Genomic DNA, 72089 nt, shown 5'->3' with positions numbered 1-72089 from the left:
CTTCTACCCACTTAGTAACGTAATCAACAGCAACTAGAATATGTGTATAACCATTGGAGGCAGGAAAAGGTCCCATATAATCAAAGCCCCAAACATTAAATGGTTCAATAACAAGAGAATAATTCATAGGCATTTCTTGACGTCTACTAATGTTACCTATTCTTTGACATTCATCACAAGATAAGACAAACTTACGAGCATCTTTGAAGAGAGTAGGCCAATAAAAACCAGATTGTAGTACCTTGTGTGCAGTTCTATCTCCAGCGTGGTGCCCTCCATAGGATTCAGAGTGACACTGTGTAGGATCTGTTCCTGTTCATGCTCAGGCACACAACGTCTAATAATACCATCTACTCCTTCTTTATAAAGGTGTGGCTCATCCCAGAAGTAATGTCTTAAATCATAAAAGAACTTTTTCTTTTGCTGGTATGTGAAACTAGGCGGTATATATTTAGCAACAATGTAATTAGCATAATCAGCATACCAAGGAGCAGTACGAGAAGCATTGACGATCGCTAATTGTTCATCAGGAAAGCTATCATTAATAGGCAGTGGGTCATCAAGAACATTCTCTAACCTAGACAAGTTGTCTGCAATGGGGTTCTCAGCTCCCTTTCTATCAATAATATGCAAGTCAAATTCTTGGAGCAAGAGAACCCATCTAATGAGTCTAGGCTTAGCATCTTTCTTTTCCATACGATATTTAATAGCAGCATGACCAGTGTGAATAGTAACTTTGGAATCAACAATATAAGGTCTAAACTTATCACATGCAAACACAACTGCTAAGAACTCTTTTTCAGTAGTAGCATAATTTCTTTGGGCAGTATCAAGAGTCTTACTAGCATACTGGATAGCATTCAATTTCTTATCGACTCTTTGCCCTAAAACATCACCTACAACATAATCACTAGCATGGCACATAATTTCAAAAGGTAAATTCCAATCAGGTGGCTGAACGATAGGTGCAGTGATCAAAGTTTTCTTAAGTGTTTCAAATGCTTCTACACAATCATCATCAAAGACAAAAGGAATATCTTTTTGCAATAAATTAGTCAGAGGCCTAGAGATTTTAGAAAAGTCCTTAACGAACCTCCTATAAAAACCGGCATGACCAAGGAAACTTCTTATACCTTTTATGTCCTTGGGACATGGCATCTTTTCAATAGCATCAACTTTGGCTTTATCAACTTCAATACCTCTCTCAGAGATCTTGTGCCCCAAGACAATGCCTTCATTAACCATAAAGTGACACTTTTCCCAATTCAGGACGAGACTAGTGTCTTCGCATCTCTGCAAACTCGATCAAGGTTGCTCAAACAATCATCAAAAGAGGATCCATAGACAGAGAAGTCATCGATGAATACCTCACAAATCTTTTCACAAAAATCAGAAAATATAGCCATCATGCATCTTTGAAAGGTAGCAGGTGCATTACGTAAACCAAAAGGCATACGTCTATAAGCAAAAGTACCAAAAGGGCAAGTAAAAGTAGTTTTAGATTGATCCTTCACGGACATAGGTATTTGAGAGAAACCAGAATAACCATCTAGAAAGCAAAAATGTGTGTGTTTGGATAGCCTTTCTAGCATTTGATCAATAAAAGGTAAAGGGTAATGATCTTTCTTAGTAGCTTTATTTAACTTACGAAAATCAATTACCATCCTATAACCTGTAATAATTGTTTGCGGGATCAATTCATCTTTATCATTAGGAACAACGGTAATACCTCCCTTTTTAGGGACACAATGGATAGGGCTTACCCATTCACTATCAGCAACGGGATAAATAATACCTGCCTCAAGGAGCTTTAGTATCTCTTTTCTTACCACTTCCTTCATTTTGGGATTTAATCGTCTTTGAGGATCTCTAACTGGTTTGGCATCTTTCTCCACTGAAATTTTGTGTTGACATAATGTGGGACTAATGCCCTTAAGATCACCCAGAGTATATCCAATAGCAGTTCGGTGCTTCTTCAGAGTTTTCAATAGTCTTTCTTCTTCTTTCTCTGAAAGGTTAGCACTAATAATAACAGGATATATTTATTTTTCATCAAGATAAGCGTACTTAAGATTATCAGGTAAGAGTTTGAGTTCAAACACGGGATCACCCTTGGGTGGAGGGGGATCCCCAAGAACTTCAACGGGAAGGTTATGTTTCAACATATGTTCCTGTTTAAGGAATACTTCATCTATTTCTTCCCTTTCCTTCATGAACATATCGTTTTCATGGTCTAACAAATAATGTTCTAACGGATCAGTTGGAGGAACAGCAATGGAAGCAAGATCAATAATCTCATCCTTACTAGTTGGTTCCCTTTCACGAGGTTGTCTACTAAACTTAGCAAAATTGAACTCATGAGACATACCATCTATGCCAACAGTGATGACCTTCCTTTTACAATTAATTTTAGCACTAGCAGTATTCAAGAAGGGTCTACCAAAAATAATGGGACAAAAATCATCTTGTGGGGAAGCAAGAACAAGAAAATCAACAGGGTATTTAATCTTCCCACACAATACTTCAACATATCTAACAATCCCAATAGGTTTAATGGTGTCCCTATTAGCAAGCTTAATAGTAACATCAATGTCTTCTAATTCAACAGGTGCAATATCGTGCATAATTTCTTTATAAAGATCATAAGGCATCGCACTAGCACTAGCACCCATATCACATAAGCCATGATAACAATGATCTCCTATTTTAACAGAAATAACAAGCGTGCCTACAACAGGTCTACGTGTCTTAGTATCGGGTCTAGCAATATTAGCAGTCTCACCCAAGAAAGAGATAACATGCCCATCTAAGTCCTCATCCAAGAGATCTTTAATCATAGCAATACCAGGTTCAACATTAATTTGCTCAGGAGGTGTATAGGTCCTCGTATTACTCTTACGAACAACAGTCAAAGCTTTAGCATGATCTTTTATCCTAACAGGAAAAGGAGGTTTTTCGACATAAGCAGTAGGAATAATAGGATCACTATATGTAATAGTCTTTTCTTCGACTGTAATAGGTGCAACTACTTTCACTTCAATAGGAGGATTATATTTAAACCACTTCTCTTTAGGGAGATCAACGTGAGTAGAAAAAGTTTCACAAAAAGTAGCTACTATCTCAGAGTCAAGTCCGTACTTAGAGCTAAATCCACGGAAAGCATCGGTATCCATAAAAGATTTAACACAATCGAACTTAGGTGTCATACCTGACTCCTTACCATCGTCGGAACCCCAATCTTCAGAGTTGCATTTAATTCTTTCCAATAAGTCCCATTCAGCATATAGGAATCAGCACAGGAAGTATCGAGCAAGTTGCGATTATCAAGAGAAAGCCGAGCATAAAAATTCTGAATAATCATTTCCCGAGAGAGCTCATGATTGGGGCATGAATATAACACTGACTTAAGCCTCCCCCCAGCTTGAGCGATGCTTTCTCCTTCGCAAGGCCAGAAATTATATATGTAATTACGATCATGATGAACAAGATGCATAGGATAGAACTTCTGGTGAAATTCCAACTTCAATCGCTTATAATTCCAAGATCTCGTATCATCACATAGCCTATACCATGTCATTGCATCTCCCTTCAAAGATAAAGGGAAGACCTTCCTTTTGACAACATCATCGGGAATACCTACAAGCTTAAATAATCCACAAACTTCATCCACAAAGATAAGGTGTAAATCAGGATGCAATGTTCCGTCTCCTGCAAAAGGATTAGCTAGCAGTTTTTCTATCATACCCGAAGGAATCTCAAAGTGAATATTTTCATAAAGTTCAGTAGATTGAGGAGCATCTCTTTGCTCTTCTGGTTGGGGTGAAGATACCCCAAACAAGCCCCTCAAAGGATTAGTTTCCATAGTGACAAGTAACATAAAATTTCAGCACACTATATAAATGTTTCCTTACCAAGTTCCACTCACCAAAAGCGCTACACTCCCCGGCAACAGCGCCAGAAAAGAGTCTTGATGACCCACAAGTATAGGGGATCTATCGTAGTACTTTCGATAAGTAAGAGTGTCGAACCCAACGAGGAGCAGAAGGAAATGATAAGCGGTTTTCAGTAAGGTTTTCTCTGTAAGCACTGAAATAGTAGGTGATAGATAGTTTTGTGATAAGATAAATAGTAACGAGCAAAAAGTAAATAAAGTAAATAAAGTGCAGCAAGGTGGCCCAATCCTTTATGTAGCAAAGGATAAGCTGGACAAATTCTAATAATGAAGAAGGAGCTCCCGAGGACACATTGGGAATTATCGTCAAGCTAGTTTTCATCATGTTCATAAGATTCGCGTTTGGTACTTTGATAATTTGATATGTGGGTGGACCGGCACTTGGGTACTGCCCTAACTTGGACAAGCATCCCACTTATGATTAACCCTTATTGCAAGCATCCGCAACTACAAAAAGGAGTATTAAGGTAAACCTAACCACAACATTAAACATATGGGTCCATATCAACCCCTAACGAAGCAACGCATAAACTAGGGTTTAAGCTTCTGTCACTCTAGCAACCCATCATCTACTTATTACTTCCCCATGCCTTCCTCTAGGCCCAAATAATGGTGAAGTGTCATGTAGTCGACGTTCACATAACACCACTAGAGGAAATACAACATACATCTCATCAAAATATCAAACGAATACCAAATTCACATGACTACTAATAGCAAGACTTCACCCATGTCCTCAGGAACAAACGTAACTACTCACAAAGCATATTCATGTTCATAATCAGAGGAGTAATAATATGCATAAAGGATCTGAACATATGATCTTCCACCAAGTAAACCAATTAGCATCAACTACAAGGAGTAATCAACACTACTAGCAACCCACAGGTACCAATTTGTGGTTTTGATACAAGATTGGATACAAGAGACGAACTAGGGTTTTGAGAGGAGATGGTGCTGGTGAAGATGTTGATGGAGATTGACCCCCTCCCGATGAGAGGATCGTTGGTGATGACGTTGGTGATGATTTCCCCCTCCCAGAGGGAAGTGTCCCCGGCAGAACAGCTCCGCCAGAGCCCTAGATTGATTCCACCAAGGTTCCGCCTCGTGGCGGCGGAGTTTCGTCCCGTAAGCTTGCCCACGATTTTTTTCCAGGGTAAAAGTGATGATATAGCAGAAGATGGATGCCAGAGGCCCACCAGGGGGCCCAGGAGATAGGGGGTCGCGCCCTACAGGGGGGCGCCCCCCTGTCTCCTGGAAAGGGTGTGGGCCCCCTGGCCTATTTCTTTCGCTCATAAATTCTTATTAAATCCAAAAAGTTGTTTCGTGGAGTTTCAGGACTTATGGAGTTGTGCAAAATAGGTTTCCAACGTTTGCTCCTTTTCCAGCCAGAATTCCAGCTGTCGGCATCCCCCCTCTTCATGGTAAACCTTGTAAAATAAGAGAGAATTAGCCATAAGTATTGAGATATAATGTGTAATAACAGCCCATAATGCAATAAATATTGATATAAAAGCATGATGCAAAATGGACATGTCAACAGCCTTCCAATATATCAGTCTTTACCTCTCGACCATTTCAAGACTCCTCGTCATGTCCGTGATCTCATCCGAGACTCCGAACAAACTTCGGTCATCAAAATCACATAACTCATAATACAAATCGTCATCAAACGTTAAGCATGCGGACCCTACGGGTTCGAGAACTATGTAGACATGGTCGAGACACATCTCCGATCAATAACCAATAGCGGAACCTGGATGCTCATATTGGTTCATATATATTCTACGAAGATCTTTATCGGTCAAACCGCACAACAACATACATTGTTTCCTTTACCATTGGTATGTTACTTGCCCGAGATTCGATCGTCGGTATCATCATACCTAGTTCAATCTCGTTACCAGCAAGTATCTTTAATCGTTCTGTAATGCTTCATCCCATAACTAACTCATTAGCAACATTGCTTGCAAGGCTTATAGTGATGAGCATTACCGAGAGGGCCCAGAGATACCTCTCTGATACATGGAGTGACAAATCCTAATCTTGATCTATGCCAACCCAACAAACACCTTCGGAGACACATGTAGAGCATCTTTATAATCACCCAGTTACGTTGTGACGTTTGATAGCACACAAGGTGTTCCTACGGTATTCGAGAGTTGCATAATCTCATAGTCAGAGGAACATGTATAAGTCATGAAGAAAGCAGTAGCAATAAAATTGTAACGATCATAATGCTAAGCTAATGGATGGGTCTTGTCCATCACATCATTCTCTAATGATGTGATCCCGTTCATCAAATGACAACACATGTCTATGGTTAGGAAACATGACCATCTTTGATTAATGAGCTAGTCAAATAGAGGCATACTAGGGACACTTTGTTTTGTCTATGTATTCACACACGTACTAAGTTCCCGGTTAATATAATTCTAGCATGAATAATAAACATTTATCATGATATAATTAAATATAAATAACAACTTTATTATTGCCTCTAGGGCATATTTTCTTCAGTCTCCGACTTGCACTAGAGTCAATAATCTAGTTCACATCGCCATGTCATTTAACACTAATAGTTCATATCTGTATTTGATTAACACCCATAGTTCACATCGCCATGTGACCAACACCCAAAGGATTTACTAGAGTCATAATCTAGTTCACATCGCTATGTAATTAACACCCAAAGAGTACTAAGGTGTCATCATGTTTTGTTTGTGAGAGAAGTTTAGTCAATGGGTCTGCCACATTCAGAGCCGTATGTATTTTGCAAAGTTTCTATGTCTACAATGCTCTGCATGGAGCTACTCTAGCTAATTGCTCCCACTTTCAATACGTATCCAGATTGAGACTCGGAGTCATCTGGATCGATGTAAAATCTTGCATCGACGTAACTCTTTACGACGAACTCTTTATCACCTCCATAATCAAGAAATTATTTCTTAGTCTTCTTAGGTAACTAAGGATAACTTTGACCGTTGTCCAGTGATCCACTCCTGGATCACTATCGTATCCCCTTGCCAAACTTATGATAAGGTACACAATAGGTCTGCTACACAGCATACCATACGTTATAGAACCTATGGTTGAGGCATAGGGAATGACTTTCATTCTCTTTCTATTTTCTGTTGTGGTCGGGCTTTGGGTCTTACTCAAATTTACACCTTGTAATACAGACAAGAACTCTTTCTATGACTCATCCATTTTGAACTCTTTCAAAATCTTGTCAAGGTATGTACTTATTGAAAAAAATTATCAAGCGCCTTGATCTATCTCTATAGATCTTGATGCCCAATATGTAAGCAGCTTCACCGAGGTCTTTCTTTGAAAAACTCATTTCAAACTCTCCCTTATGCTTTCCAGAAAAATTCTACATCATTTCCGAGCAACAATATGTCATTCACATATACTTATCAGAAAGGCTATAGTGCTCCCACTCACTTTCTTGTAAATACAGGTTTGACCGCAAGTCTGTATAAAACTATATGCTTTGATCAACTCATCAAAGCGTATATTCTAGCTCTGAGATGCTTGCACCAGTCCATTAATGGATCACTGGAGCTTGCACACCTTGTTAGCACCTTTAGGATTGACAAAACCTTCTAGTTACATCATATACAACTCTCCTAGAGATATCCATTTAAGGAATGCAGTTTAGACATCCATTTGCCAGATTTCATACAATATGGCAATTGCTAACATGATTTGGACAGACTTAAGCATCGCTACAGGAGAGAAACTCTCATCGTAGTCAACTCCTTGAACATGTCGAAAACCTTTTTGCGACTAGTCGAGCTTTGTAGATAGTAACACTACTATCAACGTCCTTCTTCCTCTTGAAGATCCATTTATTCTCAATGGCTTGCCGATCGTTGGGCAAGTCCTCCAAAGTCCACACTTTGTTCTCATACATGGATCCCATCTCAGATTTCATGGCCTCAAGCCATTTCACGGAATCTGGGCTCATCATCGCTTCATCATAGTTCGTAGGTTCATCATGGTCTAGTAATATGACTTCCAGAATAGGATTACCATACCACTCTGGTGCGGAAAGTACTCTGTTTAACCTACGAGGTTCGGTAGTAACTTTATCTGAAGTTTCATGATCATCATCATTAGCTTCCTCACTAATTGGTGTAGGAATCACAGGAACTGATTTCTGTGATGAACTACTTTCCAATTCGGGAGAAGGTACAATTACCTCATCAAGTTCTACTTTCCTCCCACTCACTTCTTTCGAGAGAAACTCCTTCTCTAGAAAGGTCCCGTTCTTAGCAAAAAAACTTGCCTTCGGACTTGTGGTAGAAGGTGTACCCAATTGTTTCCTTAGGGTATCCTATGAAGACACATTTCTTCGATTTGGGTTTGAGCTTATCAGGCTGAAGCCTTTTTACATAAGCATCACATCCCCAAACTTTAAGAAACGACAACTTAGGTTTGTTGCCAAACCATAGTTCATACGGTGTCGTATCAACGGACTTTGACTGTGCCCTTATTAACGTGAATGCAGCTGTCTTTAACGCATATCCCCAAAACGATAGTGGTAAATTGGTAAGAGACATCATAGATCGCACCATATCTAATAAAGTGCAGTTACGGTGTTCGGACACACCATTACGCTGTGGTGTTCCAGGTGGCGTGTGCTGTCAAACTATTCCACATTGTTTTAATGAAGGCCAAAATCGTAACTCAAACATTTGCCTCTGTGATCAGATCGTAGAAACTTTATTTTCTTGTTACGATGATTTTCCAATTCACTCTAAAATTCTTTGAACTTTTCAAATGTTTCAGACTTGTGTTTCATCAAGTAGATATACACATATCTGCTCAAATCATCTGTGAAGGTCAGAAAATAATGATACCCAGCACGAGCATCAACACTCATTGGACCACACACATCAGTATGTATTATTCCAATAGGTCAGTAGCTTGTTTCATTGTTTCGGAGAACGGAGTTTTAGCCATCTTGCCCATAAGGCATGGTTCACAAGTATCAAATGATACATAATCAAGTGATTCCAAAAGTCCATCTTTATGGAGTTTCTTCATGTGCTTTACACCGATATGACCCAAACAGTAGTGCCACAAATAAGTTGCACTATCGTTATCAATTTTGCATCTTTTGGCATCAATATTATGAATATGTGTATCATTACGATCGAGATTCAATAAACCATCAACATTGGGTGTATGATCATAGAAGGTTTTATTCATGTAAACAGAATAACAATTATCCCTGTCTTAAATGAATAACCGTATTGCAATAAACATGATCTAATCATATTCATGCTCAACACAAACACCAAATAACATTTATTTAGGTTCAACACTAATCCCGAAAGTATAAGGAGTGTGCGATGATGATCATATCAATCTTGGAACCACTTCCAACACACATCATCACTTCACCCTCAACTAGTCACTGTTTATTCTGTAACTCCTGTTTCGAGTTACTAATCTTAGCAACCGAACAAGTATCAAATACCCAGGGGCTACTATGAACACTAGTAAGGTACACATCAATAACCAGTATATCAAATATACCTTTGTTCACTTTGCCATCCTTCTTATCCACCAAATGTTTGGGGCAATTCCGCTTCTCCTGACCATTTCATTTGCAGTAGAAGCACTTAGTTTCAGGCTTGGGTCCAGCTTTGGGCTTCTTCCCGGGAGTGACAACTTGCTTGCCATTCTGCTTGAAGTTCCCTTTCTTTCCCTTTGCCCTTTTTTTGAAACTAGTGGTCTTGTCAATCGTCAACACTTGATGTTCTTTCTTGATTTATACCTTCGTCGATTTCAGCATCACGAAGAGCTCAGGAATCGTTTTCATCATAGTTCATCACAAAGTTCCAGTAACTTGGTGATGGTGTATGTCAATCACTTATCTTCTCTAGAAGATTAACTCCCACTTAATTCAAGCGATTGTAGTACCCAGACATTCTGAGCAGATGCTCACTAGCTGAGCAATTCTCCTCCATCTTTTAGGTGAAGTACTTGTTAGAGGTCTCATACCTCTTGACACGGGCATGAGTCTGAAATACCAATTTCAGCTCTTTGGAACATCTCATATGCTCTGTGGTGTTCAAAACGTTTTTTAAGTCCCGGTTCTAAGCCGTAAAGCATGGTGCACTACTATTAAGTAGTCATCATATTAAGCTAGCAAAACGTTCATAACATCTGCATATGCTCCTGCAATAGGTTTGTCACCTAGCAGTGCATCAAGGACATAATTCTTCTGTGTAGCAATGAGGATAAACCTCAGATCACGGACCCAATCCACATCATTGCTAGTATCATCTTTCAACTTATTTTTCTCTAGGAACATATATAAAACATAGGGAAGCTACAACGTGAGCTATTGATCTACAACATAATTTGCAAAATACTATCAGGACTAAGTTCATAATAAATTAAAGTTCAATTAATCATATTACCGAAGAACTCCCACTTAGATAGACATCCCTCTTGTCATCTAAATGATCACGTGATCCATATCAACTAAACCATGTCCGATCATCACGTGAGATGGAGTAGTTTTCAATGGTGAACATCACTATGTTGATCATATCTACTATATGATACACGTTTGACCTTTCGCTCTCCAGTGTTCCGAGGCCATATCTGTATATGGTAGGCTCGTCAAGTTTAATCCGAGTATTCTGCACGTGCAAAACTGGCTTGCACCCATTGTATGTGAACGTAGAGCTTATCACACTCGATCATCACGTGGTGTCTCAGCACGACGAACTGTAGCAACGGTGCATACTCAGGGAGAACACTTACACGACTAGAATCAGGAACTTTGCCGTCAGCCAGTTCTTTGACATCTGCTAACTGATGAAAAAGACGGTCTTTGCCATCTGCTTGATGAAAACGGACGGCAAAGAAGAAGCTGACGGCAAAGAAATTGTTTGTCGTACGCAATATCTTTGCCGTCTGCTAGCTGATGGCATAGAACCTTTGTCGTCCGCTAGATGACAGCAAAGAGGCAGGGTGGACCGCTGGCGAGGGCCACCTAACGGCCACTTTCTTTGCCGTCCGCTAGCTGATGGCAAAGAATCTTTGTTGTCCGCTAGCAGACGGCAAAGAAAGTGGCCAAACTAATGACCGTTAGCTAGGCTCTTTGCCCTCTGCTAGCGGGCGGCAAAGAGCCGTGCCCTATCTAACAAAACGCCCAGCCCTGCCCCTCTCTTCTCACGTCTCTCTCCCTCCCCCCTCCCTCGCGCCGCCGCCTCGCCTTGTCCCAACCCATGCCGCCGCCCCTCCCCGGTCGCCCCGCCCCGCCTCGCCACACCCCAGCAACCCCGGCCCGCCTCGCCGCCCCGCGGCGCCGGCCCGCCTCGCTGCCCAGCCGCGTCAGGCCGCTCCGGCCCGCGGTGCTGCCCCGTCCGCGCCGCCCCGGGCCGCCTCGCCGCCCCGGCTGCGATGGATGTATTAGTGATAATATTCAATGATGTACAGACGCAACGGATGATGTAGTTTTGCTTATTGAATGCAAGCTAATTTAGTTTACCCAGGGTCGAGCGGGTTAGGGGGTTCCTCCGTGTCGATGGTACCCTAAATAGCAAGTATCGTCAGTGCGAGATACATGTGGCCGTCGGTGTCGAATACTACATCCACGTCCCACAAGTGACACAGGGGTCATGCGTCCGCAGCAACAGTTCCCTGCATCGATGGCGGTCGAACACCATTGCGAATTTGTCTGGCAGCCTCTAAGATGACAATTGAAAGCTAAGTGTTGAAACTTGAAACAACCAAATTGACTCAATTCGGTTTGGTTGTTTGAACTTTCAAAACTTGGCTTTAATCATCATTGCAAAGGCTGCCAGACAAATTTGCTAAGGTGTTTGACCGTCATCGGCCACCAGAACTATTGTTGCGGGACGCCGAGCGCCGGGGTCACTTGTGGGAGGTGGATCTAGTATTTAACACCGAGCGCCTCATGTATCTTGCATCGATGATACTTGCTATTTAGGGTTCTATCGACGCTGAGGAACCCCTAACCTGCTCGTCCTGTTGTAAATATTTAGTTAGGTTGACAGAAAAAACAATATTGCTATGAAACTCATCTTTCGATTTAAATGTGCAGTTTTTTCGTTGCTCCGAGGGTCTAGTGTTCGATGAGCTACGCCCCTGCTTTCGTGGGTCAGCACAAATGATATCTCCTTCCCCCCTTGATTTGCTCTGTTCCGGTCTTTGTGCCGATGAAACTTGGTAGTTATAGGTGTCTTCAATCATCAGTATGCGTGACCACTATGCGTCTCCCGTTCGAAAGGGTTACATCTATAAATATGCATGCATTTGCATATTTATAACTGTGATTCTTTCAAATTGTCCAATGTTATCCATGGACAGCCCGAGTATGTGTAGATTGGGTTCGTTTTCCCATATACTCTGCTCCGGATCCGATGCAGAATTTCATCAGTGCCTCCCTGTTGTTCTCCGGGTACACATCCTCTCTGCTTATTGTCGAGATGTGTATCAGGAGAACAGCGGGGAGGTGCTGCCAAAATTTTGCGTTGGATCAGAAGCAGAGCATGGGAAAACGAACCCAATCTACACATACTCAGATGGGATTAGGACCTATCTTTACCTATTATCGTCTAGGTTGCATGGACGTAATAAAAGTGACAAACTCCATTAACTGATGAATATATACATGCTGATTAATTTTTATATATATATATATATTATGTGTCATGTAGCTAGGCAAGATGAGTGATCGTGCGTGAATGAACACCGGCCACACTAGTCAGAAAAACATGACAATTGAATGGTTAACAAAAACCAAGGGGTTTCTGAGAACCGCATTTGCAAATGGCCAGAGGACAACCTGGTGCCCCTGTGCAGGGTGCAACAATTGGCACAAGAGGATAGAGGATGAAATGGGCAAACACTTGCAGAAGAGGGGTTTTACGCCAGATTATACTGTGTGGACATTTCATGGCGAGTCTAACAACAAAGTGGATTTGAAAAACCTTGCGAATATGGGAAAATTCTCATATTGGAGGAAAATTCATGAATTTGAAAAAATATTATGAAATTGGACAAAGTTTGCGAACTAAGAAAAAAATGAAGAAACCCCAAGAAAAACCGACCAAAAAATTGAAGAAACACCGGTATATGTTCAGCCAGACACATTTGTTCACTTTTGTAATTTGATGGAGACCTGTATCAGTCTGCGAAGCTGCCCGGACATCCTAATTCCGGTACTTTCGAGGCAAACTTGGGGGAGTTTCGTTGGAGTTCGGACATGCACTTGACCGATCACATGCATGTCCCTCTCTTCTCTCTCTCCTCTCAACTGCACATGCAGGTCCCCTTTTCTCTCTCTCCTCTCAACCGGACACTAAACCACAAATATCCCATCACATATATGATACCCATCTACTTTTTCTCCTCCCAACGGGTTACTTTGTAATTAGCGTTGGATGGCTCCCTCCCATATCATGTTCACCGACCATGTCCGGACATAAAAACGAACATATAGGAATTTGTGGGTCGGTGTTCGAGATGCCCTAACTAGTGTCAATCTGTTACGTTTAGCATATGGGGTCGCTCAGGCGGGCCATCCCATTACCGCTTGACCCAGTAGCGCACTAGTAGGAAAGGGGGCAATGGTCCAGGCAGGGCCAGCCCATTAGTCCCAGTTCAGTCCAGAACCAGGACCAATGGGGGCACTGGACCCGGTTCGTGAGCCCCGGTGGCCGGCCGGGCCACGTGGGCCATTGGTCCCGGTTCGTCTGGACCTTTTGGTCCTGGCCCACCACTATTGGTCCCGGTTGGAGGCATGAACCGGGACCAAAGGTTGCCCTTTAGTCCCGGTTCAGGCCACCAACCGGGACTAAAGGGTTGGTCCTCGTTGCGGCCAGAGTTAGTCCCACCTCGCCAACCGAAGGGGGTTCACACCGGTTTATAAGCCCCTCCCTCTCTGCCGTGTTGAGCTCCTCTCAAAATGAAAATAGATGCCCTTATACAGGGAATTTGACCTAAATTCATACTGTATTTCTCTGAAGTTAGTAGAAATTTATTATGAATTTAGGTCGAATTTTCTCTATAAGCGCATCTATGCTCATTTTTCTAGTAAAGTTAATCACAACTATTTTTTCTTCTATTTATTTCTGAGTAGTTTTTTATATAGTTTTTTTTTCTTTTCTGCTTTATTTATTTTTTCTTTTTATTTCTGAGTTGTAATAAGTCATTAAAAATAAGCATCTATGCTCATTTTTTAATAAAGTTAATCACAACTATTTTTTCTTCTATTTATTTCTAAGAGGTTTTTTATATAGTTTTTTTCTTTTCTGCTTTTTTTCTTTTTATTTCTGAGTTGTAATAAGTCATTAAAAATAAGCATCTATGCTCATTTTTTTAGTAAAGTTAATCACAACTATTTTTTCTTCTATTTATTTCTGAGTGGTTTTTTATATAGTTTTTTTCTTTTCTGCTACATTTATTTTTTTTCTTTTTATTTCTGATTTGTAATAAGTCATTAAAAATAAGCATCTATGATCATTTTTTTAGTAAAGTTAATCACAACTATTTTTTCTTCTATTTATTTGTGAGTGGTTTTTTATATAGTTTTTTTTTCTTTTCTGCTACATTTTTTTTTATTTCTGAGTTGTAATAAGTCATTAAAAATAAGCATCTATGCTCATTTTTTTAGTAAAGTTAATCACAACTATTTTTTCTTCTATTTATTTCTGAGTGGTTTTTGATATAGTTTTTTCTTTTCTGCTACATTTATTTTTTTCTTTTTATTTCTGAGTTGTAATAAGTCATTAAAAATAAGCATCTATGATCATTTTTTAGTAAAGTTAATCACGACTATTTTTTCTTCTATTTATTTCTGAGTGGTTTTTTATAAAGTTTTTTTTCTTTTCTGCTACATTTATTTTTTCTTTTTATTTCTGAGTTGTAATAAGTCATTAAAAATAAGCATCTATGCTCATTTTTTTAGTAAAGTTAATCACAACTATTTTTTCTTCTATTTATTTCTGAGTGGTTTTTATATAGTTTTTTTTCTTTTCTCCTACGTTTATTTTTTTCTTTTAATTTCTGAGTTGTAATAAGTCATTAAAAATAAGCATCTATGCTCATTTTTTTAGTAAAGTTAATCACAACTATTTTTTCTTCTATTTATTTCTGAGTGGTTTTTTATATAGTTTTTTTCTTTTCTGCTACATTTATTTTTTTCTTTTTATTTCTGAGTTGTAATAAGTCATTAAAAATTAGCATCTATGCTCATTTTTTTAGTAAAGTTAATGACAACTTTTTTTCTTCTATTTATTTCTGAGTGGGATTTTATATAGTTTTTTTTCTTTTCTGCTACATTTATTTTTTTTCTTTTTATTTCTGAGTTGTAATAAGTCATTAAAAATAAGCATCTATGCTCATTTTTTTAGTAAAGTTAATCACAACTATTTTTTCTTCTATTTATTTCTGAGTGGTTTTTATATAGTTTTTTTTTCTTTTCTGCTACATTTATTTTTTTCTTTTTATTTCTGAGTTGTAATAAGTCATTAAAAATAAGCATCTATGCTCATTTTTTAGTAAAGTTAATCACAACTATTTTTTCTTCTATTTATTTCTGAGTAGTTTTTTATATAGTTTTTTTTCTTTTCTGCTTTATTTATTTTTTTCTTCTTATTACTGAGTTGTAATAAGTCATTAAAAATAAGCATCTATGCTCATTTTTTAATAAAGTTAATCACAACTATTTTTTCTTCTATTTATTTCTGAGAGGTTTTTTATATAATTTTTTTCTTTTCTGCTTTTTTTCTTTTTATTTCTGAGTTGTAATAAGTCATTGAAAATAAGCATCTATGCTCATTTTTTTAGTAAAGTTAATCACAACTATTTTTTTCTTCTATTTATTTCTGAGTGGTTTTTTATATAGTTTTTTTCTTTTCTGCTACATTTATTTTTTTCTTTTTATTTCTGAGTTGTAATAAGTCATTAAAAATAAGCATCTATGATCATTTTTTTAGAAAAGTTAATCACAACTATTTTTTCTTCTATTTATTTCTGAGTGGTTTTTTATATAGTTTTTTTCTTTTCTGCTACATTTATTTTTTCTTTTTATTTCTGAGTTGTAATAATTCATTAAAAATAAGCATCTACGCTCATTTTTTTAGTAAATTATTTTTCCTTCTATTTATTTCTGAGTGGTTTTTATATAGTTTTTTTTCTTTTCTGCTTTATTTATTTTTTCTTTTTATTTCTGAGTTGTAATAAGTCATTAAAAATAAGCATCTATGCTCATTTTTTAATAAAGTTAATCACAACTATTTTTTCTTCTATTTATTTCTAAGAGGTTTTTTATATAGTTTTTTTCTTTTCTGCTTTTTTTCTTTTTATTTCTGAGTTGTAATAAGTCATTAAAAATAAGCATCTATGATCATTTTTTTAGTAAAGTTAATCACAACTATTTTTTCTTCTATTTATTTGTGAGTGGTTTTTTATATAGGTTTTTTTCTTTTCTGCTACATTTTTTTTTTATTTTTGAGTTGTAATAAGTCATTAAAAATAAGCATCTATGCTCATTTTTTTAGTAAAGTTAATCACAACTATTTTTTCTTCTATTTATTTCTGAGTGGTTTTTGATATAGTTTTTTTCTTTTCTGCTACATTTATTTTTTTCTTTTTATTTCTGAGTTGTAATAAGTCATTAAAAATAAGCATCTATGATCATTTTTTAGTAAAGTTAATCACGACTATTTTTTCTTCTATTTATTTCTGAGTGGTTTTTTATACAGTTTTTATTCTTTTCTGCTACATTTATTTTTTCTTTTTATTTCTGAGTTGTAATAAGTCATTAAAAATAAGCATCTATGCTCATTTTTTTAGTAAAGTTAATCACAACTATTTTTTCTTCTATTTATTTCTGAGTGGTTTTTATATAGTTTTTTTTTCTTTTCTCCTACGTTTATTTTTTTCTTTTAATTTCTGAGTTGTAATAAGTCATTAAAAATAAGCATCTATGCTCATTTTTTTAGTAAAGTTAATCACAACTATTTTTTCTTCTATTTATTTCTGAGTGGTTTTTTATATAGTTTTTTTCTTTTCTGCTACATTTATTTTTTTCTTTTTATTTCTGAGTTGTAATAAGTCATTAAAAATTAGCATCTATGCTCATTTTTTAGTAAAGTTAATGACAACTTTTTTTCTTCTATTTATTTCTGAGTGGGATTTTATATAGTTTTTTTCTTTTCTGCTACATTTATTTTTTTCTTTTTATTTCTGAGTTGTAATAAGTCATTAAAAATAAGCATCTATGCTCATTTTTTTAGTAAAGTTAATCACAACTATTTTTTCTTCTATTTATTTCCGAGTGGTTTTTATATAGTTTTTTTTTCTTTTCTGCTACATTTATTTTTTTCTTTTTATTTCTGAGTTGTAATAAGTCATTAAAAATAAGCATCTATGCTCATTTTTTAGTAAAGTTAATCACAACTATTTTTTCTTCTATTTATTTCTGAGTAGTTTTTTATATAGTTTTTTTTCTTTTCTGCTTTATTTATTTTTTTCTTCTTATTACTGAGTTGTAATAAGTCATTAAAAATAAGCATCTATGCTCATTTTTTAATAAAGTTAATCACAACTATTTTTCTTCTATTTATTTCTGAGAGGTTTTTTATATAATTTTTTCTTTTCTGCTTTTTTTCTTTTTATTTCTGAGTTGTAATAAGTCATTGAAAATAAGCATCTATGCTCATTTTTTTAGTAAAGTTAATTACAACTATTTTTTTCTTCTATTTATTTCTGAGTGCTTTTTTATATAGTTTTTTTCTTTTTTGCTACATTTATTTTTTTCTTTTTATTTCTGAGTTGTAGTAAGTCATTAAAAATAAGCATCTATGATCATTTTTTTAGAAAAGTTAATCAAAACTATTTTTTCTTCTATTTATTTCTGAGTGGTTTTTTATATAGTTTTTTTCTTTTCTGCTACATTTATTTTTTCTTTTTATTTCTGAGTTGTAATAAGTCATTAAAAATAAGCATCTACGCTCATTTTTTTAGTAAATTATTTTTCCTTCTATTTATTTATGAGTGGTTTTTATATAGTTTTTTTTTTCTTTTTTGCTACATTTATTTTTTTATTTTTATTTCTGAGTTGTAATAAGTCAGTAAAAATAAGCATCTATGCTCATTTTTTTAGTAAAGTTAATCACAACTATTTTTTCTTCTATTTATTTCTGAGTGGTTTTTTATATAGTTTTTTTCTTTTCTACTAAATTTATTTTTTTCTTTTTATTTCCGAGTTGTAATAAGTCGTTCAAAATTAGCATCTATGCTCATTTTTTTAGTAAAGTTAATGACAACTTTTTTTCTTCTATTTATTTCTGAGTGGTTTTTTATATAGTTTTTTTTCTTTTCTGCTACATTTATTTTTTTCTTTTTATTTCTGAGTTGTAATAAGTCATTAAAAATAAGCATCTATGCTCATTTTTTTAGTAAAGTTAATCACAACTAGTTTTTCTTCTATTTATTTCTAAGTGGTTTTTTATATATTTTTTCTTTTCTGCTACATTTATTTTTTTTCTTTTTATTTCTGAGTTGTAATAAGTCATTAAAAATTAGCATCTATGCTCATCTTTTTTAGTAAAGTTAATGACAACTTTTTTTCTTCTATTTATTTCTGAGTGGTTTTTATATAGTTTTTTTTCTTTTCTGCTACATTTATTTTTTTTATTTTTTTTCTGAGTTGGAATAAGTCATTAAAAATAAGCATCTATGCTCATTTTTTTAGTAAAGTTAATCACAACTATCTTTTCTTCTATTTTTTTGAGTGGTTTTTATATAGTTTTTTTCTTTTCTGCTACATTTATTTTTTTCTTTTTATTTCTGAGTTGTAATAAGTCATTAAAAATAAGCATCTATGCTCATTTTTTTAGTAAAGTTAATCACAACTATTTTTTATTCTATTTATTTCTGAGTGGTTTTGTATATAGTTTTTTATTTTCTGCTACATTTATTTTTTTCTTTTTATTTCTGAGTTGTAATAAGTCATTAAAAATAAGCATTTCTGCTCATTTTGTTAGTAAAGTTAATCACAACTATTTTTTCTTCTATTTATTTCTGAGTGGTTTTTTATAGAAGTAGTTTGTTTTTAGTAAGTACTACTTTATTTATTTATAGTAAGTGCTTAGTAGTTGAACTAGATAGTTGATTTAATTAATAAAAGTACTTTATTTAACTATATATAGAAGTAGTTCCTGCATCAACGTCGACGATGCCTATCCCGCATCCTCGTCGTCGTCGACTCGGCGGTGGAGGCCTGCTTGATCAAGGCCATGTTCGGGACTGGGCTCCGCCGGGCTGGTATTGGGAGGTGCTACCTTCCGGGGGACGTAGGTTGGTGAGGAGGCAGCCCGTTGTTGACCCGATCCTTGTTTGGTGGCGGTCGCATGGGCCAGTGACGGTGCTGAGGCTTCCGGACACCGCGGAGGTGGTACGTCACCGTGTCAGCGAGGAGGACGAGCACGTCTGTCGCTACATGGTTGCATTGGAGGGCAGGTTCGACAATACCTGGCAGGTTCTTCAGGGATCTCACTGGAGCTATGATCCTGTGATGGTTCCTGATCTTTGGGTGTCCACCGCCCGCGTCGATACCCGTCGGGCGCTACGGTTCTAGTTGTATTAGTGATAATATTCGACGATGTACGGACACCAAGAGATGATGTACTTTTGCTTATAATTATTGAATGCATGCTAATTTGAATACTACTTTATTTTATGATTTGGTTTTGCTTATTTTATGATTTGGTTTTGCTTATTGAATGCTCATATTGGATAAGTTCTCCTTCATTCCCGTGTGCTAGACAATTTGGTATAATAATGCACTCGGGAATGAAAGGAGGAGCTATATATGTACATCACCGATAGTCAACCCGTGATTAATAATAATGATCTAGTTTAATATTTGAATTATGAACATAGGCCGGAAATGTCATACTCATCGGACGACGAAAACCGCCCGGGGGAGTGCGACCACTAGTAGAAAAGGGGGCAATGGTCCAGGCCGGGTCAGCCCATTAGTCCCGGTTCAATCCAGAACCGGGACCAATGGGGGCATTGGACCCGGTTCGTGAGCCCCGGGGGCCGGCCGGGCCACGTGGGCCATTGGTCCCGGTTCGTCTGGACCTTTTGGTCCCGGTTGGTGGGACGAACCGGGACCAATGTGCCTTGCTCCTGGCCCACCACCATTGGTCCCGGTTGGGGGAATGAACCGGGACCAAAGGCTTCCCTTTAGTCCCGGTTCAAGCCACGAATCGGGACCAATTAATTTCCTATATATACCCCGTGAGCAGAGCACTCTCACTGCTCTGTTCTTCGTGGCCGGCGAGGAGAGAGCTTTGTGGTGCTCTAGCTCACCTCCTATGCACACGAGGTGTTCGATGGAATGCCCGAGCCACACTACTTAAGCTTTCTCCTCTCCAAGCTCCACCTCCAAGCTCCATTTTTCTCAATATTTGTCTAGGTTTAGCGGTCCGTCATGTCCCGTCCTCGTCTTCACCGCCGTCGATCGCCCGCGCCGATCTCGTCGTCGGCACCACCGTGGTGAGCCTCTTGTTCTTATCTTCTTTCTGAAAGGAAAAAAATACTCTTACTTGTATGTTTATATAGATACTTGTATAATTTTCTTACTTTTATTATTGCATCTTATATAGTGCGATGGTTTTGGTATCCGCCCCCGTCGGCCCTCGTCCTGTCTATGATTCAGATGTGGTATATATTATCTTTTCATAACTATTGGTTCATTTATTGTTTATGACAATTATGCCGACCAACGTGACATAGATTTTATTTATCTAGGAGGTTGTTGAACCAGAAATTCCAACCGACCCTATTGTCGAGAGGTTAAATTTAGTTGAAGAAGAAAACAATTTGTTGAAGGAAAAAATTAGAAAAATTGAGGAGGAGAAGATGATATTGGAGTTGCATGTTGCGGATGTCGTCGATGATCACAAGATCAAGATGGATGCAATGCACTTGAAGATTAGAAAGATTAGAAAATATGCCATTCATACCGAGGCTTGGTATCATTATGTCGTTGGATCAGTTGTTACATTGGTTGTGATTCTGATCGCATTTGTTTTCGCATTAAAATGTTTTACATAGTTTCAGTGTATGGTTTAATTAATTTAGATGCTCTGCAGAGCTTTATGTTGTTAGATGAGAACTATGTATGTACTTTGGTTTTAATGTGATGATGAACTTCTATTAATTTGGTCACTTAATTATCTATTCATGATGTTCTATAATGATTTTTGACACACTTAATTATATATAATGCACGCAGATGAACCAGCAATGGATGTACGGTTCAAGACACACGTCCGAGTACATTAAGGGCGTGCATGATTTTCTCGAAGTGGCTGAGGCAAACAAGCAGAATGGTTTTATGTGTTGTCCATGCCCTATATGTGGGAATACGAAGTCTTACTCTGACCAGAAAATCCTCCACACCCACCTGCTTTACAAGGGTTTCATGCCACACTATAATGTTTGGACGAGGCACAGAGAAATAGGGGTTATGATGGATGACGGCGAAGAAGAAGAGTACGATGACAACTATGTGCCCCCTGAATACGGTGATGCTACTGAAGATCAAGAGGAACCAGACGATGTGCACGATGATGCTGCAATGGGCGAAGCTGCTGAAGATCAAGAGGAACCAGATGATGTGCCCTATGATGATGATCTCCGCCGGGTCATTGTCGATGCAAGGACGCAATGCGAAAGTCAAAAGGAGAAGCTGAAGTTCGATCGCATTTTGAGGACCACAAAAAAGGGTTGTACCCCAATTGCGAAGATGGCAACACAAAGCTCGGTACCATACTGGAATTGCTGCAGTGGAAGGCAGAGAATGCTGTGCCTGACAAAGGATTTGAGAAGCTACTAAAAATATTGAAGAAGAAGCTTCCAAAGGATAACGAATTGCCCGACAGTACATACGCAACAAAGAAGGTCGTATGCCCTCTAGGATTGGAGGTGCAGAAGATACATGCATGCCCTAATGACTGCATCCTCTTCTGCGGTGCGTACAAGGATCTGAACGCATGCCCGGTATGCAGTGCATTACGGTATAAGATCAGACGAAATGACCCTGGTGATGTTGACGGCGAGCCCCCCAGGAAGAGGGTTCCTGCGAAGGTGATGTGGTATGCTCCTATAATACCACGGTTGAAACGTCTGTTCAGAAACAAAGAGCATGCCAAGTTGATGCGATGGCACAGTGAGGGCCGTAAGAAAAATGGGAAGTTGAGAGCACCCGCTGACGGGTCGCAGTGGAGAAAAATCGAGAGAAAGTACTGGGATGAGTTTGCAAGTGAGCCAAGGAACGTATGGTTTGCTTTAAGCGCGGATGGCATTAATCCTTTCGGGGAGCAGAGCAGCAATCACAGCACCTGGCCCGTGACTCTATGTATGTATAACCTTCCTCCTTGGATGTGCATGAAGCGGAAGTTCATTATGATGCCAGTTCTCATCCAAGGCCCTAAGCAACCCGGCGACGACATTGATGTGTACCTAAGGCCATTAGTTGAAGAACTTTTACAGCTGTGGAATGGAAACGGTGTACGTACGTGGGATGAGCACAAATAGGAGGAATTTAACCTAAAGGCGTTGCTGTTCGTGACCATCAACGATTGGCCCGCTCTCAGTAACCTTTCAGGACAGACAAACAAGGGATACCACGCATGCACGCACTGTTTACTTGACACCGATAGTATATACCTGGCAAGCTGCAGGAAGAATGTGTACCTGGGCCATCGTCGATTTCTTCCGACCAACCATCAATGTCGAAAGAAAGGCAAGCATTTCAAAGGCGAGGCAGATCACCGGAAGAAGCCCGCCATGCATACCGGTGATCGCGTACTTGCTATGGTCAATGATTTACACGTAATCTTTGGAAAGGGTCCCGGCGCACTAGCTGTTCCGAGTGACGCTGGGGGACACGCACCCATGTGGAAGAAGAAATCTATATTTTGGGACCTGCCCTACTGGAAAGACCTAGAGGTCCGCTCTTCGATCGATGTGATGCATGTGACGAAGAACCTTTGCATGAATCTGCTAGGCTTCTTGGGCGTGTATGGGAAGACAAAAGATACAGCTGAGGCACGGGAGGACCTACAACGTTTGCACGAAAAAGACGGCATGCCTCCAAAGCAGTATGAAGGTCCTGCCAGCTATGCTCTTACCAAAGAAGAGAAGGAAATCTTCTTTGAATGCCTGCTTAGTATGAAGGTCCCGATTGGCTTCTCGTCTAATATAAAAGGAATAATAAATATGGCAAAGAAAAAGTTTCAGAACCTAAAGTCTCATGACTGCCACGTGATTATGACACAACTGCTTCCGTTTGCATTGAGGGGGCTTCTACCAGAAAACGTCCGATTAGCCATTGTGAAGCTATGTGCATTCCTCAATGCAATCTCTCAGAAGGTGATCGATCCATAAATCATACCAAGGCTAAGGAGTGATGTGGTGCAATGTCTTGTCAGTTTCGAGCTGGTGTTCCCACCATCCTTCTTCAATATCATGACGCACGTCCTAGTTCATCTAGTTGACGAGATTGTCATTCTGGGCCCCGTATTTCTACACAATATGTACCCCTTTGAGAGGTTCATGGGAGTCCTAAAGAAATATGTCCGTAACCGTGCTAGGCCAGAAGGAAGCATCTCCATGGGCCATCAAACAGAGGATGTCATCGGGTTTGTGTTGACTTCATTCCTGGCCTTAAGAAGATAGGTCTCCCTAAATCGCAGTATGAGGGGAGACTGACTGGAAAAGGCACGCTTGGAAGGGACTCAATAATATGCAGGGACGGATATTTTTGGTCTCAAGCACACTACACAGTTCTACAGAACTCTACCTTGGTGACCCCGTATGTCGATGAACACAAGAACAGTCTGCGCTCCAAACACCCGGAGCAGTGCGACGACTGGATTACATGTGAACACATCAGGACTTTCAGCAGTTGGTTGGAAGCACATATCAGAGGTGACAACACTGTTTGTGATGAGCTGTACTTGTTGTCCAGGGGACCATCTTTGTCTGTATTGATTTGGAAAGGATACGAGATAAATGGGAATACATTTTACACGATTGACCAAGATCAAAAGAGCACCAACCAAAATAGCGATGTCCGCTTTGATGCAACAACCGAGAGGGGAAAGGACACATATTATGGTTACATAGTGGACATATGGGAACTTGACTATGGAGTAGATTTTAAGGTCCCTTTGTTTAAGTGCAAATGGGTCAATCTGTCAGGAGGCGGGGTACAGGTAGACCCACAGTACGGAATGACAACAGTGGATCTGAAAAATCTTGGGTACACCGACGAACCGTTCGTCCTAGCCAATGATGTGGCACATATTATCTATGTGAAGGACATGTCTACCAAACCGAGAAAGAGAAAAGATAAGGAAGCGAATACATCATACGATGAGCCAAAGCGCCACATAGTTCTTTCAGGAAAAAGGGACATCGTGGGAGTGGAGGACAAGACAGACATGTCTGAAGATTATGAAAAGTTTCATGAAATTCCTCCCTTCAAAGTCAAGGCTGACCCCAGCATCCTGATAAACGATGAAGATTATCCATGGTTACGGCCCAATAAGCAAATGACACAAGCGAAGAAAAAGTGAAGACTTTCTCCCGCAACTATTATGATGATACCATGCCAACTTTGTAACTGACGAGTATGATACCATTGTCCGTTTTATACATGCACATGCTATGTGGGTCAATTTATGATACCATGCCAACTTTCAACTTTTTCAAAGTTCATTTGAAATGCTTTAATGTCTTATGGTTCGGCCCTCGTAATAATTAAAAATAGCAACAATAAGTATTTTGTTGTAAGTAGAAACAAAATAAAATAAATAAAGCAAGAAAGAAAACAAAAAAACAAAAAAAGTGTTTTCAAATTTGAAAACTAATGGCACTAACAGAAAGTTTATAATTTTCCTAAAACTAAAAGCAAAAACAATTAAAAAATAAAGCAAAAAACAAAAGAAAATAAATAATGCAGAAAACAAAAGAAAAAAACAACAATAAGTATTTTGTTGTAAGTAGAAACAAAATAAAATAAATAAAGAAAGAAAGAAAAAAGAAGTGTTTTCAAATTTGAAAACTAATGGCACTAACAGAAAGTTTATAATTTTCCTAAAACTAAAAGCAAAAATAATTAAAAAATAAAGCAAAAAACAAAAGAAAATAAATAATGCAAAAAACAAAAGAAAAAACAACAATAAGTATTTTGTTGTAAGTAGAAACAAAATAAAATAAATAAAGCAAGAAAGAAAACAAAAAAACAAAAAAAGTGTTTTCAAATTTGAAAACTAATGGCACTAACAGAAAGTTTATAATTTTCCTAAAACTAAAGCAAAAACAATTAAAAAAAGCAAAAAACAAAAGAAAATAAATAATGCAGAAAACAAAAGAAAAAAACAACAATAAGTATTTATTTGTAAGTAGAAACAAAATAAAATAAGTAAAGCAAGAAAGAAAAAAAAGTGTTTTCAAATTTGAAAACTAATGGCACTAACAGAAAGTTTATAATTTTCCTAAAACTAAAAGCAAAAATAATTAAAAAATAAAGCAAAAAACAAAAGAAAATAAATAATGCAGAAAACAAAAGAAAAAAACAACAATAAGTATTTTGTTGTAAGTAGAAACAAAATAAAATAAATAAAGCAAGAAAGAAAACAAAAAAACAAAAAAGTGTTTTCAAATTTGAAAACTAATGGCACTAACAGAAAGTTTATAATTTTCCTAAAACTAAAAGCAAAAACAGTTAAAAAATAAAGCAAAAAACAAAAGAAAATAAATAATGCAGAAAACAAAAGAAAAAAAACTGGAAAAAAAATAAATATAGCAACAATAAGTAAAGAAAAACAAAAAAACAAAAAAATGCCTCCTGCTGGGCCCCCACGGCCTGAATACGACTAGAAACCCTACTATGGGCCAGGATTCAGGCCCGTAGTAGGCCCAGAAGGCCCATCAGGCAAAGCAATAGCAAGTAGGCCCGAAAGCCTGCGGTGGAGAGGAGCTCGAGAGGGGTGCGGCAGTGGAGCTTATAAACCACTGCGCGCCCCTCTCGACTAGCGAGGTGGGACTAAACTTTGGCCCCGAGGCGGGCAGCACAAAGGCCTTTGGTCCCGGTTGGTGGCACCAACCGGGACTAAAGGGTGGGCATTAGTCCCGGTTGGTGCCACCAACCGGGACCAAAGGCCGCCGGTTCCCGCCCTTTGGGCTGCCGAAAAAGAGGCCTTTGGTCCCGGTTGGTGGCACCAACCGGGACTAAAGGTGGGCATTAGTCCCGGTTGGAGTCACGAACCGGGACCAAAGCCCTTCGTATATATACATCACTTAGCAGTTTTCGCCAAAATCCATCTGTTTCTTCTCGCCCCGACGCATTCTGCTCCTCGTCGCCGTCGCCGCCGAGCCCTACCTCGACGCCATCAGGCTGGTCCACCTCGCCGTCGCCGCTGCCGAGCCACTGCCCCGACACCGTCGCCGCGCCCGCCGCCCCTGCCGGCCCCGACCCCGTCGTCGTCGCCGCGCGCGCCGCCCCTGCCCCGACCCCGTCGCCGTCGCTGTCGCCGCGCGCGCCGCCCCTGCCCCGACCCCGTCACCGTCGCCGCGCGCGCCACCCGTTCCCTGACCCCGTCTCCGTCGCCGCGCGCGCCGCCCCTTCCCCAACCCCGTCGCCGTCGCCCCGACCACACGCCTGCGCCTTCGGTCCGGCCGCCGGCGCCCTTTCCTCTTATTTTTTTGTGCATTTTAGGTATATGTTCTCTGTGTATATATGTATATGTTCTCTGTGTATATATGTTCATATATGCAAAAGTTAGATTTTAGAAAAACTTTATATATGCAAAAGTTTATATCTGCAGAAATTTATACATATATGTAAGTATATATGTATGTATAGATGTATGTATGTGGATACATGAGGGGGGTCGATATACCCCCTCTCCGATAGCATTTTTGTGCATTTTAGGTTAGTGTATATATATGTTGATGTATATATGCAAAAGATAGATTTTTAGAAAAAATACTATTTTTCTGTTGATGATATGATGATGTTTTTTTTCATATATGCATTTTTCCATATATGTATTATTTTTTTAAGTTGTTAGTAGATATCGATTTTAGGTTAGTGCATTTTATCACTGATTTTAGGTTAGTTGATCAATTTAGTGCATTTTATGTTTGTTGCATTTTAGGATAGTGCATTTTATGTTAGTGGAGAGGAAAAAGTAAAATAAGGAAAAGGAAAATAAGTAGAGAAAGAAGGAGAAGACGAGGAGAGGAAGAAGAGAAAGAAGAAGAAAAAAAGAGGAGAAGAAGAAGGAATAGAGGAGCTTCTTTTCCTTTTTTTCTCCTCTTTTTTTCTTCTTCTTCTTAATTTTATCGGGAACGAGGGTGTCGAGGATCGCCGAGGGGTCGAGGGTCGGGAACTAGGGTAGAGGGTCGAGGGTCGTTAAGGGGTCAAGGGTCGAGGGTTTCAGGGTCGAGGGTTCGAGGTTTCTAGGGTCGAGGGATCGAGAGGGTCGAAGGAAGAAAAGAGGAAGAAGGAAGAAAGAAGAAGAAAAAGAATGAGAGGAAAAAGGAAAATAAGAAGATGAAGAAGAGGAGAGGAAGAAGAGGAGAAATAAATAAGAAGAGGAAAAAAGAAGAAAAAGAAGAGGAGAAGAAGAAAGGAATAGAGGAGAAGAAGAAAAAATAGAAAAAAAATTCTATTTTTTCTTCTTCTCCTCTATTCCTTTCTTCTCTATTTTTTCTTCTTCTCCTCTATTCCTTTCTTCTTCTCCTCTTTTTTGTTTCTTCTTCATTCTTCCTTCTTCCTCTTTTCTTCCTTTTCCTTAATTATTTTCCTTTCTCGTCGTTGTCGCGTCGTTGTCGATATAACCCCCTCGAGATAACTTCGACATGAGGGGCGGTCGATATAACCCCCTCGAGACCACCCTACCGGTGAAGGGGAGACTAGGCTGGGTTCTGCTCTGAAGACTCCATGCCTATGGAAGAAGGAGTTCATCAACCTTCTGAACTGGACGCCTCCGCCTCCTCCTCCTGCTCCGGCGAGTCAGGGCACTCCGCCTCCTCCACCGCCTCCTCCTTCGGTGAGTGACGATCAGGGCACGCGTGGCGGCACTCCGCCTCCTTCTCCGGCGCATGGCGGCACTCCGCCTCCTTCTCCGCCTATGCCGGCGCTCCCGAGCAGCCAGCAGCATCCTTCTTCTCCGCCTCGCCAGCAAGGGAGGAAGAGACCCGCCGCCGCCCCGGCTGCTCCGGCGCGTCGTACTCCTTCTCCTTGGCCTCGTAAGCAAGCACGAAAGAAGACAGACGCCGCAGCCGCTCCGTCTGCTCCGGCGTCTAGCAGCACAACCAGAGGCGGGAGGCAATACAAATACGGTCCATCATCTCTCAAGCCTCTAGAGAAGTTACCGTACGAGAGGTCCGAGGAGGAAAACGATACGATTGTGCGGACCCATGTGAAGGAGTTCTTTGAAGGGGTGAAAGCAAAGAGACATCCACCTCCGGAGGAGAAGGTAGATCCGGTGAAAGCAAAGCGCACTATCGATGCCCTGAGGAAACCACCAAAGTCTCCGCCGAGAACCAACTATGAGTGCATTACTGAACAGACATATCTCCAAGCCCAGCGGTCGGGAACTACTGTCAGTGCTAAAAGGTCAAAAGAACGAGCAAAGGGGAAAAACAATTGCCCAGCTCGGCGAACAAGCACAGCAATCGTGCCCCCCGCTCAATGTGTCTAATGCTCCGGGGATGGTGGACGGTTATGGCAATCTTGACGATTACCTGCCTGATGATGCACTTCCTGATTTCTTGGAGGTGGACGAACACAGATACGAGTACGGGAAGCCTCTCGTCAAAGATGAAATATCTCTGACAACAATGATGCGAAGATTCCATAATTGGTACATGGAAACCTGCAGAGAGTCTGAGGGTAAGAATGCTTTGTATCTGCATATTAAAGAGGAGCACGATCTCGTTGCAAATGATCTGTTGACTGTTCCATTTGAGGAGTTCTTCGAGTTCTTCAATCAAAAGGCCCTCGATAAATTAATGGTCTTTTGCTACTACCTGTAAGTACTATTTCTGTCATTAAGTCTCTATATATAGCTCGGCTCTTTCATTGCATGTATTTATAATTAATTATCCTCAATATATTATGCAGATTGAAGATCATCGAGTGCAAAAAACAAGAAATTTATGATATTGGGTTCATTAACACAAATATCATAGATGTATTTCTGGTTGAAAAGAACGTCAAAGAGGCCGAGGACAACTTGCTACAATCGTTGATCAAAAATCAAAACAAAGATACCATACTCTTTCCTTACAACGGCCGTGAGTGTTACTATCGTGTGCATATTCGGTTTCCCTTATTACTCAAGCGAGCTTATAGTAATGTAATTGATGAGTTATGCATGCGTGCGCAGGTACCACTATATTCTTCTGGAGATTAAGCTTGAGCGTGGACTAGTAACCGTCTTAGACTCGAGATGGAAAGATCCCAAAACCTATGCGGACATCACTGAAATGCTCAGCAAGTAAGTTCAATCGATCATTATCGCACCATATCGGCAACTTTTTGTTCATTTCCTCATATCTCAAGTAATAATAATTATTTTCTTTGTCTTGCAGGGTTTGGAAACAGTTCACCGCAGAAGCTCCGGGACTGCCGAAGGAGCTGCGATATAAATACCCGAAAGTAAGTACTACTGGCTAGCTAGTTGCGTGCATCTTCCATTGATTCTATAGCTATACTTTCATCAATGTCATTTATAATGCTTCATTATTAGTTTGATTGACCTCTATTTCTCATAAAGTGCTTGTGGCAGGAGGAAGGGAATGATTTCTGTGGATACTACGTGTGCGAGTTCATCCACACCGCGACTTTGAAAAACAAGCGGAGCTACTCTAGAAGACAATATGAAGTGCGTAAGCAATAATATTCACAATTTCATTTCATTACACCATTATTTCTGTTGAGTTTCATTCATATATATGTATTAATTAACCCCCTTCTTCAAATTAGACGTGGCAAATGCGGGATGAACTCCTAGAACCAGATCGCATGAAAGCAATTCAAGAGGAATTGGCGGGATTCTTTCTTGACCACGTCATCAGTAAAGCCGGAGAATACCATGTGGAAATTGATTTCAAATACTAGGGGTTTGTAATTAAGAGATCTTATACATATTGTACATGTATGTAGCCAGTAGCGTCGGATACATGATACGAAAACTTGTTGTTTGACCAATCTCTCGGAGAAGGAGAGGTCGATCGATCACTTCTCTCGGTATGCATGACGAACTTCTGTACTGAATGGTTCTCTCGATCACTTATGTATATATAGTACGTAGCGTCGACCAAGCACGGACATAAGAGAGGACACTTCTCTCTATTAATTAGCTAGCTAACACAATATATGAAACACCTAAATTAACCCCCCAAAACCCCCAACCTCCCCTCCTTTAAAAAAAACAAAAACCCCAGCCACTAGAATGCTGACGCGTGGATGCCTTTTGGTCCCGGTTGGAGCCACCAACCGGGACCAAAGGCCCCCTCACTGGGCTCGGCGCACAGGGCTACCTGGAGGCACATTGGTCCCGGTTCGTGTTTGAACCAGGACTAATGGGTGGAGGTATTAGTAACGACCCATTAGTCCCGGTTCATGAACCGGGACTAAAGGCCCTTATGAACCGGGACTATTAGGTGTTTTTCTACTAGTGAACTGGTGCCACGACGACCGAGGTATCGGCGACAGGTTCATTGAGCTCGACGAAGATCGACGCTTCAGCATTAAGCTCGAGGAGACCTGCGATGTTCATACGGTACGCAACGACGACAATAGTTTTTTTTCGTAATTAAGCACGACTTCAACTATTTTAACGTGTATTTTTCATCTTTTCCAATTCGACTAGCTTATCCCATGCTTTGCAAGACGCTATGTCTTGGAGAGGATGGGTTTTGAAGACCATGAAAGTTTCGAAACCAAAAAAATTATCCTAAGTACCCATCATGGTGTGGATTTTCAAGTAAAGCTGTACAATGCTTAGAGTGTAACCCATTTTGGTTGCAAAAATTGGGAAGCACTTTGCAAGATGTATGGTGTTGATGAGGGTATGCTTGTCACCATGGATCTTGGTGATCCTACAATCGAGCAAGAGAGACCTTTGATTTGGGTCCTTGTGGATACACCTCCAATTCTTCCCCCATGTGAGCTTAACATAGTTATTAAGTAATTTATATTGTTCATTTCAAAATAGCTTACAACTTATTTCCATTGACAGCTTATTTTCATTCTTCAAAGAATGTGCGGAAGATGGTAGACAGAACCTACTACATCGAAGGCTCCGAATTAACTTATCATGAGAAAAATCATCTGGTCACATTTTGTACTGATCTTGAGAATTACAATATCTATAATGAAACTCCTCAATATTATGCGCAATACGTGCCACTAGTGCACGTGTTGAACTACGGTAACTATCATGGAGATACCCTGGTAAGATTTTTTACTATTACGACATCCGTGCATCTTTTTGCACACTTCTAAAACTAGTACATCATTGCTAACTATGAAGTTATTACTATGTTTTTCAACAGATAATCCCGAATGATTGTGTGCCTCATCTGATGTATACGCACAGTACCCTTCATGTTTTGAACATACAACCAGGTCTTCCTACGAATCTCAACTGTCCATACCGGGTTTCTAAAAGAAGTGGAGACATGACAATCAAAGAATGGAAAAAATGTATGGACAGTCGTAAGGAGCTTCTTGGAAGCAAAAAGCAGCGAAGGGCAATAATTGGAGACAGGATGATCGCCATTCTTCATAACGGAGAGTCAGGGTCTATATTGTTTTATGCTATTTTACCTTAAAGGTGTTTAGGTCCTACTTGATACTGATGATCATGTGCTAAGAACAATTATGTAGGGTTGGGTTCGATGACTATGAGGATGATGATCGTATGACTTATTATTAATAAAGAGTAGAAGTTGTATGATGATGCATGATTAGTAGGACTTGTTATTATATATGATGATGTATGATGCGAGCATGCATGAGTTATTATATCAGCGGGTAAACCAAGGACGAAGATATAAGAGAGGACACTTCTCTCTATTAGCTAGCTATAATAACAACCTAAAAATAACCCCCAAAACCCCTAAAGCAACCACTTTTCTAAAAAAATGGACTTTTGGTCCCGGTTGGTGCCACCAACCGGTACCAAAGGCCCCCCTGACTAGGCTCGGCGGACCGGCCACGTGGAGGCATATCTGTCCCGGGTCGTGTTTGAACCGAGACTAATGGGTGCAGGTATTAGTAACGACCCATTAGCCCCGGTTCATGAACCGGGACTAAAGGCCCCTACGAACCGGGTCTAATAGGTGTTTTTCTACTAGTGGTGAGGGATGTGTCTCAATTATTTTTTGCCTTACCAGTTTTCGACCGGTTTTCCATTTTTTTCATAAATTAAAAGGACATGTTTATTTATTATATTTTTAAAGTGAACATACTTTCAAAAAATCTAACATAATTAAAAGAACATGGGTATTTATTTATATTTTGTTATCTACAGGAAAAGGCCACTAATAGACGTCGGCGCGCCGGCCGAAAATTCCGGCCGGTCCCGCACGGGCCGCACAATCTAGCTTTTGTAAGCTGTATGATTCCTTCGTCAACCTTAAAGAAATGCTACAGCAAAAAAAAGCAAAGGAGGAAAAAAAGAAAGGGGAAAGAGGCCAGCACCCCGCTCGTCCTCGTCCGCTGACGACCCGCGCTCGCTAACCTCACCCGTTCACCTCGCTGCAGATGCTCACCACCGATGCGCGCCACCGTCGCTCGCAACAAAAAGGCATGTTGACCATAGCAGCGTTTTCTCTTGCCTTCGTGTTGCATCCATGGTAGCTCCGCGGCGCCAACCACAACACTGTCCCTCGACGGTGTTGCGTACCGCCGGCGTGGTCACCGCCCCCCGTGTCCTCCATGTCCGCTAAGCAGCTCGGCATCGCCGTCATGACATGTCCTATGTTCCAGCAACAAGAACCAATCTAAGCAACTAAGAAAAAAAAGTCCGTTGAAGCAAAATTTTAGCCAGTTCCAGCAATTTTTTTTGCCAGTTCCAGCAAAACCATGGACCTTCGTCAACGGAACGTAGCAAAAAATTTGGCCGGTCGTAGCAAAATAAAAGACGGTTCCAGCAACTCGCCTGGTTGCAGCTCCCCCTCGCCGGCATGATCACCATCGCCGGCATGGTGACCCACCAGGTTTGAAGCTTGCCGTTGTGTCGCTAGCAGCTCGCTGGACACCAGTTGTAGCACTGCCCATGCCGGTTACAGCCTCGCCGGCGACAGGCGCCTCCGGTGTAGCTCTGGTGTACACACTTGCAGCTCTGGCACACATGGTTGAGGCTTCTGTGGTAGGTGGTTGTAGCAAAAAAAATCTTCATCGATCCCCTTCCTCCAGCAAAAAGCTACCGCCGACAAAATAAAATGCTACAACCTGTGAATCAAAAAGATGCTACTGTCAAAAAGGGGGATTGTTGTGACCGACGAAATGAAAAGTTGGAACCAACGACGTGAAAAGCTACTACCGGCAACCAACGAATCAAAGATTGGTGCTCGTGGATGAAATTGCTACAACTGGTGAAATAAAAAGCTGGAACTGATAAATCAAAACGCCGCAACCACCTAAAAATGAAAAACAAAGCCATAGCAGGAAGCACGACGTCTTGCAAAAAGAATGGTGTCACATCCGCATGGTACGCGAGCGTCGTCACCTCAAGCTCACAGGGGAGGGAGGGCGCAGAGTAGCTCGTCGTCGCCTGAACGCAGGCTTTTGCGGGAGGTGACAAGGGCACGCATCAGCAGGGAGGTAGAGTGGGGAGGAAGGGGGGGGTGCTTGAAGGCCGCATCCATGGTGGTATGGCGTTCATGGCGAGGGAAGAGAAATGGGGGATCGATTGGAGGAGAACTAAGGAGAGAAAGGAAAGAAAATGAATGGAGAGAAGATGTGTGGGTCATATGATGCGTTCGATCCATATGGATCCTAGGCGTAGCGCGCGTCCGGCTGAACATTCGGCCGGCGTGTCGATCGTAAACTTTTCCATAAGAAAAAACATATTTTGGTTGGAATAGTCGCTTGGCCCACCGCATCTACCGACTGTCGGTATATGGTTTTTTTCACTCCAGCTTTACCAAAACAAATGGCCATTTATTGCATAATACTGGACAGGCGTGATGAAATGGTCACACAACAAAGAAGACTGACGAAAGACGATGATGTTGGAAAACAAATAAACAAAGTGACGACACGCGATTGCAACCTTAAACAAAAACCATTAGCCATTACTTCACATGTCGGTCGATCTCAAGAAGCTCCACCGAGCCACCTACTTGGCGGCCGCGGTATCATCAGCAGCCCAGCGAGCCCGCAGCTGCCCGGCGTACTCCAGCATGCTGCTCATGGGCGGCTTCACCATCTTGGCCGCCTCCGTCTCCAGGAACCTCTTGGTCCACGCGGCTAAGCGCGGGGTCCTGCCCTCGTCGATGACCATCACGTCGAACATCTCCCTCAGCGCGTCGAGCCAGAAGAGCTGGCATCCGAGCGCGAGGTCGAAGTACCCGATGGAGTCGCCACCGGATGAGAAGGCCGAGCAGGCAGAGAAGGCCTCCTCCATGGGCGCAAGCACCGCGAGCATGGCGGCGAGCTTTTGCGCTCTCTCCTCCTCTGTCGCGGCGCACAGGATGGCTAGCCAGGCAGGGAACAGCTTGTCATCGACATAGGCGGCCCAGAAGCGAGTGACGGCACGGTCGTAGGGGTCGGCGGGGAGGAGCGAGGGGGCGCTCGCCCAGACCTCTTCGACGTACTGCATGATGGCGACCGACTCGCAGATGGGCTTACCGGCGTGGATGAGCACCGGCCACCGGGACCTTTTTGTGCACCGGGTTAGACGCGAGGAGGAGCTCGCTCTTGTCCCATAGGTCCTGCTCGAGGTACTCGTAGCTCACACCCTTAACGTGCAGCGCCATGCGTACCCGGAGTGTGAATGGACTCACCAACCCGCCCAGTAGCTGCAGATCTTCGCCGGCCATCGTTTTCTTCCTCCTCTTCAATCGCTTGCTGCAGTTTGGCGCTGGTAGACTACTGTCTTGTGTATGTTTTCTTCCTAATTCAATCTGAAAGCGTAGCCTCCATCTTGTTGTTTATATAGCACAAATTGAGCTGAGCAGTTGTTGAAAGAGGAGAAGTATAAGCTATGCATGGCTGCTAGAGCAATGGAAATAGGAATCCAGAAATAAAAGAGGAGTGGATGCAGGAGGCTCCTCAGCGATTTGAGCTTCTCGGCCGTCGGATCGAAATCTTCTCGCGATACAGGCCGTCGGATCTCGGGTTGATTTCGTGTGAGCCGTGCGATCTTGGGCCGATCGTTCTCAACCTTTGGATAAAATTTCAATTGCATCGGACTGTAAATACCTTACCCCCACCAGGGTATTTCCGTCTTTTCGCATGGCTGGAAAAATACCCAGTAGCGACATGGGTGTGACCTAGCCGTCGCTCCTCCCGCACTCGCGCCTCCCCCGCCTCGCCTCTCTCTCTCCCGCGCCTCCCAGCCCCGCCGCCGTCGTCTTCTCGCCCAGCCGGCCGCCGCCGCACGATGCAGCGCCCAGATCCACGGCGGGATCGACGCGGCGTCGTTGACCTGAGCCACTACCGTCGTCGAGGTCCTCCCACCCCCTCTCGCCGTCGCGCCTTCCCCTCCTCCTCGTCCTCTCGCTGCTCAGCAGGAGGAGCACGGCTCGCCGCCGGTTCTCACACGCCGCTTCCCTCCTCCGCCCCTCCCTCGAGCCGCTCCTCACCCACCCACCACGGTCACCTCTCCTCCGACCACGCCGCCGTGCTGCGCGACGCCGAGTGGGCGCCCGCCCTCCCCGTCCCGCGACGGCCGAGATCCAGTTCGTCGCCATCGGCCTGAGAAGCGCTTGGGCCGCTGCTCCCCATCGAGCCTGCGTGTGCGACGCATCTGATGGCCAACACAGCCGTGTACAACTCTGCTGCCTCCAGCTCGAGCGCCCATCTCCACTATGTCCAGGTTAATCTCTCTCTCTCTCTCTCTCTCTCTCTCTCTCTCTCTCTCTCATCGTCTTTGCTTGCAGGTTGCCGCTGTCGCGGAGTTGGATGAGGTCATGGCTTAGTTGACGAGGTCAACAACTAATAGAGGTGCACCACCTTGTGCTAAATCATGAGCTTGGTTACTTTTTAGGCTAATGCCCTGCTGGATGCCGTTTTTAGGTTGCAGTGTACATGCAGATAGTTAATTGTTGCCTAGGTTCTCCACGGTCCATACCTATCTATAGGAAGGAGAAATTATTTGATTAGATCTTAGTTCTTTCTTCACAACAATTGTAGGGTATTTTAACTTTCGGTTCTAGGTTACTTAATTAGATCAAGGTTCTCTTTTTACTAGCAGGATATTTTTAACTCAAATAGGATATAAATAGCAGTGTATTTTAACCTACTGTTCTAGGCTATGCAAATAAACATGTAAATAAACAATAGGTTGTATTTTTCTTAGTAACCCATAGGGCTATAAATGATAATTTAACATAGGCAAATCAATCTACAAGGTCCCCCTCATTTTTGCAGTCTGTATCAACAGGGTGTGTTTGTATGATGCATAGGTTACCTTATTACTAAAGTAGTATATATCTGGTCTTCTAATGTATGACCTGGTATTTTTCTATTGAATCATTATCTTGGTGGATGCTAATCGTTTCACTACGGTGTCATTCGCAAACTGACTATTATTGTAAAATAAGGAAACCACGTTTAGTGATACATTTATCTGTACTGTATGCTGTCACCTGCAATCACCAAGTTTAGGCGCATCTGGCATTAACACCATCGTTTATCTGATAGGTTTGTTTTTGAAAACTCCTAGGGCAAAGTTAAGCAAATTGTTGGCTCTACTCTCCGGGATGCATCGAATGATGGCACGACACGGGTGACAAAAGTCTCCATCAGAATTTGCAAATATTTACAAAGATGGACTGGTTGGTGGGCATGTCATAATGCTTGGCGGAGACCCTGCAAGCTGCTATGCTGCCCTGGAAGCACTCCTCTTCCTGCCTCACCACCTGTTCAGGTCGATCATCTTTTTTTCTGTCATTATTTTTTCTTTGCTTTGGCAGTGTATTTGGGCTATTTCTTTCTCTGGAGCTTGGGCATATTGGTTGTCTTTTGGCTCTTTTTACTAGCAGTCTTTCCTTTTCAGTATATGGGAGAGATTACTAGCTCACATATATAGTTTAGTTATTAAGTTTCTAAATAAGTTCAGCCTCAGAGTACAGATTTTGTATCTATTGCTTATTTAATCCATTGAGATCTATTCTCTCTGCTTCATACAGTATGTTTGCATTCAACTTGAAAATTGCATGCTTACTTCAAAATTGGAATGTGACTTCTGCTGCTGCTAGATCCAGTTATGGTTTGGTTGTGTACTACTCAAAATGATTTTATATCGTATCATAAATTTCAGGAACCGTATCATAAGTGGCGCCTTCTTCCACGAACAGTTGCGGTGCTCGCTGTCGGCGTCAGACTCCCAAGGTTCGATCCGCCGCTCATCCTTCCATTCTCCCTGTCGGTCTGTGTGTGATCGATGTTCTGTTTGTTTGATTCCAAACAGCAAGTGAGGATGACCACGACGCAGAGGAGGACGAGGACCCGAGCTCGATTCCGACCACGACGCACCGCACAAGATCCCTGCTTCCTTCCTGACGGCAATGGATCCCTTCCTTGCAGGTAACACTTCCCCTCTCCCTCCCACTGACTTGCTAATCTAATTTAGCCACAGGCTGCTACAAATCACATCGCTTGCTGCACTTACTTTGTTGCCTTGGATTTAGTTGCCTGGGTTGCTGACGAGATCCATCTGCCCGGCTGGAGCCTGTTATTCTCTTGATGGAAGTCAGCCCAATTGTAGGTACGGACTACAAAATACACATCCCCATGACTATGTATATGTACACATCCCATTACTGCCAGTGTTGTTCAAATTTAAACTGTTGTCATAAACTGTTGTCGACGGCTTTGAAGTATTTGGATTGAGGATTATGGAGATAATTTTGGTTGAGAACTATAACTGAATTAAACTAGAAATACGCTACAACACTTGGGGTAGGATTCAACGTATCATATGGAATGGTAGATGTTAATTATTCAAGGTGGATGGTCCACTAAAACTATTGCTTAAATGATTCATTATTGGTAAGTTGCATGCTTTGTTACTCGATTGGGTATATTTAAGTCACTGGATTTGTTCTATATTTTCTAGCAGTTTTTTTACTTGCAAAAAATAGATGGCAAATAAAATTCCAATTAGATATCTATGAAGTGTTCTAAAAAAGGCTATGAACTGATTGTGTGGACTTGGTATGGGAGAAGGCCTGTTGATGGTTGTCTACATTTATATATTAGTTTGCCGGGTGCAGTTTGAATAAGCTTGCGACTGGAGTGTAAAATAAATTACCTGCACAAAAGAAGGGTTAAATAAGGATGAAGGTTCGGGTATTTGGGTTGCTGATACGCTGAAACTTCTGTTTTTATTACTTTATGAAAGTTCAAGTATTTGGGTGGTTCCTCTACCTCTCGCGGATCTCTTGTGCTCTGCTCGTTTCTTACTCTCTTTCTTGTTTCTCTGCTTGATTTGCAGTTCAGACGGTGCCGTGCCGTTGGGGTTGCCTTGCCAGTCGACCGGAGATGGAGCTTATCGTTTGAGCCTCTGCCCTCCCCGTCGAGGTTGCTCCTCACCATCGCAGGCACGGTCTGGTCGGGGCCACGACGACGAGAGGAGCAGCAGAGGATAACTTTTCCCCACGGATCCTTCTCGTCTTCCACGTGATTCGAGTCGCCTCTCTCCGTCAGGTACGAACTCGATCCGCCTCCCCGCAGGATGATTCACCGTTGATTTCTTTTCCTGTCGCGTCGATCCGGGCGGATCTGGGACGGAATCAGCCGCACCTGATGCTGGGTCGTTTCATCGATTTGATCCTGTTCGCCCCCGCTCTGTTTGCTCGATGATCCATTCGATTGGGGATAAGCAAAGGGGTTCGGGGATTGATGATTTGTTGGGAAGTTAGCCTCTGCTGCTGCATCTTAGTGGATCTGATCTGGATTTGCAGTTTGAGGTAGGGGTCCATAATGTGTGGGCATTTTGCGAGCTTGTAAGCTTATGTAGAACTGCTTGGGTAGATCCAACTATTCTGTGGTAGTTGCTCGTATGTATGGTAAATTAACCTGATTAGCCTGCTGTGTATGAATATTTAAGCCGCTTTCTTTCAATCTGTTGGTTCTGAGCTTTGCATCACTGGTGTGTGTTCCTTCCAGATCCTGCACGGACCTCCCTGTCAGGCCCCTCTTGCCGCCCGTCGACACGTCCTTCGATCTTGTTGTGTTGATCATGGGTAAGTGGCAATGCATTATAATGTAGTCATTGGAGTTCTCTTTTGGGCTTTTATTTAACTTTTGATGTACAATGTTTACAACTACCCAAAAAATTAAGCTATGTGTGACGTGATTTATAACTAAGCATGGTCTAATGTTTTGAGGGCAATGACAGGGACCATTCCATTTGAAGAGGCTCATGCTGCCCGGATTTCATTAAGCAAGCCATCTATGTCCCAAAGTTGAGGACCGTTTGGAGAAGAGGCCACCCAGGTAAGCTTATCCAAGCTCAAACATTAATTTAATCACTATTTAGTTGCCGTACTTGCGTTCCTAGATGGATCTTTTGAGATTCCACAACTTTGAAATTCTTACTTGGGATCATTTGATATGTGCCCTTGAAAATAACAGAACGGATCATTCCTAGATGAATTCTTAGCTGATTTCACTGGGCTTCTCCCTTTACGCTAATATGAAATATATTAGCTGCAGTATATAGTCTAGGTTCATTTTAATGCGACTAAATGAGATAAAAATACTACCTGCTTATACCACTCGAGTATCCACCGTTAGGACGTTATGTTCCCTGCAAACACAACATAACCTTTTTGACTTATTATCCCTAAAAAAAGCTGACTCTTTTTCACAAGCTGAAAAGACAATCTGATCTGCCACATTTGGTCTGAAATTTTCTTCTTGTGTGTCCACATGATAAAGAGGATGCCTTTGATCAATTGTAAATCACTTATTTTTCTAGGATATATAGATTTCTTGAATTACCCACAATATACTTTTATGTCATCTAATATATGTCTCCCAGACAATTTAAACAGATGCAGGATATGATTAGGCGCACATATACAAGTATCTTTATGACGACACGTGCACCAGTTTTCATTGTTATTGTTCTTGCCTGTTGCCTCCCCCCCCTATCGCTTCGCTAGGTGAGAGACCCCTCTCCTTTCCTGTTAGAAAATACCAAGTATTTGCAATGCTTGATTGTTATGCCAACTTTTCTTAGAACCTTGGTGCATGGGCCATACAGCGATCTCCATACTACAATTTAGAATTATAAGAAATTGCATCCTCTATTTATTTAGGAATCTAGGTTTGTATTTTTCTGATTTGGTTTTTGCTTTCTGGTCATTTGGTACCGTGCGCCATGATGTACTTCCTGTCTATCATGCTTGGGTTTGTAGGTACCGTTCATTGATCCCTGAACTTTTGACCAATTTATGTTCGTGACATCTTGCGTGTATTCCCTTTCTCATGATTTGTGATTCTCAATTCTGCCAGCTTTGTGGAGACATGGAACCGAAGTCATGAGGTGGACATTATCATTTTGTTAGACTGGGTGTGGAATTGCAAGTTACTCCATTGGCAACCACATACAGACCCGCACCAACTATCCATGCTCTAAGTCAGTCTGTTAGGGGAAAATCAAAGGCATGTGGGCACCTGATCTATTTGTAACATCGACATGTGATGTGTGCAACTAAAAAAATGTTAGGCTATGATAGCAATTCTTTTCAACACATGTTCTCATACATTCTGGATATACTTCCTGCTAAAATGACATATATATTTTCTTTTACATGTCGCCTTTATACCTTTTCATCCCCTGGACCTGTGTAATACTCCCTCTGTACCGTAATAGTTGTCGCTGGAGTAGCTGAACTTCAGCTACTCCAGCGACAACTATTATGGTACAGAGGGAGTATATGTGTGTACAATGTCATCATATCGTTCGTTTAAGAAACATTTTACTCAAGCTGACTGGAATGATATCATTTAGCCATACAAAGCATAGAGGGATTATGTGGCAAGTTGCCTTCTGTATGATTAATGTAATGTATGTGATGCTTCTATAGGTTTACCATTTTGTAATTAGACAACTCGAGTGTGCTAAAATCATTGTGCGTACTATTCCATTCAATTATATTTAAAAATGATTATTCATATTTGGTTGTCTGTTGTTAGGCGGGCAACGCGTGGCAAGCCGCGCCATGAAAACGTTGATTCCTACTAACTTATCATTACGTGCTTATCAAAACGTTGGGACCGGTACCCTCGCGCCAGGGTGGCGCGATCCCGATCTAGTATATATTAGTGGGTCTACTATGTGCATCACGGGTGACGCAGCATGCACTAAAGTTAGTTAACATTTGAGAAAGCATAGGCTTTCCTACATGATTGGTGTACGCGAACATCCCATGATTTCTATTCATGCATGATACTGTTTCGTGGATTCTTTTCATTCTGTCCAGCGAACCCTTTTGTTGGATTCAAGGAGAGAAATCCTTTTTGAATTTAATTTCTTCTATTTGCCAACTGAGACCATTGGGCTTTGGTCTGTTTAAGAGCATCTCCAATAGCCGCCCAACGCGCGGCGCTCAAAATGCGTTTGCAGCGCGCCGATTGCATATATTGGCGCGGCGAGGAGCGTTGGCTTCAGCGGCCGCTGTAAACTTAGCGCGCGCTTAGCTCTAGTAGGCGCGCTAAAATGCAACGCGCGCTCTCGCTCAAATAACATATGTACTCCGAACTAATATTAAAAGACATATGCATAGATTAAAAATAGATAAAATGATACATAGATATTTCACAATGCGTACATAGTTTATCATAGCATAGATAGAAAAAACTAGTCCAACACGATAAAAAAACTACGATGCAACTAGATAAAAACTACGGTGCAACTCGAACCTCTCCGAATCATCATTCTCGCTAGTGTTATCCGAGGTATCGAGCCACGTGTCTTCCCAACGTTCATCATCTGAGCCAAAGAACGACTCCCCATGTGACGCCCCCGATTCAATCGTACACTAATCATGCACGCAAATGTGTACGATCAAGATCAGGGACTCACGGGAAGATATCACAACACAACTCTACAAATAAAATAAGTCATACAAGCATCATAATACAAGCCAGGGGCCTCGAGGGCTCGAATACAAGTGCTCGATCATAGACGAGTCAGCGGAAGCAACAATATCTGAGTACAGACATAAGTTAAACAAGTTGCCTTAAGAAGGCTAGCACAAACTGGGATACAGATCGAAAGAGGCGCAGGCCTCCTGCCTGGGATCCTCCTAAACTACTCCCGGTCGTCATCAGCGGGCAGCACGTAGTAGTAGGCACCTCCAGTGTAGTAGGGGACGTCGTCGACGGTGGCGTCTGGCTCCTGGACTCCAGCATCTGGTTGCGACAACCAGGAAGAAGGAAAGGGGAAAAAGGGGGGAGAAAGCAACCGTGAGTACTCATCCAAAGTACTCGCAAGCAAGGAACTACACTACATATGCATGGGTATATGTGTAAGGAGGCCATATCAGTGGACTGAACTGCAGAATGCCAGAATAAGAGGGGGGATAACTAATCCTGTCGAAGACTACGCTTCTGGTCACCTTCGTCTTGCATCAAGTATAAGAGAGTAGATTGAAGTCCTCCAAGTAGCATCTCCAAGTAACATCTCATAGCATAATCCTACCCGGCGATCCCCTCCTCATATCCCTGAGGTAGAGCGACCACCGGTTGTATCTGGCACTTGGAAGGGTGTGTTTTATTAAGTATCCGGTTCTAGTTGTCATAAGGTCAAGGTACAACTCCAAGTCGTCCTGTTACCGAAGATCACGGCTATTCGAATAGATTAAACTTCCCTGCAGGGGTGCACCACATAACCCAACACGCTTGATCCCATTTGGCCGGACACACTTTCCTGGGTCATGCCCGGCCTCGGAAGATCAACACGTCGCAGCCCCACCTAGGCAAAACAGAGAGGCCAGCACGCCGGTCTAAACCTAAGCGCGCAGGGGTCTGGGCCCATCGCCCTGAGCACACCTGCACGTTGCGAGGGCGGCCGGAAGCAGACCTAGCCTAGTAGGCGTTCCAGTCCAATCCGGCGCGCGCCGCTCCGTCGCTGACGTCTGAAGTGCTTCGGCTGATACCACGACGTCGGGATACCCATAACTACTCCCACGTAGATGGTTAGTGCGTATAGGCTCGTAGCCGACTCAGATCAAATACCAAGATCTCGTTAAGCGTGTTAAGTATCCGCGAACGCCGAACAGGGCCAGGCCCACCTGTCTCCTAGGTGGTCTCAACCTGCCCTGTCGCTCCGCCACAAAGATCCACACAGAGGGCCGTCGGGACAAAGGTCCTTTCAGCCCCCAATCCGTGAATCACTCGCGGGTACTCTTCGAGCGGACCCGACTTTAGTCACCATCTGTATAGTATGTATGTATGTATAGTATATACCCGTGATCACCTCCCGAGTGATCACGGCCCAATAGTATAGCAAGGCAGACTGACAAGAATGTAGGGCCAATGATGATAAACTAGCATCCTATACTAAGCATTTAGGATTGCAGGTAAGGTATCAACAGGTGTAGCAACAATGTCAGGCTATGCATCAGAATAGGATCAACGGAAAGCAGTAACATGCTACACTACTCTAATGCAAGCAGTATAGAGAAGAATAGGCGATATCTGGTGATCAAGGGGGGGGCTTGCCTGGTTGCTCTGGCAAGAGAGAGGGGTCGTCAACTCCGTAGTCGAACTGGGCAGCAGCAGCGTCGGTCTCGTAGTCTACGGGAGAGAAGAGGGGGAAGAAAGAATGAATACAATGCAAACAAATGCATATCGATGCATGACATGACAAGTACGATGCTAGGTGCGCCCAATCGCGGTAGTTGGTGATACCGACGAAGGGGGGAAACATCCGGGAAAGTATTCCCGGTGTTTCGCGTTTTCGGACAGATGAACCGGAGGGGAAAAGTTGCGAGTTCGATAGGTTAGGGGTGTGTGGCGGACGAACGGACTGCGTATCCGGAATCGTCTCGTCGTTCTGAGCAACTTTCATGTTGAAAATATTTTAATCCGAGTTACTGATTAAAAGATATGATTTCTTAAAGATTTTATTAATTTCTGGAATTTAATTAATTAATTATTTAATTCGAAAATGGATTTATGACGTCAGCATGATGTCATGCTGACGTCAGCAGTCAACAGGGTTGACTTGGTCAACCTGACAGGTGGGTCCCGTTCGTCATTGACTGTTTAGTCTAATTAATATTTAGCTAATCTAATTACTGTTTAATTAAACTAATTAGTTAATTAGGTTAATCTAATTATGATTAATTAACTTAATTAATTCCTTAATTAATTAATTAATTAATTTAATTATTATTTATTTATTTAATATATATATTTTTTTAATTCTTTTTCTTTTTTTTCTTTTTTTTAACACGTTCTGGGGGCGTGGGCCCCCCGTTCAGTGGCACAGAGGCCATTCGGGGCGCGGGCGACGGGTAACGGGCGCGCCCCGTTCGGGCGCATGCCCAGGGGCATGCGGGCGTGGGCGGCGGACCTGGCAGGTCGCCAGGCCGGCGTGGGCGAGGCCAGCACGGGCCGGCCGGTGAGCGAGCGGCGGCCGAGCACGGCCCCGTGTGGGCGGGCGCGCATGAGCGCGCGGCAGGGCTGCAGCAGGGAGGCCGCGCACGGCGAGGATGACTCGGGCGCGGGGGGCTCGGCGCAGAGGGCGCGCGGGGCACGGTGAGCGCGTGCGGGCGCCGGCGAGGCGCCGGCGTGCCGGAGCGCAGACGGCGCGGTGAGCGAGCGATGGGGAGAGAGGAGAGGTCGGGGCTCACAAGGGGGAGTAGGGAACGGGGCAGTGTGCTCGACGGAGGAGTCGGGGATGACCGGGCGACGGGGAGGAGGCGCGTGGAGCTCCGGGCGGCGGCGGATCGGTCCGGCGTCGGGGTCGATGGAGCGCGTCGGGGAGGACGACGGAGAGGGGGGGGCGGCGCCGGCGGGAGGAGGACGAGGACGGTCCGGCGACGAAGAGGGCGGCGGTGGTGGAGACGACGATGTCCGAGGCGAGCGCGGCGACGGCGGTTCGGCGTCGAGATGGGATCGGGGGGCTGCCCCGATCTAGATCGGGCAGGGAGGGAGATGAGGAAGCGAGGCGGAGGGCGACGGGGTCCTCAGGCGGGGGGGGGGGGGTCGCGCGAGGCCAGGGGGGGCGAGAAGGCGACGGCGATCCGGGGCGGTGGCGTGGTCGCCCCGATCTCGATCCAGATCGGGGGAGTGAGGGGAGAGTGGGGATCGGGAGTGGGCTAGGGTTTCCGTCGTGGGGGGATAAGGGGAGAGGGGTGGGGGCCGGCCGGGCCTGGTGGTGGCCCAGTTGGCCTGTGGTCAGCTGGGCCGAAGCCCAGGGGGTTTCTTTTCTCTTTTTTTGTATTGTTTTCTGTTTTCTTTTTATTTATTTTCTTTTATGTTTTTTTATTTATCTATAAACACTTAGGCATTTAATAAAAATTTGTTTGTTGCATCATAATTACCCTTGTAATATTCGTCAACCACCGAACAATTTTATTTTAAATTTTGAAAACTTTTATTGTTTTCATCAATTTGAATTTTGAATTTGAACGGTTTCGAATTATTGCGAGGATAGCAACAGTAATCGGGATGACGTGCCATGATTAGCGTGGGATTACTGTAGCAAGATTATCCGGGCGTTACAAATCTCCTCCACTACAAGAAATCTCGTCCCGAGATTTTAGGAGGTAGAAGGAAACAGTGCGGGGTATTCATCACGCAGGCGATCCTCGCATTCCCAGGTGGCTTCGTCTTCAGAGTGATTCGACCACTGGACCTTGAGGAACTTGATCGCCTTCTGGCGTGTGCGGCGTTCAGCTTGGTCGAGAATGCGGACCGGATGCTCTTTATAGGAGAGGTCCTGTTGCAATTCGAGCACTTCATGATCCACAGCTCGGATTGGGTCCTTGAAGCAACGGCGGAGTTGTGACACATGGAACACATCGTGAACCTGAGAAAGGTTCGGCGGAAGCTCCAATTGATATGCCACTTTTCCACGCCTTTCCAGAATAGTGAATGGGCCAATATAGCGAGGAGCTAGCTTGCCCTTGATCCCGAAGCGGTGAGCACCCTTCATTGGTGTAACGCGAAGATAGGCCTTTTCGCCAGGTTGATAGACCATGTCTTTATGATGACGGTCATACTGACTCTTCTGACGTGACTGAGCAGTCTTGAGATTCTCGCGAATAATGCGGACTTGTTCTTCGGCATGTTGGATAATATCCGGACCGAAGAGTGGACGTTCCCCAGTTTCTGACCAGTTCAGAGGGGTTCGGCACTTTCGTCCATATAACACTTCGAAGGGGGCCATCTTCAGACTAGCTTGATAGCTATTATTATAAGAGAACTCAGCATACGGAAGAGATTCCTCCCATTTCTTGCCGAAGGAAATAACACAAGCTCGAAGCATGTCTTCGAGAACTTGGTTGACACGTTCAACTTGCCCTTGTGACTGAGGATGAAAAGCAGTGCTGAAAGACAGATGAGTGCCCATAGCTTCTTGGAAACTTGCCCAGAATCTTGAAGTGAATAAACTGCCACGGTCTGAACTGATAACCAGTGGAATACCGTGAAGCGAAACAATTCTGGACATGTAGAGAGTTGCAAGCTGACTAGCAGTGATCGTTTCCTTGACCGCCAGAAAATGTGCAACCTTAGAAAGTCGGTCAATGACGACAAGAATAGCATCATTACCCTTTTGCGATTTGGGAAATCCAGTAACGAAGTCCATCTCGACATGGTCCCATTTCCATTCAGGAATAGATATAGGTTGCAGAGTTCCAGCAGGCCTTTGATGTTCTGCTTTGATACGACGGCAAACGTCACATTCAGCAACATAACGAGCAATGTCTTGCTTCATGTTAGACCACCAGAATCTCTGGCGGATGTCTTGGTACATCTTTGTACTACCAGGATGGATACATAGAGGCGTATCATGAGCTTCTTTCATAACCTCCTGAGTCATATTCAGGTTTTCCTTCTTACACGGCACCACTAGGCGGCCTTTGAAGTACAAGGCGCCATCATCAGCAATAGTGAAGGATGAGGGACTTCCTTCTTTGAGGTCTTGCTTAATCTTGTAGACTTCAGAGTCAAATCCCTGCATTGTCTTTATGGTGCCCACGAGATCGGGTTCAACAGACAGGGTATAGAGGGAACCCTGGGAAACAACACGGAGATTCATCTTGCGGAACTCCGGAGGAGGGGGAGCGAGTGCACCCGGAGGCACAATATGGAGGTTTAGCTTTCTGAATTCTTCAACAAGTGAGGGCTGAACTTTGTGAACCTGGAGGTGGTTGCAGTAAGACTTGCGGCTCAAGGCATCAGCCATTACATTAGCCTTGCCTGGGGTATAGGAAATACCCAAATCAAAATCTGCAACAGTCTCCATCCATCTCTGCTGACGGAGGTTCAGGTCTGGCTGAGTAAACAGATACTTCAGACTTTGGTGGTCAGTGAAGATCTCGCAACGATTACCGAGTAGGTAATGTCGCCACTGTTTTAGTGCATGAATGACAGCAGCAAGTTCGAGGTCGTGAACTGGGTAGTTCTCTTCGTGAGGGCGCAATTGCCGAGAGGCATAAGCAACCACTTTGCGCTCTTGCATTAGGACACAGCCTAGTCCTTGACGGGAAGCGTCGCAGTAAATGACGAAGTCCTTCTTAGTATCAGGAGGAGCTAGTACTGGGGCAGAAGTCAACTTGTCTTTGAGTGCCTGGAAGCTTTCCTGACATTTGTCTGTCCACTGGAACTTGACGCCCTTATGCAATAGGTTAGTCAGAGGCCTGGCAATCTTGGAGAAGTTCTCGACGAATCGACGGCAGTAGCTGGCGAGACCGAGAAAACTTCTGACTTGCTTAACGTTCTTCGGAGGAGTCCAATCGAGAATAGCCTGAACTCGTTCAGGGTTGACGGCAATACCATCCTTAGAGATGACATGCCCGAGATAGGTTACTTCGGGAAGCCAGAATTCACATTTGGAGAACTTGGCATAAAGTTGATGCTCTCGTAGCTTTTCCAGCACGAGGCGAAGATGTTCAGCATGTTCCTCTTCGTTCTTGGAAAATACCAGAATATCATCCAGATAAACCACGACGAACTTGTCGAGGTAATCCATGAATATATAGTTCATCAGGCGAGAGAAGGTGGCTGGAGCATTGGTTAAGCCGAAAGACATGACGGTGTACTCGTATGAACCATAACGAGTCACGAATGCGGTCTTGGGGATATCTTCCTCACGAACACGGATCTGGTGGTAACCCAACCTCAAGTCGAGTTTAGAGAACACTGATGATCCAGCCAATTGATCATACAGATCATTGATCCGAGGAAGAGGATACTTATTCTGAATGGTAGCTTGATTTATAGGACGGTAGTCTTGGACCAATCGGTTTGTCCCATCTTTCTTCTTGACAAAGAGAGAAGGTGCTCCCCAAGGAGAGCAACTTGGGCGAATGAAACCACTTTGAAGAGATTTATCGATTTCCTCCTTAAGCTCAAGGAGTTCATGCGGCGGCATCTTGTAGGGTCTCTTGGCTATAGGAGTGGTGCCTGGTTTCAAGTCGATGACGAATTCGACAGCTCTAGCAGGGGGAATCCCTGGGAGTTCTTCAGGAAAGATGTCTAGGAATTCACACACGACGGGAATGTTTTCAATGCCCTCAAGTGGTGCAGCGTTCAATGCGTTTAAGGCATAAAGTCTGGCCTCGGCATTACGAACCAGATGAGCATCGTAGCTAATTATTTCATCAGAAGGGTGTAGCAGATGGACGGTCTTGGTGGCGCAAACGATAGAAGCAGTATGCGCCTTTAACCAATCCATTCCCAGAATGAGATCAATGCTACAGGACTTCAGTACGATGGGAGAGACAAGGAATTCCAGTCCTTCAATTTCTACAGGGACGTCGTTGCAAATCATGGAGGTTCGACATTGGCCCGCAGGGGTGTGCACTAATAGAGAAGCGTTCATGTCTTCACTTTTAAGGCCATGCATGAATGCAAAATCTTCTGACATGAATGAATGCGATGCTCCTGTATCAAATAAAACAGATGCTGGTACTGAATTTACGAGGAGTGTACCCATCACAGTAGCAGGCTGGTCTCGAGCTTCATTCAGATCAATGTGGTTGGCATGAACACGGCCATAAGACTTGGCATTGTTGTTGCGGGCCTGGTTGTTCCCACGGCCAGTTGCTGGAAGGGCCAGTTGATTCTGTTTCTGGTTGCATTCCCTAGCACGGTGCCCTGGTTGTCCGCACCTGAAGCACAACCCATTCTCGGGGGTAGGAACAGGAGCTTGGGGTGGTGGAGCTGGAAGCCTCGGCTGCCTAGTTGGAGCAGCCGGCAGACGAGGTGCAGCATAAGACTGCCTTGGGGCAGGTGCAGTTGGACGGTACATGCTGTTCGGGATCCATATCTTACGCTTCTGCGAGGGCGGGCCCGAAGATGAGCCCGTGTCACGGTTGCGCCTTTGAGAGCTCTGGTGTTCTTGCAGACCAGTCTCGACATTGATGGCCTTGTTCACCAAGGTGGCGAAATCGGCAAAGTCATGCACTAGAAGTGTGAGCTTGATGTCAGCTTGAAGGCCTTCACGGAACTTCTCCTGTCTGCGAGCATCAGTTGCAATGTCTTCTTCAGCATAGCGGGATAAGTCCAGAAACTCCCGCTGATAAGCTTCAACAGTCTTGTTGCCTTGGGTGAGGTTGCGAAACTCACGCTTCTTCCTGTCCATGATTCCCTGAGGAATGAAGCGGGCACGGAAGGCAGCCTGAAAGTCTGGCCAGGAGATGATTGTCCCAACTGGCAGAGTACGCCTATGGCTGTCCCACCATTGAGCTGCGGGTCCCTTCAGGAAGAAGGAAGCAAAAGTGACATAGCTGGCAGGGGCTACATCAGCAGACTCCATCTCATAGGTGATGTCACGGAGCCAGTCATCAGCATCCAGCGGCTGGGTTGAGCTGCGGTACACACTTGGGTTGAGGCGTATGAAATCCTGCAGAGTTGTTGTGTTTGGATGCTGGTTCATATTGGGGCGAGGAAACTGAGCCATCATGTTTTCCATGAACTGGCGATTCATCTCAAGCTGTTGGATCATACCAGCCATGTACTCAGGCGGTGGTGGGAAGTTGCCACCACGACCACGACCAGCTGGTCTAACCATCCTGCTAATATATAACAGGGGTAGTTCAGTATTGAGAAATTTGCATAGACAAGAGTCATTCATGATGAAACATGCATAATGAAAGGAGCACGACAGATACCACATAGATAGTCGGCATAACTTACAAAAGGGGTCGGACATAGAGTTCAGTACACAGAGTTCCGTACATAGACTAAGTCATCATAGGCGGCACGCAGGCTCGCGAGTGCATCTAAGACTAATGAGCAAGACTACATCAGTCCCAGGAGGTACTGTGAAGGTAGCTGTAACCTGACAGCTGGTAGTGAGGCAACGGATAGTCCTCCACGTCAGTGGCCTGGGGGCCGCGGATACTCTGGTGTAGAACCCGACGCTCAGGTGGCAGAAGAGGACCAAGTGCGGGAGAGTAGCCTCCCACCTCTGGCCATCCGACACCGTGGGGCATCACGGTCCTGGCTGGGTAGATCGCAGAACGCGGCAGCTGTCCAGACCGGACAAAGGGGTGCAACCGCGTCAGAGCCCTGTAAAGGTGCTGACGAGTGGTGTACAACTCGTGGCGAAGAGCTCTGTTAGCTCGGTCCAGCCCATCAGCATGCAGAACCAGGCGCTGATGGTGGAAAGGCTCTCGGGTGACGGTGGAGTAGGCGGCAGTGTAGTATCCCTCCGCACCAACGTCAGATGCGATAGGAATGTGCCTGAAAGGGGAAGTGTCCAATGCCTGATACTCTCCACGAAGACGTGTCAGAGCAGCATGAGCCGCATCGTGGACTGCCATCTCGATGGTCACTCCAACACCATGAGCGGTGTGCAGCACGGTAGTGGACTCATACTCCCGAGAGTAGAGGTGGACGATGGCACGGTACTGCTCCTGGTTAAAGTCCTGGTACTCCTCGTAGACGGTGTACTCAGGGTGCCAGCGATAACCCAGATAGGTCATCATATCAGCTAGCACAGCAGGTGATCCTGAGGCACCAATGGCCGCAGTGTGGCGCACGACCTGCCTCGCGGGTTCCATCTGAAAACAAAGATGTTTCAATGGAGTCAAATGACAACACGGGCACTATTCAAAATGCTATCCTACAGAATAACTATGGCTTATCCAACTTCGGGGTGAACGTGGTAACGGGATCCTAATGTTAGAGTTAGTAAATTCGTTTAACCCGAGTAGAAAAGAGTTCAGAGTCCCAGAGTAAAGGTCGAGGAGTAAAAGATCCTAGTACCACCCGATGGCGACGTGGGCCCGTAAGGCACACAGCCAAGTTAGTAAAAGTTTTGTAGTGACTAGACTCGACTTCGGCCAAGGAGTGTGGAAGGGGGATTCCTACAGGCAGTCGGCTCTGATACCAACTTGTGACGCCCCCGATTCAATCGTACACTAATCATGCACGCAAATGTGTACGATCAAGATCAGGGACTCACGGGAAGATATCACAACACAACTCTACAAATAAAATAAGTCATACAAGCATCATAATACAAGCCAGGGGCCTCGAGGGCTCGAATACAAGTGCTCGATCATAGACGAGTCAGCGGAAGCAACAATATCTGAGTACAGACATAAGTTAAACAAGTTGCCTTAAGAAGGCTAGCACAAACTGGGATACAGATCGAAAGAGGCGCAGGCCTCCTGCCTGGGATCCTCCTAAACTACTCCCGGTCGTCATCAGCGGGCAGCACGTAGTAGTAGGCACCTCCAGTGTAGTAGGGGTCGTCGTCGACGGTGGCGTCTGGCTCCTGGACTCCAGCATCTGGTTGCGACAACCAGGAAGAAGGAAAGGGGAAAAAGGGGGGAGAAAGCAACCGTGAGTACTCATCCAAAGTACTCGCAAGCAAGGAACTACACTACATATGCATGGGTATATGTGTAAGGAGGCCATATCAGTGGACTGAACTGCAGAATGCCAGAATAAGAGGGGGATAGCTAATCCTGTCGAAGACTACGCTTCTGGTCACCTTCGTCTTGCATCAAGTATAAGAGAGTAGATTGAAGTCCTCCAAGTAGCATCTCCAAGTAACATCTCATAGCATAATCCTACCCGGCGATCCCCTCCTCATATCCCTGAGGTAGAGCGACCACCGGTTGTATCTGGCACTTGGAAGGGTGTGTTTTATTAAGTATCCGGTTCTAGTTGTCATAAGGTCAAGGTACAACTCCAAGTCGTCCTGTTACCGAAGATCACGGCTATTCGAATAGATTAAACTTCCCTGCAGGGGTGCACCACATAACCCAACACGCTTGATCCCATTTGGCCGGACACACTTTCCTGGGTCATGCCCGGCCTCGGAAGATCAACACGTCGCAGCCCCACCTAGGCAAAACAGAGAGGCCAGCACGCCGGTCTAAACCTAAGCGCGCAGGGGTCTGGGCCCATCGCCCTGAGCACACCTGCACGTTGCGAGGGCGGCCGGAAGCAGACCTAGCCTAGTAGGCGTTCCAGTCCAATCCGGCGCGCGCCGCTCCGTCGCTGACGTCTGAAGTGCTTCGGCTGATACCACGACGTCGGGATACCCATAACTACTCCCACGTAGATGGTTAGTGCGTATAGGCTCGTAGCCGACTCAGATCAAATACCAAGATCTCGTTAAGCGTGTTAAGTATCCGCGAACGCCGAACAGGGCCAGGCCCACCTGTCTCCTAGGTGGTCTCAACCTGCCCTGTCGCTCCGCCACAAAGATCCACACAGAGGGCCGTCGGGACAAAGGTCCTTTCAGCCCCCAATCCGTGAATCACTCGCGGGTACTCTTCGAGCTGACCCGACTTTAGTCACCATCTGTATAGTATGTATGTATGTATAGTATATACCCGTGATCACCTCCCGAGTGATCACGGCCCAATAGTATAGCAAGGCAGACTGACAAGAATGTAGGGCCAATGATGATAAACTAGCATCCTATACTAAGCATTTAGGATTGCAGGTAAGGTATCAACAGGTGTAGCAACAATGTCAGGCTATGCATCAGAATAGGATCAACAGAAAGCAGTAACATGCTACACTACTCTAATGCAAGCAGTATAGAGAAGAATAGGCGATATCTGGTGATCAAGGGGGGGCTTGCCTGGTTGCTCTGGTAAGAGAGAGGGGTCGTCAACTCCGTAGTCGAACTGGGCAGCAGCAGCGTCGGTCTCGTAGTCTACGGGAGAGAAGAGGGGGAAGAAAGAATGAATACAATGCAAACAAATGCATATCGATGCATGACATGACAAGTACGATGCTAGGTGCGCCCAATCGCGGTAGTTGGTGATACCGACGAAGGGGGGAAACATCCGGGAAAGTATTCCCGGTGTTTCGCGTTTTCGGACAGATGAACCGGAGGGGAAAAGTTGCGAGTTCGATAGGTTAGGGGTGTGTGGCGGACGAACGGACTGCGTATCCGGAATCGTCTCGTCGTTCTGAGCAACTTTCATGTTGAAAATATTTTAATCCGAGTTACGGATTAAAAGATATGATTTTCTAAAGATTTTATTAATTTCTGGAATTTAATTAATTAATTATTTAATTCGAAAATGGATTTATGACGTCAGCATGATGTCATGCTGACGTCAGCAGTCAACAGGGTTGACTTGGTCAACCTGACAGGTGGGTCCCGTTCGTCATTGACTGTTTAGTCTAATTAATATTTAGCTAATCTAATTACTGTTTAATTAAACTAATTAGTTAATTAGGTTAATCTAATTATGATTAATTAACCTAATTAATTCCTTAATTAATTAATTAATTAATTTAATTATTATTTATTTATTTAATATATATATATTTTTTAATTCTTTTTCTTTTCTTTTTTTTTAACACGTTCTGGGGGGCGTGGGCCCCCCCGTTCAGTGGCACAGAGGCCATTCGGGGCGCGGGCGACGGGTAACGGGCGCGCCCCGTTCGGGCGCACGCCCAGGGGCATGCGGGCGTGGGCGGCGGACCTGGCAGGTCGCCAGGCCGGCGTGGGCGAGGCCAGCACGGGCCGGCCGGTGAGCGAGCGGCGGCCGAGCACGGCCCCGTGTGGGCGGGCGCGCATGAGCGCGGCAGGCGCAGCAGGGAGGCCGCGCACGGCGAGGATGACTCGGGCGCGGGGGGCTCGGCGCAGAGGGCGCGCGGGCACGGTGAGCGCGTGCGGGCGCCGGCGAGGCGCCGGCGTGCCGGAGCGCAGACGGCGCGGTGAGCGAGCGAGGGGAGAGAGGAGAGGTCGGGGCTCACAAGGGGAGTAGGGAACGGGCAGTGTGCTCGACGGAGGAGTCGGGGATGACCGGGCGACGGGGAGGAGGCGCGTGGAGCTCCGGGCGGCGGCGGATCGGTCCGCGTCGGGGTCGATGGAGCGCGTCGGGAGGACGACGGAGAGGGGGGGGGCGCCGGCGGGAGGAGACGAGGACGGTCCGGCGACGAAGAGGGCGGCGTGGTGGAGACGACGATGTCCGAGGCGAGCGCGGCGACGGCGGTTCGGCGTCGAGATGGGATCGGGGGGCTGCCCCGATCCAGATCGGGCAGGGAGGGAGATGAGGAAGCGAGGCGGAGGGCGATGGGGTCCTCAGGCGGGGGGGGGGGGGTCGCGCGAGGCCAGGGGGGGCGAGAAGGCGACGGCGATCCGGGGCGGTGGCGTGGTCGCCCCGATCTCGATCCAGATCGGGGGAGTGAGGGGAGAGTGGGGATCGGGAGTGGGCTAGGGTTTCCGTCGTGGGGGGATAAGGGGAGAGGGGTGGGGGCCGGCCGGGCCTGGTGGTGGCCCAGTTGGCCTGTGGTCAGCTGGGCCGAAGCCCAGGGGGTTTCTTTTCTCTTTTTTTTGTATTGTTTTCTGTTTTCTTTTTATTTATTTTCTTTTATGTTTTTTTATTTATCTATAAACACTTAGGCATTTAATAAAAATATGTTTGTTGCATCATAATTACCCTTGTAATATTCGTCAACCACCGAACAATTTTATTTTAAATTTTGAAAACTTTTATTGTTTTCATCAATTTGAATTTTGAATTTGAACGGTTTCGAATTATTGCGAGGATAGCAACAGTAATCGGGATGACGTGCCATGATTAGCATGGGATTACTGTAGCAAGATTATCCGGGCGTTACACCCCACCTGTGTTAACGAGATCGATCTGCGATATGGTCAGTACCTTCCGCTGACGCATGTCCGCATGCTCCGCGCGGCGCCTTGCCGTCCTCTCCGTCCAAAAGGCGTACTCGGCGGCGACGTCCTGCGGGTAGCGCCGGCGCCACTCCGCCATGGACCGCTCGTCCTGCTCGGCGATGAGGAGGTGGCGCTGCCGCCGACAGTGATCCTCCCGGTCCTGTTCTGTTATAAGACGAGGCGGAGGGGCGACGGCCTGCGCCTGCTCGCACGTGTGGACGTCGTGGAAGTTCATCTGCGCGCGAGGCCTCTGGAGGCGCCACGCCGCCACGTCGTACGCACAAGCGGCCTCGTGCGCGGACTCGAACATGACGAGGCCGAGGCAGACGTCGCCGGACCGAATCTCCCCGTAGTAGGCGCCGGAGGGGCGCTCGCGGACACCGCGGTAGCCCGAAGATCCCCGGCGGCGCGATGGCATGGTGGCACGTCAGTGACGGGGCGAGGAAGCGGGGAGAGCGCGTGTGGCAGTGTGGAGAGCAATGGGAGGCCGTGTGGTGAGCGCCGCAATTTATAGGCGCGCCAGAAGCGGTGCGCCAAATCTAGCGTGCGACCGCCCGCTTTCTCCCGCGCGCGCTAGTTTCCGCCTCCACTGGAGCGCGCGAAACCGTCCCACGTGCGATAAAATGCCAGCTTACCCCGCGCGTGTGTCTTTTGGCGCCGCTGTTGGAGATGCTCTAAGTCTGCACATAAAATGGTGATAAAATTGGTTAAAAAGGAAAATAATGGCTGATGTGGCAGTTTTCTGAGGTGGATAGGTTGCATGTCATGAGAAATAAATTAGTGCGGATGAACTAGTTAAGTATTATAGATACTGACAGTGCCCAATTTGTTCCGAACAGATCGATTGAAGTCCCTAATTTGGTGTCGCTCCCAGTACCTGCTCTGCATGCGCGCGTAATCCCCTTCATAGGACAGAACGTTGACTAGCATGGCGTCACATGTGTTTTCTTCTTAGTTGTCACATGTGTTCTTTTGTTGTGTACGTAGCGATGAGACTCGGTCGTGCACTGCTGCGGGTAGCATCGCTGAAGGCTCCTCCTGTTCCTCCTACTACTACTGCACTTGAGCTCTTTTTTATGAAATAAAACTTTTAGGACGTTCATTAGACCAGATCCTAGCCAAAAAGCAGTCTGGCCTTGCAATCTATCAAAGTTAGCCATAAAGTGGCTACTCCTATTACCGATAGGATGAATATGATTAATACAAGAATTATGTTCCCCCATACTACGTTTGATCTCACTAATCATGAACGCATATTTAGACATGTGTTGATTTCTTCACTCTGCAGCATTGAAACAGCCTTCAAGCAATCCGATCCCGTATCAATTGGCAGATTACTTCACTCTTAGGCTAATGAAATACCTTCCATGAGGGTTAAAATTTCAGACTCCAAGGTATCATCCCATGTATGGAGATGCCAGGAAGAACTGAAGATGGTGGCACCCTCATGATCCCTAAGAATCATTCCTGCACCAGCAGTACCCTTGGACATTGATCTATCCTTGTTTAGTTTGACTCATCCGGAGGCCGGCGTCTGCTCGAATCATATGGTGTTGGCCTCCACGGCTTCCCACAATGGCCATAGGAACGTCTAGCTTCGATGGACATTTATGCCCATGGTGACCGTGGAGTGGGCTAACTTGCGAGCTGCCATCCACCGGTGCTCTTGGATATCTGAACGCCTTATCTTGGCGGTTGACCCTTTCGAGGATCTTTCCTTTCGGCTAGGTGTACCATTCTTTGTGTCGACAGCAGTCTCTTTCTTGGACCTTTCCTTTGTGGAAAGCACCATTGCCTCTCAAGATCATTTTTTTGTTTGGCAACTACTATAGGATCATCTCCCATATGGGACGAAGATGATCAAGTGGCAGAACCCTGGGGATCAGTTGTGCCCCCTCTGTGTGGTCCCAAAGATGGGGGCACACATCTTCTCGTCCCCGGCGTTATGACTTCTTCGGAGCTTTGTCCGTGAGGATCTAGGACCCCACTGGGAGGCCCTAGACCTGGCCGGGTTCCTTCAAACCCGGACCAACCAGTTTGGAAAGAGGAGACGTCTGTTCTGACTCGTGTTTGCGGAGTTAGCATGGACCCTACAGGCGGCACACAACAATATGATTATTGAGCAGGTCTTTCTTAGGCGTGCATCTGACTCTAGCTTCAAATTCCTCGCATTTTTGCAGCACTGACATCTGCTATCTAGATAGAGGGATCTTGACCGGCTTGGCCTCATGATGGGCGCGATGACTGTTTCCGCACTCCGACTTGCCTCACCCTAAGGGCTACTGAGCTCCCAGCCACTTTGTTGTTTTCTTTTTTCTTTTTGGGCATATTTGTGTTGTTGCCCTAGCAGACTATGTTTCCCTTTGCTACACTTGAATTTTCCCTTTGCTACACTTGAATTTATTGTATAGACATGCTCACATAAAATGGGGCGAAAGTCTGTTTCGAAAGTGAACATACTCACCAACGTCCCCAATAGCTGTAGATCTCGTTCACCGGCCATCGTTTTTTTTTCTTCTTCGATCACTTTGGAGCTGGTAGACTACTGTCCTATGTATGTGTTCTTAACTTAATCTGAAATTGTAGCCTCATTCTCATCGGAATGCTTAATGGAGCTCGAGCATCCATGGAGACTTTTATTTGAAAACATTAAAATTAAAAAATTTAAGTTTCAACAAATTCAGGGAAAAAATACACATATACATATGGATGTATACTACATGTCTAACGGAATACTTTTTTATGAGCTACACAAAAATAAAAAAACCATGTATTTCTAGCACATGTAGTATTCACTATAAAATCACGAAAATATTAACGCCCACACGTGTGGCACGAAGACAATCGGTCCATACGTCCTAATCACCATTGGATCAATTAGCATGATTTTTACAGGGAAAAAGTCGCCACGTCATCTCAAGTGCCCGTGCGGCCGGCAAATTTGACAAATTTAACCTATAGACGAAATTAAATCACAGAATGAACTGTCCGTGAAATTATTTCACGCGGTTGACCCGTGGCGCCTAGCTCTCAGGCGCTGCACTAGTGCAATGCCCGGGAGCTAGGCACTGCACTAGTGCAACGCCTAGGAGCTAGGCGCTACACTGTATAGTGTGGCGCCTAGCTCTCAGGCGCTGCACACCACTTAGTAATTTTCTGATCACACGTGTGCGACGCTGGCCGTGTAGCGCCTATCTCTAAGGCGTTGCACAGTGTAGTGTGGCGCCTTCGTGACGGGCGTCACACAAAAAGGTCAGCCGCATGAAATAGTTTCACGTATAGTTTATTCTATGATTTGATTTCGTCTATAGGTCAAATTTGTCAAATTTGACCGTGCGGCCAGGAAACCTGCCGCCCGAACGCCTCCCACTCCTTTTGTCTCACCTTTGGTTATCTTTTCTGCCCCACTCTCCTTCCACCCGGCCCCGAATCAGGCTCACCTTATCCATGCAGGAAACCAGCAGCTCACCGCACACACTCGCACGGGATGGAGGGATGAAAGAGGGTAGCTGCGGCAGCTCGTCGACGGCGGCCGCGGCGGCTCCGTGGAGGGAGCCAGAGGCCCGGCGACGCCATGGACGCGCCTGCGACGGGGGGCGACGCCGTGGGAGTCCTCCCCGAGGGCGTTCTCCCGTCGGCCAGTGGGGGTCTCGCCCTCCATGGGATCTCGCCGCGGTTGGAGGTGTGGACGGTGTAGATGCTGCTCACGGAGGCGAGCTCGTGCCGGTGGCTGCCGCAGTGGCATGCCCGGAGACCGCGGCGGAGGATCTCCTCCGGGACGCTAACCAGGCAGGGGTTGCCGTGGCGGCGCGCTCAAGCGCTCATGCTTGGGGCGGCTCCGGCGACGCTTGAGGAGCTGCGCAATTGCAGAGTGCAGGCGGTCGTCCGGGGAGCGCGCGCCGTCAGTGCTGGCGGAGAGGAGCGGCGGCAAAACGACGCGTCTACCACGTGAGGCTCGGGTTGCCGGTAAGGCCGCGGCTGCGCGTGCAACATCCTCCAGACGGCGCTGAACAGGGCAGGCACGGGTGAACGAGGAGGCCGCCTTCATCCCAGCGAGATCCAGTGTCCCCGCAGCCACCGTACGTTGGAGTGTTGTGGCAGCTCGCCGGTGAGTCCCGGTTGTGCCCTTTTTTCTCCCCCTTCTCCTCCTTGCTCACATCCATGTCTGACGGCCAGGGATGGCTCGCGCCGATGCTAGGCGCGGTCGCTGGTCTCCATGCCCAATGGCCAGAGATGGCTCGCGCTGCTGCTCTGCGCGTTGATGGTCTCCCCGCCCGGTGCCAGGTTGGCCCAGCTCGGCGTGCCCCTGTGGCCGTGTTCCTATTCTGCAACACTACCAGCAAAAGGAGCAAGCCGGGGCGTTCAACAATTGTTCAATCTTGTACTTCATCCCCTCTCCATGCTTCGACCCGCCAAATCCCATCAGGAAACTTTTTTTCAACGTGGACAGTGCTTTCAACCCCTATGTCATTCCCTCCCAATGATTCATTTGATCATGCCGTGCATGAATGCCTGTTAAGAATATTCATGAGATGCCTGTTTAGAACATTCAGGTAATGCCGAGTGAGCATATTCCCTCTCTTCACGTTGCTACTGATGTATGCGTAGTGGCCATTGGCCCATGAATCAACCATTTTACTTTCCGATTCAATGAATTCTTAAGATGCAACTGTTTCATGGACACTTACACGCATTTTTTCTGATGTTATATAGCGATGATTTTTGTTGCTGCGATGGCAAGATTTACACAAGTTCGCAATCACCAAAATTGCCATGGCAATTTAGCTCTTTTTTGCCATGAGCATGGGATTTGTTAAGTATTTTTTTAGATAATTTCCCATGATGATAGACTTGTTAAGTAATTCAAATGTAGTCCAGTCGTGCACATAGGTCATGGCAAACTAGTTCAGAACTAGTCCAGTTGTGTTGTGCACATAGGCCAAGCATTTTTGTGAATATTCATATGCCATGGCATTTTGATAAACCACTCCAATTCTTTGTATTGATATTATAATTGCCATGGCAACTATTTCCTTATAATGAAAGATGGTAGCTATAAAAAGAATAGAATTTGCCATCCCCCATAAACTAGATTTGCCATGCCTCATGAACTTAAGATGCCATGTTCTATTAGAATTATTATTTTTACATACACGGCAATTTTGATAAAAATCCCACATCAATTTTGAATATGCATTTTTTCCACGACAAATTTGAATATACATTTTTGCCATGGCAAATTTGATCATCCTTTTTTGCCATCCCCCATATACTGCAATTGCTCTATATGAAATTTTCATATGATTTGCTATGGTACTTTTCTTTATCTAAAAACATGGCAAACTTGCCATGTTCAAAAAACATGTCAAAGTTATAAATGTTTAAAAACATGGCAACTTAATATGTTCAACACCAGGGCAAATTTGGTTTACTGATCATGGAAAATTTTAGTTTATTGGTTCATGGCAAATTTAGTTTCTTGATCATGGCAAATTTAGTTCTCAAATCATGGCAATTTAGTTTACATGATTTTTCTACCATGGCAAGTTTCAATATGAATCTGCCATGTCAATTTTTCTTGTTCATGGAAAATGTAGTTTACGTGAATTTCGTCGTGGCAAGTTTTGATATGAATCCGCCATGGCATTTTTCTTGTTCATATTTGATTTTTAACTTTTTGTGTTTTTTTCACACACGGCAAATTCATCGTTCAAACACACGGCAATTCTTGATAAGAATTTGCCATGGCAAGTTTTGTTAGGAATCTGCCGTGGCAATTTTCTTGTTCATCTTTTTCTGATTTTCAGTCTTTTGTGTTTTTTACACACACGACAAATTCATCATACCAAAACACGGCAATTCTTGATACAAATATGCCTTGCCAAGTTTTCATACAAATTTGCTTTATTGATCATGGCAAAATTTAGTTTATTGGTTCATGGCAAATTTAGTTTACAATTCATGGCAAACTTAGTTTATTGATCATGACAAATTTGGTTCTCAAATCATGGCAATTTAGTTTACATGATTTTTTTTTCTGCCGTGGCAAGTTTAAATATGAATTCGCCACGACAATTTTTCTTATTCATGCCAAATTTAGTTTACGTGAATTTCAGCGTGGCAAGTTTTGATACGAATCTACGATGGCAAGTTTCTTGTTCACACTTGAATTTCCAACTTGTTGACACATGATAAATTTATCATACAAAACACAACAATTCTTTGATACCAATCTGCCATGGCAAATCTCTTTGTTCATACTTGATTTTCAACTTTTTGTGTTTTTTTCTCACACACGGCAAAATTATTCTTCAAAACACGGCAATTTTAATTAAAAATGCCATTGCATTTTTTATCTTTTATTTGTCCTGTCAATCTTTTGTGTTTTGTTCATGATTCTTTTTACTATTTGTGTTTTTTCACATGGCAATATTGATTTTTTTGTCATGGTAGATTTGCCATATTTCATTGGGGGATTAAATATGTGTTTATAAACCCTTGCCATTGTTAAAAAGCAATGTCATGACAAATAGTTTATTCAAACTCAAATGCCAATTTTTCGACTGTTTTTGAAAGCTGATGGCATTTCTTAGTAGCTGAGCAAAATCTGGGCTTCTATTTGTCAAAGAAAGAAAACAAAATTTAGACCTTTTCATTTAATTCGTTGTCAGTGGGCTTTTTGTTACCTTTTTCACATGAAAAAGGGCCTCGTGTGATGGAGGCGTGCGGGCTGTGGGTTCCCCATGGTGAACGAATTCATGGGAGGGATCGATTCCCTCGTAAGGAACGAGTCGTGTGGTAGGGTGCTCCCCCTGCCACACGTGTGTGGGCAGTTCTAATATTTGCCCACACAGAGTCGTGTGGGTTGCTGCTGGATATGCCACACAGGGTCGTATGGGCGTTCGAGAGTTTGCCCACACGCTAGCACCACGCTGTTTGCCAGTTGCGCTGTGTGCGCGAACTAGTTTCTGCCCACACAGCCAGCCACCTAGGTCATGCGCGTGTGGGCGAACTATTTTTGGCCCACATGACACTCCTACGTCGTGGATGACAACTGCAGTTAGACGAACGTGGCAACTAGATAAACACACATGGCAACTATGATTTTTTGCTAGACGGCAACTGCAGTTGCGCGTACGTGGCAACCAGATAAACACACATGGCAATTATGGTTGGACCACACATGGCAATTAGGTAAACACACATGGCAACTACTGTTTGACCATATGTGGCAAGTAGTTAATCACACACGGCAACTATGGTTGGACCACACGTGGCAACTAGGTAAACACACATGGCAACTACTGTTTGACCATATGTGGCAAGTAGTTAATCACACACGGCAACTACGGTTTGATTACACGCGAAACTACCATAAATTAAACATGACAACTATAGTTAACCAAAACAGATAGAGTTGCCATGCTTTTACAACTACACTTGCCATCCCCGATAACTACATCTGCCAACCAGGATGGCAACTAAATCGTCATCCCGCGATGTACCAAACGTAGTTGCGCCAGGATGTGTGGGCATTTTTGCTTCGTGCCACACGCGCAGGATGGAGATGAGTAGTACTTGTTAGCGTGTGGCACGAAGCAGCTGCGCCCACACGTGTGGGTAATTCTAATATCCGCCCACACACAGCCCGTGTGGGCTGCCTCCTGCTCACACCACACACGGTATGTGGGCGCATGTTGGATACACCACACGTGTGACAGTTATCGTCGTCTTTTAAAGATTACATTATTGTTCGACAATATTCAGGGCATTCATTGGATCTGATCCTAACCAAACAGCAGTCCCGCATGTTTAGACGAGACCCGCTTCGGTACAACCCTCTCTCTAAACGTATAAAGGGCAATAGTCCTTTTTTTTGCATGGTAATACGTGTCCCATTCATATCATAAAAAACAAAGTACAAATCACGTAATGACCGACAAGACAAAACTGAAAAGATAGTAGAACATCTCTGAGCTTGACACCAACGCTCGTCAACTGCTTCCGGCACCACCACAGCAGCCACCGAAGAAAATAATGACGAATCACCACCTCACCCGAGCTCGACGCGGCTCCATCGCTGATATGCAGCTTTGCGGACCTCCAAAGTGGCTCACCAAAAGTGAAGTCCTTGCCGTTGAACGAATCAGACCGGGGCAACACCACGGACACGCCATCGAACTCCAGATCTGGCACCCCACCACGACTAAGACGCCGAAGGAGGAAACCATACCTGCCATCCACAAACCACGAGCCCAGCAGATATTCCGTCTTCCAGATGTCGTCGATGCAGACCACAATCTGCATCCGCTCCTAGACTACCTCCCAAGCTCCGCGGCGACGCTGGAGCAAACGTCGTCGCAACGGTGGAGCCCGAGGACACAGGTCCACCACGAGGATGCCGCCGCCGCCACACCATCCTTGCTTGAACAGACTGGTTTCCAAATCCATCCCCAACCATAGGACCGATGGCCTCGTCAGGGAAGGATCCGAAGATTCATTAGTCAGCGCCGCCACCGTCATCACCGAAGCAAAGACGATGAACAACCTAAAAACCTAAACTACAAGAGAGAAAAATCGATCCACACGTGTGGATCCGGCGGCCCCCCTCACCACCGACGACCGAGGTCGCCGGCGGAAGGGAGCCGCCGGAGAACGGCGTTGGGAGATTGGCCCTGGCGGTGGCTAGGGTTGCAGCCAGGGCAATAGTCCTTTGACGAGTCACGTATACATACGTCTGACTGTCCGAATACGACGCGCGTTGCGTCTGATTTGCGTGCGCCGCACAGGGGGAGAGCCTCCCGATTGGGCCGGCCCATTATCGCGTGAAAACTCTGAAAGAAAAAACGGAAATGCGCTGATCACTAGCCATTCTTTGTGAGTTCGCTGTCCAGTAAAGAAATGCTAGCTATAAGAATCATCATAGCAACTGGTTTAGTGTAGCGAACCATTTTTTCCTCCATGTTTCATTTTTTCTTTTCTTTTTTGCTTCTTTTTCCTCTTTCAAGTTTTGTTTTCTTTTCAACAAAATGTTAACGCATTTAAAATTTTGTTCAAAATTTCAACAAATATTCGCTTTATTCCAATTTTGCTCATAAATTAAAAAAAATTCATATTTTCAGAAAATGTACAAGAATTTTTACAAAATTTTCGTGTCCATAAAAGATTATTCAGAATGATAAACTATGAAGATTTTTCTAAAAGTGCGAACAAAATTTTGAAAATGAACAACTTTTGGAAAAGACGAACAACAATTGGAATTTTCAAACATTTTTTAATAAGTCGAACAACATATTGAATCCAAAAAGGGTTTTGAATTTCCTCAAACATTTTGCTGAATTTATGAACAAAAAAATTGAAAGCATGAACATTTTATAATTCCAAACAAGTTTTGGAAGCGCGAACATTATTTGAAAGTCTACAAACATTTTTTGAATATGTGAATAAATTTTGTAAACAAGGTACTTTTTTGAATTTGTGAGAAATTTTTGTTAACTAGAACATTTTTTAAATTGTGAATTTTTTTTTGGAAACGACAAACATTTTTTGAAATTCTTGAACATTTTTTTAAGAGTACAATACACCATACATCTTATAACTATTGGGTGTGTTTTGTCAAATAAGTTGGAATACTATGAAAATGCATATATGGGTGCTAAAAAAATGAGAGAGCTCATGCAACCATAGATACATTGATGACCACTATTACCGCGGTCGGGACTACGGCAACCCCTTGATGGAGTCGGCGGAGAGCCAATGTGTCCACACATCGGATCTTTTGTTACTTTTATGTTTGTTGTGAACTTAATTAATATGTTGTTATGAAGATTGTTATATGACTTGTGTTTAATTATTTTGAGTCGTCATGATCATACTCGATCCATGTAAAAGTCATAGTATTTGCTTGTGTGGAGTTGAATGACAACACGCAGAGGTCTTTTGGCGAAACTGGGGCCTCTTTGTCTAAAGGAAGGGCAAAGTCAACAGGCCAATCCCAGTTTCAGAATTGGAAGAAGTAGTAGGAGGTTCACCATTAGAAAGGCATGGGACAACAAACTCTCTTAAATTCTTCGAATAAGTCTTTCGCTTGACTTGTCTCAACGGGCGTTAGTTCAGTAAATGCTTTCGTATGAAGCTTGAGTCAAGTCTAGTCTCATGCAGTGAAGATAGTCAAGCAATCATTGCTCGTCACTCCGAAACCTATTGATAAGGAACGCGTTCAAGTGTATGGAATAATTAAACCTTTCACGTATTTGTTAACATAGCGTTGGACGATTGACGATGGAAGAAGAAACAACGACTAGCCAACGGACAGGAGCATAATGTTGATGTCAATCATTCTCCATTCCTAACACATAGCGATTTCATTATGATGGAAGAAGAGAACCATTGAGAACACTGTGGCTTTGGAGTTCTTCACTATTCTATTCTCAAATTAGGGAGTAGGATCCTGAAGAACTCGAATGTCGTTATGTTCAGAATGGTTGTCTTTCTTCCATCTTCGGCAAACCCCTGTGTGACGGAATGCAGAATGTTTGACTTCCCAACATTAAACATTCTCTATTTCGGACACATAGCGGTTCTCTTACGATGGAAGAAGAAATAAAAACTTGCAAGGCTTCGACGGATTGAAGCTTAATATCAAAGTCAATCATCCTCCATTCCTAACACATAGCGGTTTCGCTACGATGAAAGAAGAGAACCATTCACAACATAATGGCTTTCGAGTTCTTTACTATCCTATACTCCCTAATTTGAGAGTAGGATAGCAAAGAATTCAAAATTCATTATGTTCAAAAGGGTTGTCTTTTCTTCCATCTTGTGCAAACCCTGTGTGATAGGAATGCAGAATGTTTGATTGCTCGGTAATATTATTTGATGCTCAATATTTATGTCAAATTGTGTTTGTCACACGTTTTTTTGTTGATGTACTGAAGGGTGTTAACACTGAATCGTGGTCATGGTGTCGCCCTACGACGCCGCTCCTGTTAGGGTGGACTCTCTGGTCAACGATGATGCGTACTTGGTGTCTCTCATTCAGGCGAACCCACAGTTACTTACTGAGGACTGCGTAAACTACGAGTAGATCTAGGATGATCAAGAGGAAGGCCGGGGGCATTTGCAAGATGATGGCCCGCCTACGTGTCGAGCAGTAGAAGTTTTTTCAGGAGCTAGCGAAGAAAGAAGCCCTGCCTGAGGAGAGTGATGACTTGGTGCCATTGACTCCGCCAACCGCCTGTGTCAAGAACGCTGCCTCCTTCATTGGGCGGAGATCCCCACCTGCTCCGACTCGGAGTAGAGCTCCATTCCCAGAGTAATCTAGCTTCATAATTTGACGTCGATGCAGGGATGTAGTTATGTAGCTGGTGATGTGGACAAGGATGACAACTTCTGATGCTTTTGGTATATGAATCATGAATCCTTATGTTGCTTATGCCTCCATATATGAATCATGAAATATTGTTATGATCCCTTTTGTAGACGAGGTCGTATCTGGTGTACTCAGGTAGACTTCCAAGAGTCTATGATTCATGGAAAGCACGTCATGAACAAGTTAATACTACAAAGACAATTGCTACAAACGGTATGATACTAGAGTGGACGTAGAGCATGCTTACTCCACCTATTTGCTCCAAGAGGGTAGAAATCTGATCGGGTGGAAGTGGATGAAGAACTTGTTTATCCTTATTGTGGTCTTGCTTAGTGTGATGCTTGTGTGGTCCATGTAACATAAATTGCTTGCATTGAGGTTTTAGTGACCACTTGAGACTTGTTGTGATGCTTTTGTCAGTTTATGAAGATTGGTGTCCAGTTATGATCATTTGTTAGTGTCTGATGCTTATGGTATTGCCTATGTTTTTGTATTGTCAGCGGTACAATTTTATATACACATATATGTCTTTTATTGTAGGGCTGATGCAGAAACAAATATAATAAAATATATGAATTTGTGGTTGCCGAGTACACAACTCGGCAGAGAGTAGTTGTCGAGAACAAAGCTCGGCGAAAAGGCCACGTGTCAGGCTCTAGTGACCTAATCCATGGTTTGCCGAGTGCAGCCGCAATAATCTATGCCAAATTAGGCGACTGGGACTTGCCTCGGCAAGGTGTCACCGAGTGGGTTGTACTCGACAAAATAAGCACTCGGTAAAGACATGGTTTCCCGAGAACGTAATGCCCAATCTCAGCAAATAACTCAGGCCACATGCCTTGTTCCTGGGCTTCCAAGTTTGACGAGTCCTCTATTAAGGATATCGGCAATGTGTCCTGCTACGTGGCAGCCACCGTCGCCGTCCGGCCCGTCAAGTGCCCTTTGTTTGCCAAGTCCCCCACTTAGGGTTCGACAAAGCATTTGCCGAGTCCCCTATGGACTGTCCTTAGTGAAGTCGGATTTTTCTAAAGGGATCGGGCCGAGTACCCTTAGCCGACAACTACACTCGGCAAACTCTCTCCTGAGTATGAAACGACTTTTGCCGAGTTTTTCTGGTATTCGGGAAACTTGGAAGCTTAGATTAATTGGGATCTACACTTCACAAGTTGCAATCATGTTTACTATAGCATGCATTTTTGAACTAGAATATTGTGTGAATTGGGATTAAATGGGATCCAAGTTAGGCCCATGTAAACCATGCAGTGTTTAGCGAGATGTTAAATATTGCCCACCAAACCATATTGGGACTGGGTAGGCTATGCCCACCGACAGTCCCACTTGCAGCCTGAGAGCAGCGAAGCCTCTGCAAGCCGCTAGACTAAAAACTACAAATGGCCCGTCTAAGTCACCGAACAAGGCCCGGTGAACGACATGTTGCCTAAATTTGTTTTCGGAGTAGCAACCCTTTCACAGGGGTGCGATCAACTGGGCCAGCCCATCTCCCGTTGTAGGCAGTTCCGGTTTTGGGAAGTTTCCCAGCTAGTTTTGGAACCTTCTAGAAGGTTCCTTAAGCGGGTTTTTTATTTTCCTTTTTTGTTTTTGTTTCTTTTTTACTTTTTCTTTTCCGTTTTATCTGTTTCATTTTTGTTTCCTTTTTCCTTTTCCATTTCTATTTCAAAATAAGTTTGAGAATTTCAAATATTTTTTCAAAATTAAAAAAAATTGTTTTCCAAAATTGTTCAGAGTTTCAAAAAACATTTTCCATTCAAAACTTGTTCTCATTTTTTTAAATGTTCAAAATTTCAAAAAATGTTTGCGCTTTAATAAAAATGTTTGAGAATTGAAAAAATGTTCCCATTTTCAATTTTTGTTCACAAATTCTAAAATGTTTGGGAATTTTTAAAAATGTTCGTATTTTTCAAAAAAATGTTCGTGTTATCAAAATTTCTTCATAGATTCAAAAACTGGTCGTATATTCAAATTTTGTTCCAGACTCAAAATATGTTCATGTTTTCAACTTTTGTTCGGAGTTTGAAAAAATGTTTGTGTTTCCTATTTCCATTTTTTTAAAAACTACAAAATGAAAGAATGTTTAAATTTCTAAAATTTTGTTTGATTTTTTATGCATATTTCACGTTTCAAAAAGTATTTACTTCCTTCATAAAAACCGTGTTTGAATTTTCAGCAGACATTCGATCTAATAATATTGCGTTATTAGAACCCCGAGCTAGATATTGAACAACAACTGTCTTCACTTGCGCTGGTTATCAGCCCACACGTAGTATGTGTGGTCTTGTGTTCGGACCCGACATAGTGCATCTACTATATCTAAATAGCTAGCCCCCACTATTAGATTTCTCTCAAATGCGTGCTTCCACATCACCTTAATTATTTATAGCCATCCGTTTAAAATCGTGCAACCTTAGAAGTCATGCATGTATTCACAATTTACACTTCTTGCATTAATCTATCCATGCAAACCATGCCACTTCATTAAGTCTTGCATGTCTTTTTTTCTGGGAAATAAAGTCATGCATGCTAGTTACAGTTTAAATTTTTGCGTTAATTTATGTGTCGTTAGGAATGCTATATGTGTGGGACCCTTGAAGCAAAAATATATTGTTTGTGCTTCACATTTTTGTCAAAATATGGTGTCACATTATGTCAAATCCAAAATATATTTTTATACCTTATTCTGTCACATATTGCATGTTTTATTCCTTTTTAAATGTAAATATAGAACATCTTTTGTATTTTTATTAGTTTTAGTTGCTCTTAAGCACTTACTAATGCATTTGTCTTAACATGGTTCCCGTGGCAACGCGCAGGGCATCATTTAGTTATTTTCAGATTTTGCACATGCACTCCCGACTGCTAGGCTGGACCAGTTCGCTGCCTTTGTGTGCGTCAGGAGGCTACTCGCCGCAAAATGCGGCGCATAGGAGCTTCAATAGTGCGATTAGTGGGACGACCGACAAATCAGGGCCGTTCAATAGTGCGATCAAACAGCCAAGAGCATATAGAGCCGGACATATATTTCCAATTGACAGTCTCCCCTGTCACTCCCCCCACGGGTGACCCGGGAGAGCCCCTCTCCGCCGCCGGCCAAAGGCCTCTACTTCCGCCCTCCTCCCCTCGGCATCGGCGGCGGCGAGGCTGCTTTCCCTCCCTGGATGGCATGGTGCGACGCGGTGCTTGCCCTCCTTGCCATGGTGTGGTGCGGCTCTCATTCCTGGCTTCGACCTTTCCCCGACGGCTGAGGGCCTTTCCTGGCGTGGCCTCCCTTCCGTTGCGCCCTGGCTCGCTGCTGTGTGCCCGTGGACGAGGAGGGGCGTGTAGGCTGCGGATCTGGGGTTTCATGCCCAGATCTGGTCGGTGGTGGTTGATGGCGTCTTGGGCGACCGGAGGCACTAGAGGGTGGTGGCGGTGGCGCGTCGGGCTGCTCCTGGTCGGGCGCAGATGGCGTGCTGGCTAGGCTCTGGCCAGCTGCGATGGATGCGTGCCGGCCGGATATGACGCAGCTTTTTCGGTGGGCGGCGCGGGTTAGGGCAGCGGCCCGGCATGGCTGCTGCTCCGGCTGTGGGCGGTGGCAGCGAGGGGGCTCGACTCTTTGGGAGCTTCCATCCGTCGGGCCGACATCACGGCAGCTCGGCGGGTCGGCTATGGTGGCGGTTGGATTGCCGGCGTCGGCTCATCTGTAGGCGGCCCGGTTCGGCCTTCAATCCCTCATCTCGTCGTTCAGCCGCTAGCTTGGTTGTAGGGTTGGTCCTCCCCCAGCCGCGGTCCATCACTCGCCTCGCACTCGGCAGCAGGACCGAGCTCGTCTCGCGCCCAGCAGGACCATGCTCGTCTTGCACCCGGCAGCAGGACCGAGCTTGTCTCGCGCTCGGTGCCGCAGGTGGGGTTGATGGAGGCCAGTTTTGGCGGGCCAATTGGGTCTCGGCACTGGGGCAGCCCAGGGGTGCGAAAGGCGGGTGCTTTTCGCTCGTGTCTTTGGTTAGGGTAGCGGTGGATCTCGGGGGAGGTGGTGTTAAGGTCTTGGATGCCGGGGCGGCGGCCCTGGTGGTGGTCCACGGTGCTCATGGGCAGAGCCCGTGGCTTGGTGCTGCCCAGTTGCCACGGCCGTGTGGGCGGCGTGGTGGCCGGGGTGTGGCAATCGGTGGCGGTGAATGGTGGCCGGGGTGAAAACCTGCTCTATCTTCGGACGGACCGGCGGCGGCGAAACTCGTTCCCTTCTTGAAGGCGTCATCGTGTCTCTCATTGCTCGTCATGTTACTCCACGGGAAACTCTGGTCCTCGGATCGGGCCATGGCGGCGACCCGATGTCCTCCCCTTCCTGAAGGTGCCTCCTTGGAGCCCACAGTTTGTCATATGCGGCTTCACCTCTTCGTGTAGTGCTAGGAATGGTGTTGTTGCACTCAGCGCCTATGTATCCTGCCTTGGGTCTGTGTGTTGTGGGGGCGTGCGTTTGTATCGGGTGTTGTTGATCGGTGCTTTATATGTAAAGCAGGGCGAAAGCCTTTTTCGATAGAGCCGGACATAGCAAATATGACCCCTTGGACACGCCCGGTCAGTCTTGAGCCCCTATTTATCCGTCCGCGCAGCCACACTCCTCATTTTTCATCTCATATGTCCGATCACTTGCACGTGATTGGTGGAGATGAAGATAGAGAAATAAAATAATGAATAAATAATGAGAGAAGGTGGTCCAGGATAGAGCGCATCCTACGTGGCGGAATGCCCGGGTGCATCTGATGATGCCATAAACCTAGGGTAGGGTCATAGGCCTGACCTAGACGCCCTATCCAAGGTCACTACCCTAGAGTCAAGAACATTCAAAGTACAACAAAGGATACCTACTGAAGTCACCTTGGAGTGCAATCTACTCGACCAGTTATCCCACTCGGATACCCCAATTCCATTCGACCAAGATAAAGTCATTCAACCATACAAGAAACCACTCGGAGTACAGAAGACTGAAAGCCACTCCAGGATGGCAACGGTCAGGCGTTCACTCCGTAGTTTTAAAGATCATTTACAGCTCTTTATAGCTAGCGTTACCAGTAACGCCCTGTCTTAATGTATATTGAACCCTGTGTAACATGGGATGGCTAGGGACCTAGCGCACTCTATATAAACC

The 72089-nt window shown here is 44.2% G+C and overlaps 2 long non-coding RNA genes and 1 pseudogene across 8 annotated transcripts; 2 read left to right on the top strand and 1 right to left on the bottom strand.

Moving 5' to 3' along the window:
• Window positions 1-34398: 34398 nt before the first annotated feature.
• On the bottom strand, window positions 34399-35101 carry LOC123155821 (probable glutathione S-transferase GSTU6; annotated as a pseudogene).
• Window positions 35102-35547: 446 nt separating this feature from the next.
• LOC123157499 (uncharacterized) lies at window positions 35548-41059 on the top strand. Of its 7 annotated transcripts, none has more exons than XR_006479013.1 (11): window positions 35548-36099; window positions 36164-36227; window positions 36949-37152; window positions 37546-37616; window positions 37696-37811; window positions 37916-37992; window positions 38722-38933; window positions 39396-39472; window positions 39628-39725; window positions 40286-40651; window positions 40749-41059. It is a non-coding gene; the product is annotated as an uncharacterized lncRNA (long non-coding RNA). The 7 variants fall into 7 exon arrangements; XR_006479011.1 differs by having other exon boundaries at window positions 40273-40651; XR_006479014.1 differs by having other exon boundaries at window positions 35549-36099; window positions 40273-40396.
• Window positions 41060-58996: 17937 nt separating this feature from the next.
• On the top strand, window positions 58997-60286 carry LOC123163024 (uncharacterized). The gene is made up of 2 exons (XR_006481679.1): window positions 58997-59686; window positions 59755-60286. It is a non-coding gene; the product is annotated as an uncharacterized lncRNA (long non-coding RNA).
• The last annotated feature ends 11803 nt before the right edge of the window (window positions 60287-72089 follow it).

This window comes from Triticum aestivum, chromosome 7B (genome assembly GCF_018294505.1).
Source record: "Triticum aestivum cultivar Chinese Spring chromosome 7B, IWGSC CS RefSeq v2.1, whole genome shotgun sequence".
NCBI lineage: Eukaryota > Viridiplantae > Streptophyta > Magnoliopsida > Poales > Poaceae > Triticum > Triticum aestivum.
This window is presented reverse-complemented; position numbering and strand designations above follow the sequence as displayed.